The 72,089-nt window shown below is 35.8% G+C and overlaps 3 protein-coding genes and 1 long non-coding RNA gene across 6 annotated transcripts; 2 read left to right on the forward strand and 2 right to left on the reverse strand.

The window, feature by feature from the left end:
- Window positions 1-17,579: 17,579 nt before the first annotated feature.
- LOC114362881 (protein FAM177A1) lies at window positions 17,580-18,631 on the reverse strand. The gene is made up of 2 exons (XM_028318448.1): window positions 18,399-18,631; window positions 17,580-18,050 (listed from the first exon to the last, which is right to left on the reverse strand). The coding sequence occupies exons 1-2, from the start codon at window positions 18,549-18,551 to the stop codon at window positions 17,769-17,771; spliced, it is 435 nt and encodes a 144-aa protein (XP_028174249.1). The 5' UTR covers window positions 18,552-18,631; the 3' UTR covers window positions 17,580-17,768.
- A 968-nt stretch (window positions 18,632-19,599) lies between these two features.
- LOC114362882 (zinc finger protein 782) lies at window positions 19,600-37,142 on the forward strand. Its single transcript, XM_028318450.1, has 10 exons — window positions 19,600-19,826; window positions 28,289-28,473; window positions 28,590-28,654; window positions 28,970-29,156; window positions 29,265-29,896; window positions 30,071-30,639; window positions 30,797-30,910; window positions 35,290-35,435; window positions 36,316-36,416; window positions 36,787-37,142. Exons 1-10 carry the CDS (start codon window positions 19,686-19,688, stop codon window positions 37,116-37,118), a joined length of 2,472 nt encoding a protein of 823 aa, XP_028174251.1. The 5' UTR covers window positions 19,600-19,685; the 3' UTR covers window positions 37,119-37,142.
- LOC114362883 (uncharacterized) lies at window positions 32,985-33,881 on the forward strand. Its single transcript, XR_003656720.1, has 2 exons — window positions 32,985-33,041; window positions 33,629-33,881. It is a non-coding gene; the product is annotated as an uncharacterized LOC114362883 (long non-coding RNA).
- Window positions 37,143-39,336: 2,194 nt separating the features above from the next.
- Usf (upstream transcription factor usf) lies at window positions 39,337-44,469 on the reverse strand. 3 transcript variants are annotated; one of them, XR_003656721.1, is made up of 8 exons: window positions 44,320-44,469; window positions 44,109-44,155; window positions 43,888-43,974; window positions 43,554-43,628; window positions 42,991-43,091; window positions 41,806-41,987; window positions 40,275-41,039; window positions 39,337-39,751 (listed from the first exon to the last, which is right to left on the reverse strand). XR_003656721.1 is itself a non-coding variant. In XM_028318451.1 (7 exons), the coding sequence occupies exons 1-7, from the start codon at window positions 44,376-44,378 to the stop codon at window positions 40,880-40,882; spliced, it is 711 nt and encodes a 236-aa protein (XP_028174252.1). In that variant the 5' UTR covers window positions 44,379-44,469; the 3' UTR covers window positions 40,190-40,879. The 3 variants fall into 3 exon arrangements, 2 of the variants coding, with proteins under 2 accessions (XP_028174252.1, XP_028174253.1); XM_028318451.1 differs by lacking the exon at window positions 39,337-39,751 and having other exon boundaries at window positions 40,190-41,039; XM_028318452.1 differs by lacking the exon at window positions 39,337-39,751 and having other exon boundaries at window positions 40,190-41,039; window positions 43,554-43,625; window positions 44,320-44,468.
- Between the last annotated feature and the right edge of the window lie 27,620 nt (window positions 44,470-72,089).

The raw sequence follows: 72,089 nt of genomic DNA on the forward strand, positions 1-72,089 counted from the left end.
GCAAAAATAAATTAGCCAAATAGGAAATCCTTCTAATACTAATTTCACGTATAAGTCCCTACTTTCTACCCCAACTTTTTCTATTTTCTTAAACCTTCATGATATTAAGAAGGTGTATAAAATATGTATGTGACGCAAACCAGCTTATCAATGTCGGATAGGCAGGATGTGACGTCAAAGGCTCACAATATCCGGGGTGTCCCCTACACACGTCACTAGATGTCGCCACGAGCCATGCGTGGGCGAATATGGGATAAAACGGGTTACTTTACTTACCTTATTTGACTCAATACAAATTCACCCTGTATTTAAGGTAACGGGTTACCTTATTTGACTCAAAAGAAATTCAGGATACCTATTTAGGTATGACTACCCTAAATAACAAGGTATTGCATTGAAATATCGGAATTATCGTACACAGATTTACACATTATTACTATTAGATTAAACATAGAGTCAAGAATAAAGAAAGTTCTGGTGAGCTTATCTTTATAAAGAGCTTTTTAAGTAAGTAATTTATTCCATACCATCTGTGGTCTGTGACCTGGGTGACAGGATTAATTTAAGAATAAGTAAAGATATTTTAATAGAATTTCAACTATCCTAGTAAAAATAACATTAGTAATCTGAACCGATGCATTTCGTATAATTTTAGTTACATAAAAAAATATAAAATGCCCATTACTGAGTAGATGTTTAAATTAATAGGATAATAATTACCCTCTGTTATCATACTTAGCATAAATGATCCAAAACTCATTATTCCGTTATTAAGCGTTACTTATTTCGGCTTTGTTTGCGCGTCGTAGGCTCCGGGCGATCCCGGATATCCCGGATATCCCATACTTTAATATCCGGCTACAGGCTCACGTACTGGATTTGTTCACATATTTAGACGTTTATTGCGTGCGTCGTGGGGCTTAGTTTAATATTGAGAGCTTTTATGGATTATACCTATCTTATAGAAACTCACCGAAGCTCAATAATATTTATAAATATTATAATTAGAATCATCCTGCAGAACCAACACTCTATAGTTCTGAATTCAATGTAGGATCCTAAAAACTGGACTATGGTGTTTACACAATAAAATTGTTTGTTTGATAATTACAAATTCAAACGGATCGTTTTTTGGAGGACACTGCAAACGGGATGTTCATGTGACCGTTAATATTTAAACACATGTACCTACTACTAAACGGAATACTGCAAAAAAACTGTTCCTGCAAAAAACGGGATATCTCCGTGGGAACGCCCGTACAGCTGACCTCAAATTAGCGAAATAAAAGACAGTTTTGTTATTCGATGTGCAAACGTCATCGTGTAGGTTTATCACATTCTTATTGCATCGCCATACAAGTAGTTGCACTCTTTTATGAACATTCTATAGTTGGAGTCATAGTAAAGTGAGGCACGTGAGTAAACGTAACGATATTCGCCTTCGCCTGACTGAAGTAGTACATAAAAAGGCGGTACAAAGCTCTTATGTCAAAAACCTACAGGTTATATATTCTGTTGTGGTGGCGCTCAAAATGGTAATTAGTAACATTTTTAGGACTAGTTACCTATATATCAAAATCAAAGTCAAAAATCTTTATTTGTAGACCCATTAAATTAGTTCTTTCAAATCATCAAATACTCTTTTTTAATGTGCCTTTACATGTCTCTTTTTTTTTCCTTCGAGACAAACATTTGGCAAGTCCTGAGAAGAAGCGCCGCAACAAACTCAGTCACCACTCTCTGTCTGTATTTTAAGGAAAACTCGATATGTTCTACTGCTCATATTTTACTGTGGTTTTTACTCCGTACTAAAATCGTGTCGGTAGCAGTAAAGGGCTTACGGTGGCACAGTTAAGTGCCTTCATTCAGTACAATGTACGTAACGTATCAAATTAGGTACTACGCTGGTACTAACTCGCTTGAAGCTTCCTTAGTAATGTACTCTAGATGGTACCTTAAATCTAGTTATAGCCCAACCTACCGCAAGATAACAATCTGAAAAAAAATATTTTAAACTTTATAGTAAAGATAAAAATTTCAGAATATTGCTGTAGCTTGATCTGCCTTACTTTGCCTCACAAGGAACCGAAAGTGGACCTGACAAATTATATTAAGAGCCATTTCACAAAAATATTCCGCGCGAATTTAGCTACAAACTGTCAACGCAACGACAAAAGAGTAAAAAGAACGCCGAAATGGACAAAAAAATCTTGAGCCGTGACCGTATTAAGACTTGATATAAGTTATTAATTTTAAGGTAGAATAAGGTATTAAAACATGATAAATTAATTTAAAATTTTAATAGAGTTTATTTAGTCTTTTAAAGATTTTAATACTTATTTCGATTAATAATGAAACACGAATAGGTATAATATGTAAAATATATTATATTAAGTACAAAATAAAGAAAGTCACACAGTGAAAAAAAATCTGCCCCCTTGCAGCTCCATCATCGGACCCTGGATATCATTTACCTAGACTAAGTATTCGTCAAGGCGAATTACACAAGCCCAAACTCCATAGGGTTCTATTGTTTTGTTATGGAGTTGCAATGGAGGTGGCCATTGTTTTCGGAGCCTATTGCCTTCAAACAAACAAATAATCAAATCTTTCCTCTTTTATTACTATTGATTTAACAACAAAACTTCCCTCTCGAAACAAAACGGTTCTTTTTCTTCTTCACGAAACAAAACTCAAAGCGGATAAATAAATAAACAAATCTTTGGACAATTTCACAATGCCATCTAGTCCCAAAATAAGCAACTAATATGCTTGTGTTAAGGGTGCTAGCTTAATGGATATACTATGTACTTACAACCTTTTTTATAATTTATTTATTAAATTAAATTCATACATAAATACATAGTTACTCCCAGTCCCGTCAAAGAAATTAAATTTCATCATTTCAATTTCTGCTCGGCCGGGAATCGAACCCGGGACCTCTCGGCATATTAGTCCGTTTCGAACCACCAAACGGCCGACTCAAAACGGACCTCTCGGCATAGTATCAAAAGTATTTGGTCGCCGTATAAATCTCCGCTTCATGACACGAACACACGTAAACGTCATGGCGGGAAAAATGACACAGGTCCTGCCTTGACGGGCGCTCGCGCCGTACTAATCAATGTCGGCTTCCGTAGTAGTTACTAATATTTAAACAATAACTGTGGAAATCAATTCTCCAATGAATATTCTTTATTTTGGGATACTTTTATTGCTGTTATTGCTGTGTATTAAAACCAAAAATCACGATCAAAATGTGACGTAAATCTTAAAAATTTGCCAAAATATTTTTAGATTTTACTCAATAATGGTAATGAAATTCAAGAATCCGTTTGATTATTGGACTACAAGAATATATGTCCGATGATTTCTATATATTTTTAAGCTTATTATACGAGCATAAATAATAGATACAGGACTTTGAAATTGAGTCTGCGGCAATTTTTCCGTAAAATGGTTGTAGGAGATGGGGCACTGAGAATTAATCAAAAGAGTTTTAGTAAATCCGTTACATTATTGGTCAACAACAAGGATTGAACTATCTTTCGCAGTAATTAAATAATCTCTGGGTGTTGCTTAAGATAGTAATTCATGCTTCCAAAATCTTAGAAATTTGCACGAAAATGTAAAATGGCTCTTAAACAAAAACGTGCCAAACCATCTAATGTTGATGCAGTTAGCCATGCATGGTTGACATAATTACAATTATTTATTTATTTAAATATTCAAATATTGACCCAATCGGGAATTAAACGGCGAATATACAATCTCAGGTAGGTATATAAATTAAGCAAACAGAAATGTCAACCAACGTTCCTTCAAAATAATATCGATTAAAATCTCTAAGAGCATAATGATTAAAATCTCAACTAAAATCAACTTACAATTCTACATTAACTAAAAAGCGACTTACTTTACACTCAGTTGGTCAAAAGGTCGCAGGTTCGACTCCCGAGCGCTCAGCGACGAGTGTTACTCGGATAGAGAGCACTTGCGCTCACTTATCTTAGGAACTCTTATTAAATCCCTCTTAACTAATCCTTCAGGAGATGTAGTGGTAGCAAAACATTTCAGGTTAAGAGCGTTTACGCCGATTGGCGCAAAAACAGTACTTTTTCAACTCGTTACAATCATTAACCAGTAATATTACAAATATGTTATAGGCATAAATAGTTAGGCAATTTCGTCGTCTAAATAGTTAATTGAGAAAATAATGCGATTAGTTTAGTATTTAAGAATTCTATCAAGATAAGTCCACACAGGTTTTGTAAATTTCCACTTTAGCGTCAGTTTACAAGCTGAAATTTTTATAAAAATACTGTGAAAACGATTTAACAAACATTTATATCCTATAGCATAGATCCTTGGGCAAATAGTTATTTGAGAAAATTTTTAGATTTAAGCATTTTACAATAAGAAATCACAAATTAAAAAAACGTGAAATACCCAAAAATCAAAGTGATTTTTACACCATTATTCTTCTTTAATTCAACATAAAAATAGCTTAATATAATAAAGTAACATCTTCTTTAAAATTTTTACTTTGAAAAGATATATAATTCATTGTTATTGTTTTGCTATAAACATTTGGAAACTATTAAAAAACGCCGCGCGCGAATCATTTCCAATGATGCCCCTTGAAACGCCGCGCTTCGCGTAAACGCTCTTTTCTAAAATAAAGAAGTCCACTTATCAACAAACATCTTAGTAAATACCTATCCAAATAGAAAATACTATACTGTTTATGATAGTTTTTATGTTGAAGAACAACTTCTTCTTACTTAACTAATAGAAAAAAATCTCACCATTGTTCATCATTTTGATAAAAATTGTGCAAGATCAAAAAAATAAAGAGTTTCTCAAAGCAAACTTTTTGAAAGTACCTACTGAAAAATTTCGGCCTTATACGTCTGTCAAAGCTGTACAGGCACTACGCCATTGCCTAACCCAAAAAAAAAGCGAGCCCACACACCCAACTCGCTGCTAACCGTATTAGTAATTAGTGGGACCGTACATAGCTTGTACATAATGTAATTATGCATATACAGCGCAGAAATACTCTCGGAACAATTTGGAACTAGAGACGAAGTTGGTAACCGCAGCAGACGGCAGCCATCTTGCCGTTGCCATGGCGACGAGCCGCGAATCGTCTACCTGCAATGTAAATAAGTTCTGTTTCGTTGTTTATGAGTTGCTTGATGAGATTAGTAATCAAACATTTCCTAACACTATTATTTCCATTTTGAGTATTGTTACAGACTGAGTTCAAGAACTCTACTGGCAGACTTTATAAAACACCATAGACAAGAATGCAACATAATAAGTTAGAAGAAGAAATATGACTCGCATAATGACCACGAAGCTACTCGACCAGAGAGCACAACATCCTTATTGTCTGCGAGATCAAAGACAAGTCATATTAAAGCGTTCATAAGCCACGCATTCCCTCCTGTGGCTACACAATCGGCGGGTATTCCAATAAGCGCTGGTCCTCCATTAGGAGGCAGAGGCGAAGATGTGGGGACGCTAGAGGCTGGATGGTATGGAAGAGGACTGTTGGGAAGAGGTTTTATGCCCGTTTTCATTATCATTCCCTAATACTATTAAGTGACCCCTATGGTAACACATAACCGGAATTTGTTTTCATACAAGTCACTTAAAAATTAGGGATTGATGGTGAAAACAGGCATTGGTCTCGCATTTTGAGATATTTCAAAATCTAGATTCAGACTCAAGTTCGATTCAAATACGAGTAGATTAAATTCTGTGATCCTTTTAAGTTTTGAATGTCGTTTCGAAATACGGGCCGGGAAATTATGCCGACAAATTCAGAATAATGAGGTAAGTACCTACTTACTTTCATGCATTACACTTCTTAATTATTATTATACCCTATGCTTTTCATTGAACAGATGATCCACACATTGATGACTTTAACAGGGGTAACTACGGCCCGCGACAGCTTAAGACTTGCATAGGTGGGCAGAAAAATTAAAATTGTTATGGCCTTTGCAACATACCGAAAAAAATATTATGGCCCCAAGGCTTCAAAGCACCAATATTAAATGCATTGTGATATGATAAGCTTGGGTAATCTTGGTAACATTGTTTCTTTGTATTAAAAGAACGATGCTACAGATTTCTAGTTAGGCTGTGTTGTTGACAGGGTAACCGATCGTAAAAGGATTTTATTTCATATTGAACCTTTACTGCCCATAAATATAAAAGTCTATTTCCAGTTACTATAAAATATAAAGTCGTCTCCACACTATCACAGCACAGAGGGCAGACAGGCGTAGTTGTGGAGCACTCTTCATTTCGAATGCCTGTCCACGCGCGCCCTCGTGTGTACACGCCCTATCGGAGCCAAGAGCGCTGCTGGTTGGATATGCCGCTATGAAACTATTCTTCAAAGTTCTTCTAATACCTATGCTAATGCAATTCTGAAAAGATCTTCGGATGGGCTGTGTGATGTAGTTAGAGCTGCTATTTTGTGACAGAAATGTAAAATCCTGACAAATTAATGTAATATGATGCTGCAAGCAGAAACAGTTGATGATGACCTTTGGGTGTACGAATTCTGGAATGGAAACCTCATCTACTACGCAACATAGGATGGATGGAACGACGACATCATGCAAGATCGCCGACAATCGATGGTTGGAAAAGAAATATAGAAAATTGCACCTTCAGATTTTGTACAGATTTGAGCATTTTCTCGAGCATTTCTATTTAATATTCTAGTATGTATAATTGTATATTCTTATATGTAGTACAATACAGGCCAAAAGTGTTACATTTGGTTCGTGACAGGGTGATGTTACATGCAACATATCATAGAGCGGCTCGTTGTTCTGTTAGAAGTAAACGCTCTAGTCTTTTTATTTTATTCCTTTAAAGAGAATGTTGTAAATCATGATAAAGAAACACCACATCCAACGCAATGTCTTCCAACATCCCCTGCCCTTCGTTGCCAAGTGATGAAAGGATGTGTGATGCCCCTCCGTATTGTGGCCACGTCACTCCACCTGCGACGTGTTAGTGACGAGCTTTGTATTAAAACGTGGATATTGACGCTATACCGCAAGTATAGCTCTACAATGAAAATTATTTTGTCTCATTGATAAGTTACCATTAATATGCAAATGAAATGCAATGGCATGCCAAAAAAATCTTTAGCGCATTCAATTATTCTGACTTTTCTATCAATTTTCATGCTGTCATTATCACTAGATAGTATAGTACTAAGTCGCTTTCCGCTATCTGTCCCTATGTATGCTTAGAACTTTAAAACTACGCAACGGATTTTGATGTGTTTTTTTTTAATAGATTGGGCGATTCAAGAGGAAGGTTTATATGTATACTTAGCACCCGTACGAAGCTGGGGCGGGTCGCTAGTGTAACATAAATCTGTATCTAATACAATAACCTGGCTTACAGTTACTGGAAATACTTTTTTAAATGAAGTCCCTTACTAATTAATACTGATGAATTATACTTGTCATGTAAAATAACGACAAAGGAGTGTCTCATCGCTTCATACCCGATCAAAGTTGAACCAAATTGTTGCTAGAGCGAGCTACAATGTATTTGGAACGTGTAATAAATTCCAAGAAGTTCTACATACTACGAGTATCTACTACAATACGATACATACGCCCGTATTGACAAACGATTCTTGCTTAAGTGAAGCAGCAAATCGAACGCACAGTGTTGAATAGAGCTCTGTGATTGGTTCGTGTGTCACCATGTGCGTCCACGCGCACTGTGTTTGAGACCTCATAGTAATGTTTGTGAATACGGGCTACTACAAGCTTCACCACCCCGTAGCGTTGTAGCTTGTAGTGCTCGTAGCTTGTAGTGCTCGTAGCTCGTAGTGCTCGTAGCTCGTAGTGCTCGTAGCTCGTAGCAGATCGTCCGAATATTCAATATCATTTAAAATTAAACTCTACCTGTATGGTTTGTAGGGCCATACACTTATCTAAGTAGAGTTGAAGTTAGTTGAAGTAGAGAGGAAGAGCACGTCGAGAAGAAAATATCTCCAAGGTGTAAAATTTATATTGTAGTGAAATACTGACAGAGTTATCGTGGCAAATCTTTTCTTGAGTAGTAGTGTTACGTGGGATGGTTGTTGACGTACTTAGTTATAATAAAGAAAAATACTTAAAAATAATAGTAACTAACGCGCGCCCAAAAAGTGGGACGCAAACGTAAGCGTAAAAGTAAGTGCAATGTACGATGGCTTCCCCGTACACTACCCAATGTCATTACAACATAAAATCCATTTCTCAGCGCTCGAAGCAAATTGATTACACAAACTATCTAATCTTCTTATACGCCAGACATAGTACGCGTGATCATGTATTCACATCAGTTAGATATTCGTAATTACATAAGTGGCTGACTCAAAAAGCAATCACATCTAAGCTCAGATCGACTATCCGAGATTGAATTGGCAACCGGGTAATATATCAAAGGTAATCCGGTTAAGGAGAGCTGTATATCATGCGACTTTGTATATAACCAGCCCTGTTTGGTCTAAGGGTGGTTCTAACGCATGTTTAGGGGGTGGCGGAAGTTACAAGTTACAAGATCTCGGTGGTTGGATCCTATTTTGAGTCGTAAGGCGAATTTATTAAATAAATTGAGATGAGATTGTGATTACAAATACTGCGACTGATATACAGTAGACTGGCTCTCAAATAGTGTTGTTGTAATACATAAAATGTACCCCTGGTACTTCTGAAAGAATCATGATAGAGTCCGAAAAAAATATAGCGTAACTTTTAACTTATTTTTTTTATTCACATATAAAGTAAACACATTTACTAACATCTACTACTTATTATACCAAGGCTTGGATGTACTATCATACTTTTTAACGGACGTGAAAAGTCTGCCAAACTCCATAGAAAAACACCGGTTCAAGTTAAGATGCTGCAACTGAGGCTAAGAATTTATCATGGGTGGCTACTGCACCTCTATGATTAAGGCACAAAGTAAATTATTGAATACAAAACTCCATTTGTAATGTCCTAAACACATAACGTCATTAATCACCAACATCTATTTTACTAGATCAATATCTATTTTACTACCCACTACCCAAACGCTACCACCCTTATCAGCGCCACTATCTTTGTGCCCCCGCTTGAATTTCCTATCTTACCCCACCCCCTATGGCTCGTCAACTAAGCAGGGGGTGGGGGGATAACATTTTCCTGTTTGAAGGCACACGTCGCAAAGGGAAATCCTGAGCAGGACAGAACTCTAAAATTGCCCGTTTGTGATAGAGGTAGGTACGCACGCAGGATGGTATGGTCTGCAAAAAAGGTGGAAAATATTAATTGAGGGAATTTATTTCCAACTATTGTATACTCTACTGAAGTAAGTAAAATAATAACTTCGTGTGTACCTTGAGGCCTAATCGGTGTAATGCACCAGAAAACTTTTCTGAGTAATAAAACCTATAAAATAGTCAATCACACACAATGCTAAATAATGCTAAGGTAGACATCTGCTCCACCAGTCTCGGGTGCACTCAGTTGGTCTATTTAGACCGAATTGGACCATTTCCTAATGTTGAAAACTTTAAGTTTTTTTTCTTCTTTAGATTGGAAATCCAGGAAAATTCTAAATATTATTAAGATGCTTTAAATGAAGGTGTGTTTGACCTCAATGGTCAGAATCGGAGTAATCTCGATGAGTAAACTACAATTTAGATGGTAAATTAAGATGTTTTACCTCAATGGTCAGAGTCGTAAAGATCTCGAGAAGAACTTTGCCCAGCAGTGGGATATAAAATGTAATCAAAATAAAAATATACCTGTTTGTTCTGCAAACTGTACCTCCTTCGGTGCCTACACGCGGCGACCACACTCGTATCCATGGCGACAGGGTTGCCCCACTAATTGCGAGGCGCGCCCGTCTATTTGCCCACGTCTCAGTATACATATTAATTTAATCGAGTTGACGCAATATCTAACAGTCGAAAGTCGACTTTTTAATTTGAATTTAAGGTAAAAGTAAAATCAAATTCATTTCAGCCACAGGACGTCCAATGCTGAACATAGGCATTTCATTGTTTTCTACAAAAAGATTTGGATACATCCCAGTATTTAACCCTATGACTTCTTCAGGATAATAAGGTGGGGCAAATTCAAATTCTTTATTGGCATGTAGGTGGGCCGTTTTCAGGGCATTTATACACGTCCTAAATGCAGCTTGCCCTACCACCACTTCGGGATAACATATCAGCTGATGCTGAGAAGAAGAAGTAGGTACTTATTAATAATTTGGTGAGCTCTTATAATAATAATAATAATAATGACGTTTATTTCAAACAATTTTACAGTTCATAGTGGTTAGTAGGTTATAATAGTGATAAAACAAGGCAACTAAGTGAACAATACTTTACGAATCTGATTTAGGTAGAGCTTTTAACAATGGAAACATAAAACTAGACAGTTAATTAATTATTACTTACATACATACTGCCTCGTTAAAATCAAAAATTGTTATCAGTCATACTAGACAGATCTATAATACACTGGTAACGATTTCTTAAAATCACTGTTGACCTTTTTAACACTTCAAATAATAATTTTAAAATTCAACTGCAGGTCTAAAGCATTTGGTTATTATTAAAAGTTAGTAAGCAGTTCATACCTGTTCAATTGTAATTTATCAATACGATCGATACATTAACCCTTTCAAACTTTCTACACTGGCCTGAGAAAGTGCATCTTCACCGACACATCAATGTCAAACAACTTTTGTGTTCGCTGGGAAAAAAATACCAAATCTCGACCCCACAGCTTCTGTACCTACCCGTATTTAAATCCAACGCATCCCCGTGATGCACCTTGTTGCAAATTAAGTTAAAAAAAACGTGACCCCAAAGGATCGTGGGTAAAAAAGTTTTATCTTCTTTTTTTATTACACTTTATTGAAATGAGATTCCGGGTTAGCATACAAAATTGGTCTTTTTGTACTCACCGAAAGGGTTAACATTGAATATATTTTTTTAATATGCACAGAACACAATGGGTAACCCTCCGCGGTTCGCGACGGTTCGTTATGACGGTGTTAAAGTTGAATTTAGGTTTGCAATCGCGTAACGTAATATTTTTTTGACAGCGACGTCATTTGAATGCTGGGTAACGGGCAGTCCTTTGTTCTGGTTAAATGTATTTACGGCTTGCTTTGAATGTCAATGTCACTCACCTTATTTTTTTAAAGATCTTTTATTACGCTGACGTCTATATTTTCTCAAAAAGCAAGACCGATTGCCAAAACGAGTAATGGAATAGTTCGGGAATAAAAAACCAAAAAAGCTTGCTATGAATTTGTAGAAAACAAAACAAAACACAATCGTTTTCTCTCGTATTGAACAACGTCCTAATCTATCCAAAACAAAAAACAATCGCGCTGTTGAAACCAATAAGTGCTCCCAATAAATGCATCAACAATAAAAAATCTGTCTCATTCAAAACCCAGACAAAAGAACGAGATAGCATCGTTAATTTCACACTTGGCACCTACGAGTGTTTTATTTTTTATACGAGTGACAGATAACTATCGCTCCCGATGCGATGTCATTATCATGGCGGCTGAGGGCTCTTACATCTGTTGACTCCGTTCGTGATTGTATAATTAAAATGGAAAGGTGTATGAAGTTTTGGTTGAATGATCGAATAGTGCGTGAAATAGTATGGGAAGCAAAGTTATTGTAGTAGAGCGATAAAATGTCATGCAAGTCTACTGAGGGTACCAATAATTAAAACTCAGCTATGCCTCAAAGTTAAAAACCAGTGCAATATATATTTTTGTTATATTAAATATTCCAAAACTTTAGTTGTGGGAGAAAGAAATTATTTGAAAGCGAAATTGTGCCAGATAACTATCTACTTTTAATACTTAGTTACATAGCTTTTACAATGGAAGTTCGTAATTAATAATTAAATAAATGTTTGTTTCATTATAAGTTTTTTTTATTCATTATAAATCAATCAAGACGATAAGAATAATGCAAGTTACTTTAGGCACTTAATAATATCCCCAAAAATCTATCAAAAATATGCAGCTAAGGTAGAGTCACATAAGTATCCGTTCACCCGTAAAACCGTTCCAAAAATGACAATAAAAAATTAAAATCGCATTCGCCAACCATCGACACACCCGAAACGCATAAATTTTGCCAACCCGTCATCGGCGACATGTTGCCCAACTGGCCGGCCGCCGTCACTCCCCGTCGGACGCTATTTACCGGAGCCCGATGACCCTTAACCCGTCTACCTAAATATGACCTCTCTGCCCCCGGTCATTGTGACCCTCGTTAATCGCCTGTAGACCATTGTCCGGCGCTGCCCACCGCGGCACCGGGCACATGCCCACTATTGTGCCCGCATTAAAACTTTTAAGTGTCCCCCAGCAGTTTAGGGTTTGCAAATTTTGAGGCGAACCGGTTTGGGGATTTCCGTATCTATTCTTTGGTAGTGATATTTTTACCGGACTCAAGTGGAGCACATAGGTTTCTTTTAATAACATCAGGATGCACCTTTTATTATTTTTAAAAATACGTTTTGCTGATGAATCTACAAGTCATTTAATGTCGAGTCGAAACAATTTCACAAAATTATAAATAGTACGTACATGAAAAGCAATAAGTATGCACAATATGCATTTTATTAATCCTACAACATTTTTGAGATCGATGAGAACAATTTTTCTCTAAGAAAATTAGGTATTTTGCCAGAAATTCATTGAATAATTTTAAGTAAACTTTTAGTTTTTTTTTATTCTTCTTCTTACCTTTAAATTTATTGTAGCACATAGTTAATTTTAAATTAAAAATTGAAATTAGATACTGGTAAGCACACAAAGATAGTACTTAAATGAAATTCCGCATCCACATCCATGGTCCAAAACAAACCAAGTACACAAATACATTTTCTAATCTCTACCTCGCCGGGGCGTGTTCCGGCGCCATGAATCACGTCCCATTTGCATGTTCGAGCGGGTGCTTGCCAACTATTTGTTGTTATTATTAATTTGCGAAATGCAGATGGCGCTTTGGACGCGATCCACGAGCTCACCTCGGCATTTGAGGGTTAGTTGAGCAAATTAGAGTCGAAAAACTTTATTTTATATGCTTGCACGGCTTGTGCATTTGCTAAGAAGAAGATCGAAAAATTTAAGACTTAAGAGTAATTTAAACACCTCATTCAAGGAATCCTGTTAATTATCTAGGTGGGTATTTTAACAACAATTCAAAATTAAATGCTACTATAAACACAAAATTAATACAAAATCAAACGACTACCGTTTTCCAAAAATTTACAATTATGTGGATAGACTATATTCTTTTCAAAAAATAAAATTTACTTACAACATTGCAGAAAAAGCCACCAGAGCTTACATCTAAAAACTCCCTATTTACAACAGTTGCATAGCATAGTTACCGAACGCCTTTCCCTCGTTCCCATTCAGTATTAAACTGTCAGTCAAAATGCATAGAACGGATCAGCGCAAAGGTGTTCCGTGTATGCAAATTTTTCACTTTTACCCTTCTCCTTGCTGCTGCAATATCAACTTTAAACGCGAGTTGTAAAGTTAAAGTTTCAATGTAGAGTCCGTGATAAAAATAATATTTGCAACGGTGCCTATCGGAAAGGACTTTGATCGTTTGCACGATACAAATAAAGTTGAATATGGCGTATTAAAAAATAAGACTACGGTCTTTTAGGAATTTAGATGTTCTCTAATTTGCATGGGGCATTGTCAAAGCTTTATTTTTAAATAGCCACAAAAGATTTTTTTAATAAACAACATTGCGAATGCACGCCAAGTTTAAAATAGAACATCTGCTCGGATATCGTAGGGTTAGAAAGTGACGCGAAATTTGAATAATCGAGATAATTATTTTCTACCTGGCCGATATGGATCGGAATTATTATTACTCAACCCAATTTTTGATGCAACTCTAAAAATAATATGTAATACTCGATTTTGGTCATAAAATGGGACAACTGGTGGAACATCATAGATTAAAAATGTAATGAATTAGTTAAATTAGACTCTACCAAAGAAAGTTGCGGTCTAACTTTTTGTATTTTTTTTAACTTTCAGATAACTGTTATTTCTTATAATTAAAATCTGTGCCCGTCCAAATATTGTCCAAATATTTTCCTGATATTTTTCTGTAAAACTTTAATTATTCAGCCTACTTTAGCACTCTTTGTAGGAACCTCTTATAATTTCAGTAAAAAAGACATCTAAAACGTCATATAAAAAAATTATAGAAAAGTGATTCTTAAATAATGTAATTCTCAAAATACAAGTAACAAAATGTATTTGCTTGTATGTAGTCGTTACCAAATAAAATACTTAAAATAAATGTTTAATAAAATATTGCTTCATTCAATTTAATTATAAACGCGTGCATCGACATTTATTTGCAAGCAATGAGCGTGAACTAGCGAAAACTAGTCCAAACAATGGTTCCATACAAAATCGACGTGTTTAGCGAATTCGCGAAACCAGTAAGACTAGTTTGTTTACTGGACTGGTTCGACCGCGTGCACGCCTCTATTTCATTTTGCAGTTTTTTTGGCGAATGACCGGTTTTGGTCAAGGTAGTAAGCAAATTCGAAGTTAAGGTTCCGTATACTTAGCTTAAACAAGTACCTATATCTTTTCTAAGAATCAGAGAGAGATTCGAGAAAACTTTTCCTTGCTTAAAACATTTTAGACTAAACTACACTAGGTAAAATGGCTTAAATAACTTTTATTGGCATATTCTGTTCCTTCTTATGATGAAACTTGTTGGATTAAGTACTTAACCAATAACCATTTAACATTTTGTCCTGTCATAAAACAATAACCATCTTATTACAAAACGTAGACTCAATAATAAACCATGATTTAATGTTATTAATGATTTGATGATTTTGTAATAAGACGGTAAGAATATTTTTTCAAAATGATGAATTTACTTATTGAACCAATCAGTAAATTCATACACTGCATTATTCATAGATTTTTATTTCTCACGGAACCCTAAGGGTAAAACTTGCCCTTGCAAGCAGAAAACGGGTAGAATTGGTACGTGTCCTTTGTGCCATACAAGTTACATTGCCCGGAATGACCTGCGTTTTAGTGCATTATTAAATTAGCTAATAATTAAGGCGTTTGTCGTGTAGACTCCTAAATTCACATAAATCATCGTGACATTGTGGTTGGTATTAAAGTAATATTAAAAGGTAACAAACAGTATTATACTTTCAAGTACAAACGCCACTAAAACTTTTCGGACCACTGAGATAATACTACTTTCACTATAAATTTATCTTAATTCAATTTAAACTGTAAAAAACGTACGTACATAATTAATTACTTGTGTAGAATTAGGAATCTATCAGAATTTTAATTACCTAAGTAATTAAGTAGTAGAGTTCTTAATTCGCATGTAAATGTTGCACCGTTGCTTATAATTTATATTATGATTCAAAAATATAGGTAGTAGGTAGGTACGTACTTATTATTATTCTGTGCCACTACTTATATTTACTTTAGTTTTTACCAACTCCAAAAAGGTTTAGTTCTGCAATCGATAAATTATTTGATTATTTGCTAGCTCTCTAAAAACTCATTTCCTTTTCCTTTCCGTTTTTCATATGCCATTGACCGATTGCTATCTAGAAAAGGACATGGTGTGCTCAATTTATGAAAATGTTATTTTTGTATTAGTATGATGTAATTAATAATTATTATCCTTCGCATTTTTCCCAGTACATTATCTTTACAATACCTATTCCATCAATAAAATAATTTGATAGTAAGTACCTATTAATAGAGTAACAACGTCATTAATATACCTCCCTTTTAGAGGTGGGCCTGCTTTATTCCACCCGAGGTCCAAAAATTTGAAAATAGAATGCCAGATTTGGCGCCAAAACTCGGCTTGTGCGAACGCGCGCCGCCTCACACACGGGCCCCGCCCCACACACGGCGGCCAATCGCGCGACTCTATACACCCTCGCGCAACACGCATATTGATCTGTGCGGACACCGCTCGAACCGTTTACATTCGACATATCACATGCTAAACACCGACAAACAATAACATATGCGAAATACTCAAGCTAATTTGAACCATATTTTTATAAGGCTAAAGTTCAAATTACAGGCAACACGTTGACGGCGCTTACGACGCATTCGAAACTTGCAGGGGAGTAATTTATAATATCCCGCGAAGACAAGCAAAATTCAACTTTAACTTGGGTTAATAAGGTAAAAATCGAATTGTACGGTGCAAAGTCATTTCAGCTCTTTAGGAAAATAAAGCTCAGCCGTGTGTAGTTGTTGTCCTCGAAGTACCAAAGACTAGATTAGAGTTATCTCAAGGTGACCACCGTTAAAATTCACGAGTGGGTGTAATTTTATTGGAAAGTTTAGTGTGGTATAGTTATAGCAGACTCAAGTTACCTCCTACCGACCTAAATGTTTTATTTACTAAGCAGGACTTTTACATTCATAATTTTTACTAATGATAACCTTACGCATAGGGATACATTAGATACCGATGCTTAATTAAAAATTGCTCCGTATAAATAACAATAAATAAATCAAGTGAATAAAAACAGACAAGTCAACAATCAATCACAAATAACAAAAAAAAACATTTTAATTATTATATTACCTAAGAATTATTTAAAGCATTTTATAAAACTGACCATATTAAACTTTTCTCTAAAACCTAATTCAATACACACGCTCTGTAACAAATGCTCAAAGAAAAATAAGGGGCAATATAGCGCCATCTATTGCTATACATACAATATCACAGCGTCATCTAGTGTTATGTTCCGATACAATAATAACCTTACAGCATCATGATGATGGGTTCATGTGATGACAACTACTACCCGCTAGATGGCGCTAACTAGGTTAATAGCACAACACCGATAAAGAAGTACCATAGTCAAACGCTAGATGGCGAAAAAGGACGCAAATAATTTACTTTCGTTTATTTATTTACATAATATTGTCTTCTTAATTTCCCAACCTAATAAGATTTTTGTAACTTTATATTTTACTTTTTAATAAAAAACTTTCGTGAGATTACATTTTATTTTCGAAAAAGTTTGACAGTTCAAAAGATTAAAACTTCATAATTATTATAGGAGTTAATAAAATTAATTAACAATAAATAATGATTAACATAATATTCTATTTATCTTCAATATTGATAAATTAACAAAATCTTTATTATAGTAGTAATACACTGATTTTAGTAAAGTGATAATAATTCTAGTCAAGTTTTTCAAATCATAAGATAGAAATACAGGGAACAGCACATCAGATTAACATTCATTCATTAACATCGTAGCAAAATAGCTTCCATTACAATTACATAAGATCCTACAGTATTTAGCTTATCATGCTGTCGACTGTACAAATAAAAAAATACATACATTTTTAAATATTATTATTGCACAATATCTTTCATAAGCACCTACATAAGTTAAATACATTTTTATATAAGTGCAGTGTCACTGCTGAATTTTTGTATAAAATCCCAGAAGATAATATTATCACAAGCTTAGCCAACATCTATTTAGTCATCCATGTACAACAAATATATTTTTAATAAGTTGTTAACTGTTGCTTGCATTATGACTGCTGAAATGATAATCTTAATACTTTAAGTATTGCATAAGAAGTATAGATTTGCGGCCTAATTCAACATCAAAACATTAGCTTCATACTTTGGAAGGAGCCACATCCTTTGTATTTGAAGGCTCGTTCAAAACTAAAGGAATGTCCCCTCCTCCGTTCTTTGGCACCCAGCCAGCAGATTCCTCTTCCATCTTCCGTTTCTCCTCTTGCAGTCGCTCATGCTCGTCAATTTCTATTTGATACTTCGGTGTGGTGATGCCGAAGAAACTTGCCAGTGACTCTCCGGCATAGTCAACAGCGTTCAACACTTTGTTGCCAGACTTCCATGCGTAGTGGCCAAACCAGGGACCCCAATCTAGCGTTTTCTGGACAATTAAATACATACAATATTAAAAGACTTCTTCACAATTTTCAATTAAATTAAAAAAAAACTGCCCAAATATTGCAAGTTATCTTGCAACCAAAATACATTTATTATGTATAAGCCCTTGAATGTATGAAGTCATCTGAATGTAAATCAGTTGAAGTCACAAAAACAAATAACAGTTTAAAAATAAGGATGAATCATTGATCAAGTAGGTCACTCGCGACCTTGCGCCTTGCAGGATTAAAAAGGTGATTTAAACTGCAATTTAATTACTAAAGCGACTTAACTAACTTATCCATTAAAAGATGGGACTACGTTTAAATAAAAACTTAAGACGATTTCTTACCGGATCCACAGTTTCTTCAGCCTTGGGATTACTTTCAAGTTCTGCAACATTTTCCTCTAAAATCTCCTCGTCTACGCCATCACTAAAATGCAAAACTCTCGCGGGTTTGTTAATGGTTAGTGTAACTGCATTGGTATTGTCCTGGTTTTCCATTTTTCTAATTGTTTAATTAAAAACTCTCGTGTGATGATTCGACTTGAATTTATTTACATTTCTTTGTTTTGACAGATTAATTTTTTTTGCTGGTTCGATTCTTTTCTTTTTCAGGAATAAGCAAAGGAATATTATGATATACAGTATATAGCTGAATCCTCAGTGCAGTCTTATTAATATTCTGTGATGATATTCCTTTTGATTTTCTAGTAAAGATGTGGTGAGACTCTTGGTGAGACTTCATGTAAAAATGGAGGCCACTTGGAACAAAAACTTGAGTCAAATACCTACTTATCTCTATCTCGCTCTCTGTGGGCCGACCTCTCTTTTTAGTGTGGACTGTATTGCTATCTCTTTATTTAAATCTCCTAGTAAATTCTTCGAAAATAGCCAATTCACTAACCAAATCAGAAGTTAAACAAAAATAAATAATTCAATATTTGAACTACGATTACCTAGTTAAATTAAAAATCACAAAATTGTAGGCCATTTAGGCTTAATGTGTTGGCGAATCAGGAAATTACAATCCCAATTCCTGAGGAATCAACATCCATGTGGCAACATCGGCCCAATCCGGCCCATCATGGCGGTTGTTTACTATGCAGTTAATTTCGTTTGAGATTTTTTTACAGGACCTAATCATTTTTTTATCACAAGAAATGGTGCAAAATTTTGTAGTGCGTGGTTGCGGTAGTACGTGGTGTCCCGGAAGAGGCTTAAGATTCCACGCGTGTGTTTATTTCGTGATTTCTGATATTGGATCATTGTAAACATTTTTCACAGTAATTTCTTCCTAAAACGTTTTACCAGTATTTACACTTATTATTTAATGATATCTTTGTCAAGAAATAAAGATTTTACATTGAGTTTCATTGACTTTGAGCAAATTAATATTTTGTTTATTTAGAAAGAGAGAGTCTGCCCACAGAGAGCGAGATAGTGATACATAGATTGTGCTTCAAGTAGGTATTCGAAGTGTGACCTCCATTTTATCTTTAGCTTCATGGTGTCAACTGTCTCTCAGTCATGTGTCACTGTCACTACTGTCAGTGTCAGTCATTAATTTTTTGATTTTTCACGCACGGAAATCGTTCTTCCGTAAAATATTTTGTTTTATCCACAGAAATTGGAAAAATGAACGTAGACAAAATAAGTCAAGACAATCAATTGGAAGGTTTCTGTAGGGGATGTTTAATCAAGTATGATGACCCATCTGATTTGTTGCAATACACTGAGAAAAACAGACGTTTGTTTGTATACTCCACCGGCTTACAGGTATGTTTTTTGTAACTCTGCATTTTTAAATGATTTCTAACCATTGAACTAATATTACTACGTATAGAACAGACATCGCGAACAAAATATGTACAGTGCGGGGTGCGGGGCGGGAATTTGACGGACAGCTGTCAGTCAAATCCATGACTATCAAGTTTCATAATTTATGGCGATAAAATCTGCACCAGAAAATGTCGTACTTCATTGACAGGATTGCACGAATAGTGACGTTCCTGCGGTCGCCTCATCATAGACATTGTGAATCGATTGTGAAAATAAACAAATCGGCTAAATTGTGTTAAATTTTCATGGTGCTTAATAGCAAAAAGGTTCAGCTACTTACATTATTTTCTTTTATTGTGCGTTTCCTGTAATGTAATCTAAGCTCCCCTCCCTTAGACTAAAATTAGCCCTCCTAGACAAGTGACAAAACGTAGCAGTTGAAACATTCGAAATCACTTCGCTCTGCCGTTTTTTGGTGTTAGTTACTTCACTCTGTGATGCGATTTTAAAATTACAACTGGCGATTCCGAATTCACAACTGAGGGGACTGAGGCTAATCGTGTTACTTGTGCTACAAGTGCGTATGGGCTTCATACTGATGCTTAAGCCATTAATTATTTTTCTGCCCGATTAAAATCTAATGTAATCGATAATCGCCTTGAGAATCGTTAACTGGTATTTTCTAATTCGATAAAAAAATTACCCATCTCTAGTTTAAAACTGTCATCCAACAGCGCACGAAATATTATGAGTTATAGATAATGATACCATTACAGAGGCGACACTTCGTTTACGTTTAGTTTCTGCCTATTGAATTGGATACTGTAAGGAAACATCGTCATCATCATTTTAGCTACTGGACGTCCACTGCTGAACAAAGGCCTCCTCTAATGATTTCCACATCGCCCAGTTGATAGTGGCCTGCACCCAGCGTCTTCCTGCTATCTTCAGTCAGTCCATCTTGAGATTTTAGAAAAATTCCCACTCGTCACGGTAGGAACAAAGCTAGGGATGACCCACGCCTTCACTCCAGAACCAATAAAATAACTGAAAGTCAGAAACTTTCAGTTATTTTATTGTCTCTATTGTTAACTATCTCAGTGGTTGAGTACACGTATAATAGCTGTGAGGTAGAAGTTACGGGACTATTCCCACCTCTCCTTTTCACCGCTGCATCTCCTGTGTAGCTAGCACCTAGACTAGTTGATTTAAAGCCAAGGTATATCAGTTTTTAGGTAATGACTTAGTGCATCTAAAAATGTAAAACTTTCTAGTTTTTTGTAACATTGAAAAATCTAAAAAGAAGCATCATTTTTTTTACCAAGTGTTTCTAAGAAATTTAAATGGAAGCTTTTGATGACAACGTATTGCTTACTTTTTCAGCTGTCGAACGAATCACTTTTATACTCATAGGTCCTGTACATCGGTAGATTTGGTAAATAAATGAATCCATCCGGACTCAGAAACTAAAAAAATTAAAATAGCTGTAATTTTTTAATACTGGATTTGTCGATTAAATTGATCATATTACTGCGCCCTAACGGGTCGGACACTGGTGACCAGACACACTGTACAATTATTATAATTTTAGCCTATCTCGTGAGCTAGGTGTCAATAATTAGGGTGATTTACTAACTAACCAGTCGCATACGAACAACAGCAGTGAGATTCAAACAAGTTTGATCCATGATGCCGCACGACTATTGTGTGAGCCCACCCGTAACCCAAGCTTATTTAGCTTAACACAAGGGGCTGGACGGGACTATTAGTAATTTGTGCAATACAAAGTGCTTATAATCTTTAAAAAAATCTTTTTATTGCTGTATTTAACCTTCCTTTCGTATACTAATTTATGCGTCAGTGTCAAGTCTGCGATTTTTATTCTTTGAAATTTTCGTAAAATGGCTGCCGCCGCGGTGACGCCTTGTAATTAACAAATTAAAATTAAATTAGTGTTTTAAAGTGCATAAATGTACAACTTAATGGTAAAAAGTCATTCCTTGATTTTTACTTAATATGTATCTGGAGTTATTTGAACAGTATTTTCGTCTATAGGATGGCATATTTCAAAAAACAAAACTGCACTCAAGCGTGTTGTCACAGCAACCGCTGAGCACATACTAATTGAATTTCGGTCCGTGGACCTATTTACGTGCCAGAAACAGTCTAGTTGACATGTCTTCTCTAGTACGTAGTACATTATCACTCAATGTTTCTAACAAATATATTGAGCAGTATTATGTGGGGAAATTCAACCCAAAAAGGGTTTATTTATTTTATTTTATTTATTTATTTATTTATTGCACAATTGGGTTAGGAGTAATTATTGTCATTCAGACAGCAGTGTAGCAGAAAAAAAACTTTCTACCCACTAGGTATATCACAGATAAGGATAGATCATGAAGCTACAGATAAAAATGGAGGGCAAAGTTGGGAACAAAACTTGAGTCAAATACCTACTTATATCTATCTCGCTCTCTGTGGCCCTACCTCTCTTTTTAGTGTGAACTGTAGTATTGCTATCTTCTTATTTAAAAAAAACAAGTTGTTCTATATCTATTCTGATACCCATTTCTTAAAATGTAAATTTTAAACTTATTCCAATAAAGAACTACTCAAAATTTGACTTTACGCCGAATTAAAAATGGTCTTTTATAATTTCCTATGCCTTTTTATGCCACGGAAAACAAGGAAATTAGGGCCAAAGAAATTAGATTTATGCCTAAAAGACACCACAGACAAAAACCTATTTACCCTATGCATTTACTATTTAAATCATGGGTTTACCCCTACAGACACTACATCTGTGTAAATAAACAATAAAATTAATCCATTGTTTAGCTGCAAAAAACCGTCCAAAGAAATTGACTTTTTAGTAAACAAAAACCCAAGGAGGGACCTACTTATGCGATTTGTCGCGAAACTGTTCAACGAAGTACTGTCCTGCCTCGATGGCCTCTTGGGACGAAATGGCCGAGTGTAACGGTGCAGTGCATTACATTCTAAGTTCTTTCGTTTCGTTACTACAATGGTCGAAAAGAAGACCCAGGGAAATTATACTTTTGACTCGGACAAGAACTTAACTTCACTTTATTTCCTTCCTTTAAGTATTTGACATTTAAAGTTTTTATTTTCCGATAGCCAAACGTTTCTCAAATATAAAGAGAGTGCTATTAGAATGAAAATACGCTTCAATTTGTTATAATGTGCCTTCATTTTGGCAAACAACAGTAATGGACATAACAAGGAAATTAGAAAAACGACTTTTGATTAAGTTTTTCTACGGTATTATTTGTAGATTCTGCTATTGTAATAGCAAAAACAAATAAAACTTTTGATTAACTTTCCCATAAAAATAGTTTTATACATATAAATATAAAAAAACATGTGTTCGCCTGCCTGGACACAGAAAATTTACTGTTTCGGCGAAATACCCAAATACAAATAGCAAAAAACCCATAGGAAATGAGATATTTCCAAAAAAAGCGCAAAAAACCGATTTTTGTGACCTTTGACCTTAAAATTTAATAGTTGCTTACACCCTACCATATGTAGGTTTTGAGACAACTTTTAGGGTGTCAATATACAAGTATTTACCACAGTAGATATACATATACTGTGTATTTACAGACTTATAGCTGGGTATCTTTAATTCCGAGATTCTTACCTAATTTAAGCTTAAATGACTGGACTATCATACCATATCGGCATGCAACAGAATCAATTTTTCGTGATTCAAGAAATTATACAAAAGAATTAAATTAAATGTCACAATAATAATTAACAATGTCAAATTTAGTAGATAGAATATAATTAATATTACATTAGTATGTCAATTTGTCACATATATAGATTTGATAATAACAAGGTCAAACAAACAATTTATGTAGAATAATGTCTAATGGATCTATCCAGGAGGAATTCGCTAACTGAGTAGTAAGTATGCTTTATCAATTAAAAAGTCGTGTAGGATTTTTTAAAAAATAAATAAGTCTTCTTTATTTCTTATGGTATGTGGTAATCCCAACTAATATTATAAATGCGAAAGTAACTCTGTCTGTCTGTCTGTCTGTCTGTCTGTCTGTCTGTTACGCTTTCCCGCTTAAACCTCGCAACCGATTTTGATGAAATTTGGCATAGAGATAGTTTGAGTCCCGGGAAAGAACATAGGATAGTTTTTATCCCGGTTTTTGAAACAGGGACGCGCGCGATAAAGTTTTTCTGTGACAGACAAAATTCCACGCGGGCGAAGCCGCGGGCGGAAAGCTAGTTTATTATAAATTCGCGGTGCCATATAGATGACCCACGCTGAACTGTCCCGCCAAACTCAATGACAGGGGGGCGCTACCATCGTTCAACTTTATGGTTTCCAACATGGCAAAAATCGGAACCAGCGATTCGGTATTGACGGTGGCGCCCCGCTGTCAATGTCATCGATAGGACAGTTCAGTATTTTGGAACTATACCAGTGGGTCTAGACAAAGTGCAAATTATAATCGCAAACCAGTCGAAAAGTGGTCGCAAAGCCCCTTTTTTGTATGGAGTTTTGACGGATTCGATTTTCGATTCGATCAAAAAGTGTGTTTTGTCTGAGGGTGCTGGTAAGTTTTTTGTAAACAGTGCTGTAGGTCTAGACAAAGTGCAAATTATAATCGCAAACCAGTCGAAAAGTGGTCGAAAAGCCCCTTTTTTGTATGGAGTTTTGACGGATTTGATTTTCGATTCGATCAAAAAGTGCGTTTTGTCTAAGGGGGCTGTTTTGTGTTCAGTTGAGCATATTCTGTTTTTGTGGGTATCCTTCCGTTTGGCCAAATTACTTTTCGCCAAATTTCACTTCGCAAACAACTTATCGCCAAAGTTTCATTTCCCAAATGAACTTTTAGCAACTGTACTTTTCGCAACTAATTCATTTGGTCAAATTATCATTTGGCCAAATTTTACTTGGCAAATGTTTATATAGCAAATGTTTTATTTTGCCAAATATTATATCCCAAATAATTTGTTTGGTCAAATTGACACTTCACATACTTACCCACCGTTANAATTCACATACATTACGCACACACTTACACGCAATATAATTACACGATTTAAGAAAACAACATGGCCGCAATATAGGAAATGATAGGTTTTGTGTGTGTGTGTGTGTGTGTGTGTAGTTGTCAGCTGATTGCCTATATTGCAGCCATGTTGATTTCTTAAATTTTGTATGTACTCGGCACAAGTCTGAGCCCCGATTACGGTAACTTTTAACGTCTACAATCCAGACACGCTTCTCGATTAGCTGCGATACGATTGGTCAAAACAGCTGACGTACGCTGTTGAACGACCAATCGTATCGCAGAATCGAGAAGCGTGTCTGGATTGTAGACGTTAAAAGTTACCGTAATCGGGGCTCAGGTGTCAGTCAGTCAGTCAGTGACGTCACATAAAAATGTTGCCAGAATGAGTAGGCTGACCAAACATTATCTATCTCTTTTTTCATAAGTCACCATGATGGGTAAGTTAGAAAGAGATAAACAGTGTTTGTCATTAATGTGTCGATTTGAAGTATTTTTTTTTTGTATACTTACCTCAAAATGTTAGGCGAATTAGGCTACTCCAGGAAAAAAAAATATTAGGCGATTTAGGCTACTCGGTAGGAAAAATTAGGCGACTTGAGTTAGCTGATATCTGGCAACCCTGCATCGTACTGCATTCGCAAAGTCATCGAATGATATCGTGTGACTCGATTCAAAAATTAATTAATTCCGATAAAACTGATATTTTTTTAAATTTATAGCTAGTCTGACTGTGGATTAAAATAATTATGTAGCGGTAGACGTTATTCTACATTATTAATTTGCAGATAATATTTTTGTTGTGCCTAATGTGTATGAAAGTAATGATCGTTATTCCATTATGTTAAATAGTACTACTAGTAAATCATACTTAATTCCATACTTTTAAATATCCTAGTAAGTACCTGACCTAGTTTCATAAAATAAAGATTATTTACTCAAGTTTTTTATTTTTAATAAATGTAAAAATGCGTAGTTTTGACAATAATTTTTGTTTCATAAAGCTAAGTCAGGTACCTAGTTTTGAAGATATTTCTAAACGACAAAATTCAATGTGGTAAAAAACGTTCGAAGTAAAATGAAACAAAAGATTTTTCTTCATAATTATATTATAAGTGCAATGAATAGTATTGTGCTTTAGACAAGCCCTATAAAATAATCAAAACAAATCAAAAGTTTTGAATAAGATTGTTCTTCCGCCGTCATTTATAAAAAAGGTAACGGCAAAATTATAAAGAACTTCCTTAGGCCTCTACTCTGTCTATTTTAAAAAGTCTGGCACTAGGGATTTCCCGGGGGCCCGATACAAAACCACAAACATCTTTATTTTCCTCTATAAATAGGTATATTAATTCTTACAAATCGTCAAATCTCATTATTTTTTTCACCCTACCAGCGACTCAATACAAAAACTTGTCTGGTGTATGAATACACGGATCTGTGTGTGTCATCATAATGTTATGAGTAAATACGGTTCCTTGGGATCGGTATGAGTGCACCACATACATTACTCTTAANTTTTTTTCTCGAAAAAAAAAAAAACACTTACCTCTGGATTTTTTTATAAAAGTTTAATATGACCGTGTTTTACAATAAAATTCCTATAAAATCACAAAGGTATCATGTTTGCCTCTTTGATTTCCTGGCTGTTTTAGATTTCAAAAACCTAAATATATTAATTTATTAACTTTCTGATAAAAATGTGAATGGCTCTTACGATGTCCCCCCCTTAAATCAAAATGTCTTTATTTGGTCTATATGCCCATCATCACTACGTAATAATTATTTAAAAAAAGTCGCTTTCCTGTCTGTCTGTCCCTATGTATGCTTAGATCTTTAAAACTATGCAACAGATTTTGATACGGTATTTAGGGTTCCGTAGCCAAATGGCAAAAACGGAACCCTTATAGATTCGTCATATAGTCTGTCTGAATATAGAACGTTTTTGTGCACTTTTTAAAATGTCCGTTTTTTGTAGGATTAATATAATTAAGTAACATTTATTTTTTGCATTCGGCTCTTGGTCTAACCTAAACGAAACACGAACAACTAATGAACTAACAATGAACAAAGTTGATAAATTAGTAATATCGTCCCTTAGCTAACAACACCGCTTAAGTCGATTTTTGGCGGTTTTGACATTTTAATGCCATTGGATAGATCTGCTCATCGCGCGTCTAACCATTGGTCACATGTTATAGATTTCAGCCAATAAGAAGCCGTAATTTGAATTTTAGTGACACCGCGCAAGTCGGTTTGCCTCGCAACACCGCTCAAGTCGTTAATCTGCCATACATTTCTCGTTAAGTTCCTTCGCGCTCCGTAATTTTTATATTTTTAAGTGAGTTTTATCGCGAAAAGGTCTATGAAAGAAGTTTTAATAGAAGATTAAGAGGTAAGCTATATAATAATGTATTTTTTAATGATTTACGCGGATTAATATATAAGGAAATGATAACAGAAAATATCTTCATTTACTTAAGCGGTGTTAACATTTTTTTTTTCAAACTTAGGCGGTGTTTCAATCTGTATTTTAATTCTTTTAGGAAGCTATACAAGTAAAATATAAAATTAATTTAATTACAAGTAAAAGTGGGGAGGCCTTTGTCCAGCAGTGGACGTCATTTGGCTGAAAAAGAAAAGAAGAAGAAAAGAAAGATACAAGTAAAATACACTATTGATGGAGAAGGAATTGATTCTTGAAGTATTCCGAGTTCAGGTGATGAATTTTTATATGCACAATTACAAGAATCAGGACATAAACGGCGTAAACAACTGCCCAGGTTTCAATCGAATCGAAGGCTTTCTCATAATCCACAAACGCCAGGCAAAGTGGCTGATTATACTCCTCGGTCTTCTGTATAATCTGCCGCAGCGTATGTATGTGATCTAAGATTCTCACCTGTAGCAAATTGAATAAGCTTTTTTTGGTTCATAGTAGTCATGTCACTAGGACGCATAGTTTCCGAGGATTAAGCGAAAAACCGAAAAGTGGTACCTTTAAACCCCCCTCTCCCCGCCGGCTCAAGGGCTAAGGGCGGGGACTTTTGCTATGTTCACCACCTAACTAGGCTAAATAAAGTCCCGAGGTCAGAAATTGTGTTCCATGGATTTCTCTCTACACCGTCGTTAAGGCATTCATTGACTGGACTAAAAGGCCTCCCCCAAGGTTTCCCACAATGAACGGTCTTGCGCTGCTTGCACTATTTAACCATTTTCTGCTCTAGTTTAAATATTATAAAAAATAATAATGGTAACATAACACTTTTGTAGGTCCTCTAAAAGAATTATTATTTTCTTACCACTAAGCTAAGTTCTTGATCCTAACAATGACAATATTTTTTCAAATAAACTATGACTACTTCGAAACTTCAATGTTCCCTCATGTTTACATTCCAGGTGAAACGCAACGACACTTTTACATTCCATTTGTGCAAAGAATGCTACATGAATATGAAGCTCTCTTGCAAGTTCAAGAAGCAATGCAGAACCTCGGACAAACGGTTCAAGAATTATTTACGCTTGAAAGAAATTAGCGATGTAGATTTGTGCACATTCCTTAAAAATAGTGATGATACTTTGAAGTAAGTATTAAAACAGAATTCTGGTAAATACAAGATTCTTTGCTTTAATATGTATTGCTACACTGTAATATACATTAATTGATCTAAGTAAAACATTTTATTTTATACCATTTCAGATTTCCCTTATTGAGTGGCAATAGTACTCCAGCAAATCAGAAAAACAACAAAGAAGATGACAATGGTTAGTAAACGTAAAAATTTGTAATTGGAGTTTAGTATCTTGAGATTTTTACCCAAGTGGGGCCACAATCAAGAGATACAGATTAATTAAATAAAACTGTTAAAAATCTTGAGATTTGTAATAGAAATAATAATGTAAAAGCAATTGATTATAACTTCTACACAATCATTATGCTTTTATCAAAATACTATAATAACTACTTTTTTGAAACACAAATTTTAAAGAGTCCATTTAAATGATATTATTTATCTTCTTAGTATAGACAAACTAGATTACAAAGACAAGAAAATCATGCTTGATCGTATGTTATTTCAGAGTCAACATGCACAAGCATTCAGAATTTCATGACTGATATTCTCAAGGGTACGGAGATGCCTGACACCGAGGCGAGGATCATAAAAGAGGTAATTGAGGAAGAAGCAGACGTGCTTGAAGACTCGTTGGATTCACATTGGCTGCAAGATGACGTCTCTATTGATACTGACTTCAGGCTGGATTTTAGGTAACATTAACAATCTAATATTAATTTTTTGCACACTTACCTCCTTAAAAAAAAATTGTTGTCAGTTAATTATGTACTTACTTTATTAAACAAGCTGTTCCATTCCAGTTTCAGTCCGTTCTCTACTACAAAATCTATAAACAATGACCATTGCTACACACCAAGAAAACAAAACGAATCTAGTCACAATATCAAAAATAATCATGTTAAAGATGTATTCAAACAATTACCAACATCGCAGGATAATTATGATGTGGACAGTGTAAAAGATATCAGTATTAATGGCATAAAAGAGGTATTAAAAGAAATCTGTGGCAAAACTCAGGTTGATTTAGAAGAAGATTTTATGCAGGATAATTTAATTGAAGAATGCATCGACGTTAATGAAGAAATTCCTATATTTGAGCCAGGCCTCAGCATGCCAGTACTAATCGATCCTAATGAAAATTATGATGAAATAAACAAAGAAGTAGATAATGTTGTGGATAATATTGAAATTCAAATTGACCCTGAAAATGATCCTGAGAATGATAAGAAACATTTGTATGTCTTGAATGACTTTTCAGTGGAATTAAGTGTAGAAAGCAATGGTGAAGACCTAAATATGCTTGAACTTACTGACAATAAAGACAACAAAAAAGAGAATACCGAATGCTCCATTGACAAGAAATTGAAACAAGCCTTGGAGAACAATAAGAAAAATATTTCTCTAGATGATCTACTGGTATCACCTGCTGGAGGTAATTAACTAATTATAATTACATTCAAAAATAGATTAAATTCTGTGATTGGTTCTAAAATTAAAGTCTAACCAATCATAGGCTTCAATCTACATATACTGGAGGTTAAGACATTTTGGTTTAAACTGTAATAAAAATAAAGTCAGTAACATTTTTGTAAATATTCCTTTATAGCAGGAGCAATGGAAACGAAAAGTGTTGATTTTGGTGTGGCAACACCAACTGTTGAACTATTCCCTGATGCAGCGGGGGCGTCAACGCCGATGATCAACAACATACTGTTTGGAGAAAAACTGGAGCTTGATGACAGTAACAGTGCACACAAAGTGGGACAATGTATAGAGAAGTTTGAAGACGTTGGAGGTGATATAGATATGCTGGAAGACTTTTTCCAAAAAGGCGTCAAAGAATTCGATGAAAGCCTTGCGAAAGTGATAAATTGTGTAGATATTACTGAAAATATTAAAACTGAGCAAGAAGAATACATCGGTGTGGACGTGGAAGACTTGAAATCAGTTAAGATTGAAGTCAATTCTGAATACGATCTTGAGAATTGTTTCTGCATAATATGTCATAAGAAATTCCAGAGTGAGAAAGCTCTCAAATGTCATTTGACTAGACTCCACAAGATTAGGTTTCCTAAGAAGAAATACGTTGATATTAGGCCCAAAGTATGCCCTCGGTGTGGCAAAGTATTTGACGATAGAGGCAATTTTTGGAGGCATGTTAGGGCTCATGATAAGGTATGAAATATGTCTTTATGTTACTTTTCAAATAATTTATTTAACCATACCCTAACTATACTAAAATAAAAACTAAATAGAGCATAGCGGCAAAAATCGCGTTTTGTCGTTAAAAATAATAATACGATAATCAGATAACTTTTGTATACTGTTTTAGAGAGAATATAAATGTGGAGTGTGCACACTGCTGTTTGCTTCAGAATGGGCTCTCAATCAGCACGCCAGAGTTCATAATACGTTGTTAAAAAAGGTGAAAAAGAAAAAGGACGATGTAAGTAAATTAACAATTCAATGATTTTTTTTAAATACTAGCAACGAAACATTCACATACAAAATCACAAGCCTTGATTGTTTAAGGTTTGTGGTAAGCTAGGATAGGATAAGCTTTTATCACGTCATTTTATCGTATTACGCGATAAACCCATACATTTGTCGTCTAAAATCATCGTAAAGATTTTTATCACGGCGCGCATCCTAGCCTGGCAAGAGCGACTACGTAAAAAAAATACATTAAATGTATGAGAAATTGTACAGCGCCCCTTTGAAGAATTAAAATCTTCATGGATTTTTTGACGCACTCGCTAGCGAGCACACCTAACGTAAACTCATAGTATCAGGCGTTACTTTGCGGACATCCATAATTAGATATTAAAAAGATGATTAAGGCTTCCACAGACCAAACGCGGGTCAGAAGCAGTGCGGGTCAGTTGCAGCGCGGCTGAGGCACACTGAAAGCAGCCACAGAATAATAATAAGTACTACGTACAGAAGTTTTTCTTCGCGAAGGTATTCAAAAAAATGTATGCTCAATGTCATCAACAATATGGTGTAATTTAGCTTGTCTTAAGAGTCGAGCACCGTTTTGTTGACATACGTCAGTGATCGGTACTGTCTTGATGCCATAGGGCTGACTGCTACAAGAAGCTACTGTGTCGCCATCTAGCGCACCACACTTGCATTCACTGCTCTTCGCGGCAACGCGCAGCTACATGCGGCCGCCAGTTATATAGTGTAAGAGCTAGCACCTAAATATTTTATAACACACATAACTGTGACAATTTATTTCACGTGGGCGAAGCCAAAAAGCTAGTAAGAAATAAAAATTCAATTCAGTAGGTATTTCAAACCAAATTTTATTACATAAACAAACATTATACTAATTTCATTATGGGCCCTTAGTATGTGAAAACTGCAATTGACGATATTTCGCACTGTTTTCAATATTATGTATTACAGAACGTATGTGTGATGGGATGATATTTTCGAAAACACGATTAGAAAATATTTTTCTCGAAAAAAAACATTTACCTCTGGATTTTTTTATAAAAGTTTAATATGACCGTGTTTTACAATAAAATTCCTATAAAATCACAAAGGTATCATGTTTGCCTCTTTGATTTCCTGGCTGTTTTAGATTTCAAAAACCTAAATATATTAATTTATTAACTTTCTGATAAAAATGTGAATGGCTCTTACGATGTCCCCCCCTTAAATCAAAATGTCTTTATTTGGTCTATATGCCCATCATCACTACGTAATAATTATAAAAAAAAGTCGCTTTCCTGTCTGTCTGTCCCTATGTATGCTTAGATCTTTAAAACTATGCAACAGATTTTGATACGGTATTTAGGGTTCCGTAGCCAAATGGCAAAAACGGAACCCTTATAGATTCGTCATATAGTCTGTCTGAACATAGAACGTTTTTGTGCACTTTTTAAAATGAGTTAACCAAGTATATGGCTATTAGACTTGCACACGTCCGTCCGTTTTTTGTAGGATTAATATAATTAAGTAACATTTATTTTTTGCATTCGGCTCTTGGTCTAACCCAAACGAAACACGAACAACTAATGAACTAACAATGAACAAAGTTGATAAATTAGTAATATGTAAATAATGAATTTGTTTTACGAGCTGTCCCGGCGTACCCGCAAATTAATATAAAGTTGTTTAAGTGATTTATAAAATCGCAATATTAATTTTTGAAAGTAGGGTCATTGTGCTGGTTTTCTATCTAACTTCGGTTTTCGTCCATTTCACTGAGCTGCCATAAACACATGCGTAAAATTTGAATACAAAGTATTGTATTCACAGAAGGCAGTAGCCATCCCGCGCTAGTTTTGTTGCAATCTATAATGCCTAAGCAACAGTTCTACCTAAATGAAAATGTAATTTAAAAAGTAGTGAGTTCCAAAAAATTACGTAAATGCGTGGCCATACACCGGTCACCGGTACATTGCAGAAATCATCGCGCTAGAAAAAAAACGTGCTGACAGGAAAAGTTTTTGGCACGTATGTCTAATTGATAGCATTATAAACACGATTTTAAGTGTTTATTAAACTTTTTCATACAAAATTAAATCTTAGATGACTAAGGGTCATTTTTTTAAAGCATAGCTCAGGTCATATAGCAGGCAAATCAACTCGGAAAGGGATCAACAACGTATCGCCTTTTGTGGCATGGAGGTAATAGTGGAGAGGAAATATAGATCTATAAAAAAATTCGACAAATTAATGACAAACAGCTGTTTATCTCTTTTTAACTTACNAAAAATCGCAATATTAATTTTTGAAAGTAGGGTCATTGTGCTGGTTTTCTATCTAACTTCGGTTTTCGTCCATTTCACTGAGCTGCCATAAACACATGCGTAAAATTTGAATACAAAGTATTGTATTCACAGAAGGCAGTAGCCATCCCGCGCTAGTTTTGTTGCAATCTATAATGCCTAAGCAACAGTTCTACCTAAATGAAAATTACGTAAATGCGCGGCCATACACCGGTCACCGGTACATTGCAGAAATCATCGCGCTAGAAAAAAAACGTGCTGACAGGAAAAGTTTTTGGCACGTATGTCTAATTGATAGCATTATAAACACAATTTTAAGTGTTTATTAAACTTCTTCATACAAAATTAAATCTTAGATGACTAAGGGTCATTTTTTTAAAGCAAAGCTCAGTTCATATAGCNTTTTTTAAAGCATAGCCCAGGTCATATAGCAGGCAAATCAACTCGGAAAGGGATCAACAACGTATCGCCTTTTGTGGCATGGAGGTAATAGTGGAGAGGAAATATAGATCTATACAAAAATTGAACAAATTAATGACAAACAGCTGTTTATCTCTTTCTAACTTACCCCTGGTGATGTATAAAAAAAGAAATAGATAATGTTTGGTCAGTACTCATTCTGGCAACATTTTCATGTGACGTCACTAACTACCTGACTTGTGCCGAGTAGGTACCTACATACAAGATTTAAGAAAAAAACATATTTATAGGCAATTAGCTGACAACTACACGCACACACACACACACACACACAAATACCTGTCAGCTGATTGCCTATATTGCGGCCATGTTGTTTTCTTAAATCGTGTATGTATTTATAATGCGTGTAAATGTGTGCGTAATGTACCGAGTACGTTTATTTTAAAGTTACGCCAAGTCCATGAGACATTGATATACGTCAGTGTTTTGCGAGCTGTCATTGCCCTTCGCGCACTGTCATCGGCGAGGCAAGGCGTTTACGTTACGGTGCGGATTGTGTGTGCGTTGCAGTATGGACTTTAGTTGACTGCCTTTATGAGTTTATGTAAGGGTATTTTAAGATCACAAAGTTGGCAACTCCGATAGTTGGACGAAAACCAGCGCAAAGACCCTATCCTGTTTGACACCTATAATAATTGACAATAGCTGGCTCGGCGAACTTCGGCAAACTAATGTGTGACGTGAAGTGCCAAATCGCGGAAAATGTCGGAAGAAATACATGAATTTGCATGAATTATCATGAATAACAATAACCACTTATTTACCTCTCAGTGTCTTCAGGCAACTTAAAAAAAGTACATTGTGTGTTTTTATTATTATTTAGGCAGTTAAATACTGCACAGTATTTTTTACACAGTATTTTTTTATTTTTTTCCATAATACAAGAGTACGCGTGCGTGTGTCAATGCTCGCTCGTATCTCGTATGTGACGCCTTGTCGAATCGCCTCCTGTAGGTGGGCTATCGTGCGTGTTTTGTTTTCGATGTGAACTCGCGGAGATGAACAGGCCTGAAGCAGCGCAGTTTCAAAGAAGTTGCAACGCGGGCGGCTGTCAAAAATTTAAATATTCGAAAACCGCTTTCAACGCGCTGCTACGGCTCTGCGTCCGGTGTGGCCGCTTCTGTCCCGCACCCGCGCCGCCTCGTTTGTCGTTCGGCAGTAGGGATGTTTCCTGGGTCAAAAAGCAAGAGTTTTGATTAGTCCGTCAGTTAACTTATCAAAAAATACTCTACACGTATTTTTCACTTTTTCAAACTAATGAAAATTTAAAGAGATAAAGCGCGCCAAAGTTCATAAGAAGAGGCCCGTGACGTCAATGAGTGCTTAAAAGTGCCGCACTTTGTGACGTCGCGCGGAACTTCAACGCACCATAACTATGTAATTGTTTGTTAGATTGACAAATAAAAATATATGTGTCCAATATTTTTTGATATTAAACATGACGGACTAAAAAAAATTTTTTAGGAAACTAGCCTAAAAATAGTTGCAGTGCGGCGCGGTTGGAGCGCGGGCCCGCATTCAAACTGCGCTGCTACTGCCCTGTGTTTGGTCTGTGGAGGCCTTTAATGGTAAGCACACTGACACTGCTGATGTTCTATTCCAGAAATACATGTGCCCGACCTGTGGCGCGAGATTCTCGCTGTCTTGCAACCTCGCAGCGCACATTCGACGTCACGCGCCTCCCACGTTGAAGTGCGACGGCTGCCCCAAGCTGTTCTATCGGCCGCAGGAGCTAAAGAGTCACCAGAGGTATGAAAGAAAGAAAGATACATTTATTACAATGGACATCACACAAATACAGGCAATGAGGGTTTTCGCGAATGAAAAATCCGCCAGATGGCAATACGTAGACGCGAGGTCCAAATGCTGCATGATTGGTTATTTTTGACATGACATTGACAGATATGTCAAAATCCACCAATCAGCAGTCAGACCCAATATCCACGTCCCGCCATCTAGCGGATTTTTCATTCGCGAAAACCCTCATTACAGACATGACAGTGGCACATAATAATGGAAGAAGAAAAAAATAAAAACAAGAGTAAACTGAGCAGTGCCACCCATTCACCAACAAGATGCCCACTGCAACGGGACCCCACTCAGCATATGCCGTAGCCCACGGTGACGAAGGCCACGGCGCTGGTTTTCAGTGTGCCCCACGCCGAGTGAGGGTCACGGACCATTGGCCTTAAAAAATAGCCAAAATTGTCACGTAATTAATGGACGCCTCCTAAGTGCTAAAGCCTGGTCCGTGAGCACGTAGAATTTTGTCCAATGACCCCAAGCTACCCATCCTTATCACTCGCGTGTAATTATATTGCTGTCGCGACTGTGCGACGGGCGCCCGCAGTGAGTGTGCGAGCGGCTCACCTCACGGACCAGGCTTTAGTGCTATCACTGCTAAAAAATATGGGAAAACGTCACTTTTGAAGTTAGCAAACGTGTCCACACCGAAAAAATTCTAGTTTTGACCAATCGGAAAATAGCGGTTGTTAGAAATTGTTAGCCATTTTTCCAACAATTTCTAACAAGCGCTATTTTCGGCCGAACTCAGCCATTGGCATGACCATGCAGCATTCATTTATGAGTCAAGCACCCATTGATGACTAAAGTAATATTCTTCCCGCAGGACGCATACAGGAGAGCGGCCATACACGTGTCCAGTGCCCGAGTGTGCCAGAAGCTTTAGTCACAAACACGTGCTTGTCGTCCATATGAGGAAACACACAGGTTAGAACTAAGAAAGCTTAAGTTATTGATGGTATATTCTATTAACCTTTTCAACGCCAATGACGGATACATGCGTACATCAGGTTAATCGACCAACGACCGATTAATCCGCCTTAAAAATGATGTCAGTAATAGGTCATGTATCGGATCATGTAATGTCAATAATTGAGTATTATGTAAACTGAATAATAATGAATACAATGATTATATTGATATCATAATTTATGAAGCATGGCGTCCAGAGTGATGGCTTTTGTATTTGACGTGGCGCTGAAAAGGTTAAGTGGATATTGCATTTGCGAACATTTCGATTCACTACAACTTTGAAACACTGAATATGTTCTTTAACCCTCTCTTTTTCCCATTCCAGCTGAAAAACATTTCCAATGCGACTACTGTTCGAAAGCATTCTGCAAAAAAACAACTCTGATAAAACACATAACACAAGCCGTTAGATGCAAAGCCAAGAGGGAAGGGCTACCCAAGAGGACGATGGCCAAGCAATACTCGTGCTTCTTCTGTTCTCGAATGTACGCGACGAAAGGACGCCTGATCAAGCATCAAGAGAATGCTGCGACCTGTATCAAGAAGAAGGAAGAAATGATGAATATGAACCGGTCTACCATCAAGGTGCAAATGCCGTTTCTGTATAAAGAAACGCCGATTGTTGCCGTAAGCAACGGAAAACTGCTAGCTAAATAGTGAAATATATTGTTTTGGAATGAAGTAGTTTTTTTTTATTACTGAGTATCGGCCTCTCTCTAGGCGAGTTAAGCATACCTAGTTAGAATTTCGAAATCGCTTCTCGGAGCGAAATAACAACACACAAAAACGCCGGAGTGAAACGATTTCGGAATTAGGACAGTCACGTTTTCTAACTTTAGGGGGCTGGTTTTCGCGCTGACACCAGCGATTCCTGCATTTTGTTGGAAGACGAGAACAATGGGCGTTTGGTAGAAAGCGGTTGGAAGCGCTTATAGCAAAATGACGATCGCTAAGCTGTAAGGGCTGTCACTGATAATAGAATGAATGAAACACGTTTCTAAACGTGTCCTCGCCGAAAAACTGCCGTAGCGGTCGCCATTTTGCTTTTAAGCGCTTACAAGTGATAAGCAGGTGATAACAACACCCATTTATACCTGACTGCGCCAAAATGATGGTTAGGTTTTTTCCTTTATAATGCCATAAATAAAACACAATATTTACTTCAACAACACCTGATTATATTTTTAGTTTGAGCTGAATAAAAAAATAAAAAACAAACTGCGATGTTGTACCAGCACTAGCAGCATACAGAAATAGAGATTAAAATAATCAAGTGATCACAATCTTAGCAGCTGTAAGTAAAATTACTAGATTGAGTTGCACCATCACCAGGTATTCTTATACTTAAAAGGATGGTTACCAAAATATTTTGTTAATTAACTTTATTTATAAAATGAAACATTTTCATTTCATATTCATCTTACTTTAACTTTGACAAAAGTAAAAAATCTGTCAAACTTCATACAAAAAACACCGGTAAACGTTATAGTTACGGTCAAAGTTTGGTGGTGCAACTCAGCCTAAGCGTAACTAATGAATTATGCTGTTATAATGGGAGTAATAAATGAATTTAAAACATGATTGCAATTTTGTTGTACCATTCAGTAGTCTTTAAAAATTGATTTTATTAGTGAGTAAAAAAAGATAGTATCGTAGGCAACTTTAGACAATAAAAAACCATCGCGAACAAAAAGGTTTGAAACGAAAAGTTCGTATAAAGATGCTGTCTCTTTTCATTCACAAAGAAGTAAAAGAGAGATTTATTCAGTTGAATAGTTAAGAGAACGGTACGAAAATTGCTTTATTATGCTTATTCCAAATCACTTGATTTTTAACAGCTTATAAAATTCAAATACATACCATATACTTCATTCAAACATAGCAGAGTATGGAACGATTTAAGAATATATTATTATTAGTCATCTTTGCTCTGATTTAAATTATAAGTGATTTGGAATAAGCATTTCAAATTAAGCCAATATAAACAGTAAAGTAACACCTATTGTTTTGACAATAGGTATACACAACTGTAAAAATGATTACATTTCATTGATATCTGAAGATCCTTTTCATTAAGCAAATAACAAAAATCTCGTTTTGAGTAAAATACATGAGAATATTAAAAAAAAACGGCCAATGTTTTGTGAACAGCACGCTATTTTACGTTGAAAAGGGATGTATAAATTTAAATACTTTTTGTTATACACTTGATCACGGAAACGAGTTCACTGCTATTTTAGTTTAAATGCAATCGAATTTGTTAATGAGACAAAACAACTAATAGTACCTACTTATAATTTAAATTACTCACGTCTGGTAAGTAACAACTATAACTATTATAAAATGTATAATTAGAACAACATCGTTACAACTTAGCAGAGTCTAAAGGTGAGTACAAACCAGAGCATTTCTAAAGCCTGGTCCGTGAGCACGTAGAATTTTGTCCAATAACCCCAAGCTACCCATCCTTATCGCTCGCGCGTAATTATATTATTTATATTGCTGTCGCGCTCGCACACTCACTGCGGGCGCCCGTCGCACAGTCGCACAACAAGCACAGTTGGACAAAATTCTACGTGCTCACGGACCAGGCTTTATGTAATGTAACGTAATTAACGTTCTTACGAATGGACACAGGTAAAAAATGTTTGGTTCGTGACAGGGTGATACACTAGACATTTCATAGAGCGGCTTGTTGTGTTATGTTACAAGTAAATGCTCCAGTCTAGACTCACCTTAATAAATAATTGGACCCATCAGCACAAGATGAATTTGTGATTACATTCTAATTAAAAATAAAGAATGTATGGAAGTTGCACAGTACACAAAAATATTTTATGTTTATTTGTCATTTTGAACTATGCTTCATTATCAGTGCGAATGGGTACCAATTTACAAGTAAATATTTTCAACACGGAATCTTAGATAACCTTCCTATATTGTCTATTGAAAATTTCATAACACTTGCTATAATCTTTGTATTGTTGGTACTTAGGAAGTTTATCACAAGTAATTATTTCTAGTACATAGACAATATTTGTTCAATCTACTAAATATTATTTTCTAATCTTACCGATTTAGAATATCAGCTTTCTTAAACATACTTTTTAAATATATGAAACGTTCGTATTCATATCTTAGCTTGAAAAAGGCAATCCCTAAATTCCTTATTCCAAATCTTTTTGATATTGAAACCAATTTCAATTTACGTAAATCGAAGACATAGGATAATGTTGCAACTTTCAAACATTACTATGATTTGAATAAAATCAAACAACTCATGCTACATACACTCGACAGCAAATAAATCGCACCACCCGCGACAAGCACTTTCAAACGTATGCATCCCCACTTCACACCAATATTGGTACCATTCAAAAGCCTAGTTCTAAACTTCATTTCATTATAGGAAAGGTTTTTACCCCAAAAATGTTTCTTTAGAAGGATCCAGAGTCACTTCTTCAAAAAATAGATAGTTACGCTTGAGCCAATTTTTATGGCTATAAAACTGTTAAGTTGGGATTAATCGCTATCCATCTGTTAAAGAGGACACGTGTGATCATTATTTGGTTTTATAACCATAAAATTTGGTCTAATTGATCCCAGAGGTGAGCCCAAAGTGAGGTCTTTTTTCAAGTCACATTTATGGTATATGCTAATCATTTATTAAGAAATTAAATGTGTTTTTCTTTAAGGATATTTATTGGGCTTTCAAATAACACCAATATTGTTGGGGCACCATTATTGTGTCAAAAGAAAATCTTTAAAGTTCGCGTCGCGGGTGGTTCGATTTATTTGCTGTCAAGTGTATTATGATTTCAAAACACCACATACAATCTTAGACCTTTTCTTTCATATATTTAGTGCCTTACAAGTTTTATCTTACTATCCTTTAATGTATGGGAAACAAATCATAAAACATGCATATTTACTCAAAACAATACTGAATGTGTTTTAAAAGAAAAATCCTTTTCCAATTAGATTGTACATTTTATACAAAACTAAAAACATTAATGATGTTGTAACAGCTAAAATAATAATGTTAAAACTATGCCAAAAAATAACAAAACGTTTTCAAACATTCATATTTAAATTGAACTGTTTTGTTTATATCAAACGAAAACATTTCAATGTACATCAACATTATTAACTATACAATCAATAACACCTTACAACTGCGTAAAAATACGCGCTCTGCCTGCTATTCTTCACGTAAATTGTATGGAAACTTCATAGCCTTTTTTCGTTCGACTACCCTTAAACGGGTTAATCGGTTCTGGCCATTTCTGGCAACACTGGCCGGTGATGCCAGATGAAATAACTGATGCTTTATGACGTCACTACACAGTCAAATCACACTTAGCTATATCAGCACCTTGGTTAAGTTCACGGTTCGGTTGACACCTGGCGGGTTACAGCTAGGACTTCTGGCCTTTGGCCCGCTGGCTGGCGACTATGCACGTGTCCGCTAGGTCGTTTCGCATAATGGCACTCTCTTTTCGTACGTCAACTAATTCCTGTTTTAGTCTTAACACTTCTAACATAAGCTTCTTGTTTTCTACTTCTAGTTTTTCTAGTCTGAAATAAAAAATGTTTTTGTTTTAATGTTTTTATAGTTTTGTTTGATTATAAAATATGTGGAAGTTTGGGTAGATCAAGTTTATTCTGTAACCTATTATTGGTAGTACCGTTTGGAAGAGCTCGTGAAGCACTTTCAGGAGCAGTAACCAGTTTTTCGATATCTTGTATAGTTTTTTTTTTTTTTTTTTTTTTTTTTTTTTTTTTTTTTTTTTTTTTTTTTTTTTTTTTTTTTTTTTTTTTTTTTTTTTTTTTTTAAAAGATTATTAGTAATTTGTTATTACACAAATTACTAATACTCCCGTTAGCCCCTCGTCCCGTTAGTCCAGTTAGTTAGATAGTTAGTTAGCCCGTTAGTCGTATTCGTATTCGTAGTTTAGAAACAATGGAGTGAGATCACTTATTGTCTCCACCCTGACCCTGTATAGTTGTGAAGTGACACAACGCTTGTTAAAACTCAATGCAATATCTATTTCTAGTTCAAGTTTAATAACAGACACCAACCACACAAAACTAAGTGGAATTTGAAAGAGACCTATATGTTAATTCTAACACGAAATAACTGCTATAGCCTGGTCTGGGAGCACGTAGAATTTTGTCCAATGATCCCAAGCTACCCATCCTTATCGCTCGCACGTAATTATGTTGCTGTCGCGCTCGCACACTCACTGCGGGCGATAAGGATGGGTAGCTTGGGGTCATTGGACAAAATTCTACGTGCTCCCGGACCAGGCTATAGTAAGTAACAGGATTAGTTGAAACATACCTCTTCTGTTTCCTTGTGAGGTCCGTGATGTGGTCGCATGCCTTGGACAGAATGCATCCTTTGCTGGAAGAATCTGCCATGGCATCGGGCACCAGGGCAGCCAGCTTGGTGATCCAGCTGTTTATCTTGTCCCGACGCCGCCTCTCCACCTCATTGTGGGTCGCGCGACGCTTCTCATCTCGCTGGGGAGTTACGAAGATAATTGATAAGAATGCCTATCGCGTAGATATAAAAACATATAAATAGAATGTGTACGGAGGAGTGAATATATTAAATCAGCAAATATCTTGTCAGTGGGTCCAGCCTCATCCCTCGTGACGTCACAGTGACGCGCGTTCGCCAACGCTTAATCACACTCGCCTAACTTTTGCTGAACATTAGGAATTGAAGCTCTCAGTTTTTTGATTACAAAATAGTGTAATAAACCAAACTTACTATGACATGTATACCTCTAAACCCAGTCTGAACTGAGTTACGAGCATTAGAAGTTTGATGATTTTCATACTAGATTTGCTTTTTGCGCGCAAAGTTTTCTAACAAATTGCAACAAAATAGTGAGATTGTATGTGTAAACAAACAATACCATCCATTAAAGGCTCCAGACATCAGTATGGAGCAGAATCAGCGCAATAAAAAAATAGCGCAATATTTTGTTGCAATTTCTTACAAAACTTGCGCACAAAAAGCAAATCTAGTATGAAAATCATCAAACTTCTAATGCTCGTAACTCAGTTCAGACTGAGTTTAGAGCTATACATGCCATAGTAAGTTTGGTTTATTACACTATTTTGTAATCAAAAAACAAAGATTGGTAGATGGCCGCGCGAAAAAAAAAGACGCCACTTTCCATACAAAATCTGGCATTGCCATTTGCGATAATCTTTCATTTATAAATGCTAAAGTTACTTACTCTCCCTGGCTGCTACCTTTTCACACTGGAACATCAAAATTAAAATGGATTTAATTTTGATGTTCAAGTGTGAAGCATCAGAAGACAACAGCTGCAAAGGCGCCCCCAAGGATTTCTACAACAACCAGTATTTTACCTGAACGTTGGTCCACCAAATGGGAGGCCTACCTACATTATGCTTTCAGGTCCATAGTCACCACTCAAGAATCTACTCCAATGTTCATCCGTTCTATGTGTGTAAAGCTGTTCAATAGAGTTAATAATTTAGTAATTACCCTTTTAGCCGTAATAGCTTTTTCAGGTACAGGTTCTCTTTTGACTTTCTTTTCAACTGGTGGTCCGAACACCTCCCCCGGACTGCTTATCACATAGTATTCTGTAATCAAAATATTATATGTATTGCATGGTGAACATAACAAAAACATAATGTAATACATAATTTTCCAAGTAATTGAGCAGTGAGACTACTTCTTAATAATTTAAGCACAATTTGGACAACATTTAATAAACATTCCGCCAGATGGCAATATGGCGTCCAAATGCTGCATGATTGGTTATTTTTGACATGACATTGACAGATATGTCAAAATCCACCAATCACGCAGCAGTCAGACCCCACATCCACATCCCGCCATCTAGCGGATCTTTCATTCGCGAAAAGCCTCATTGAGCAGCGTTCATATTAATTGTGAGCATTTTGTTATAATAAATATTTTTCAATTCTGAATACTATCTATCTACAACAGTCAACATTATCTCAGGTGTTTTCTATATTTGGTACGTACCAATTATCTCTGAGTTCCGATTTATTGTAAAAACTAAATAATCCAGTCCTTACCATGTGGTGGTGAATTTGTAGCCATGCTGTTTGTTGCATCATCCGACATCACAAGTTTGTATGTTACAGAACCTGCTGCAAACAAGACCAGGGTTAAATTATATATTTGACACAACTGAACCTGTATCAGTTCATCAGACATCTAATTTCCTAAATTGCTAGTTAATTAAATTAAATAACAAAGTAAGTACAATGTCACATAATACTTAAAAGGAGTAATTAACAGAGGGTCCTACAAAGGCTTTCAATAGCAAATATCAACCAATAACAACAAGCAAATAAAATAATAGACAAAGCTTTGATTAGACATAAACAATAACATATTTACACTTACCCTGCACATCCCTAAAGCTGTATGAGGTACTGTTATCATTTGTGTCCAAAAACGACTGCGTTACTAAATGGGATTTATCGTCGTCGCCTGTAAACATTTGTAATTAAATTTAACCTTAATTTAATAACAAAGCATGGGATAATTAGATCGATTGGACACATTCGTTCGAACAGTCCACCACATTGATGGTACATATTATTGTTTGGGTCACTGTTACTTACCAAGTGAGCCATCGTCCACTATTCCTAGGTACTCGTCGCTGTCAGCACTGGAAACATAATACATCACGTAAACATAAACACAAATAAATCTAATTTCACTGCAAGGACTCCTTTTCTCGCCAAGTTGCAAAATTAATAAGCGATGACCTTCCCTCTTCAATATTTAATTATGTAACGCACTTTGCATTTTAACACTATTACATTATTTTACCTGCTAACAAGAGAATTTTTATGTATGTCATCGACGTCTACTAATTCAACTTTGGCCATTGCGCGTAATTATTTTTGAATTTTCAGATTTTGATCACGGGCACAAATACAAGAGGTCATGTGATGAGGCTAAAAACAAGATAGAGTATGTGAGTGTTGCTAGAAAAGAAATTTTGATTTGTACTAATTCAATAGAATTTCGGAAGTTCCCATTGTTTGAATATCACCATTCTTTATTAACTCGCCCAAACCCTTTTGTTTATAACAAACAATAAAGTTATCGCCTTATTTGACACTTAATTATTGAAACTATTAAATAGTTTTAAAAATAAAATGCAATTTGTACATTAAATTTTATTTATTTTATTTGAGGGTCAACATCACGTTATGTATTACGTATTATTAGTTTTTATTTGTCTAGGTACTTAAATGAATACCTTGGAATAATATTTTTCTTAGTAAGAAATTCTTGCATTTTTGTCCACAATTTAGTAGTATTTAGTACACAATGAACGATATTTTTATAGTAGCAACTTTCAAAGAGTGACATAGACTAAAGATTTTGGCCAATGCGTTGCACTGACATGTGGAGCGAAAAAGAGATAAGTAGATACCATTTTCTACTAGAGTAAAAGAGTAAGAAGTAAATTTTTTGGCCTTTTCCATCTTAGATTTATAATAATCTAAGTTTTCCATCATGTTTTCAGTTTTTCGATTCGTTTTTGTTGATTCAACGAATTATTTTTAAATTATGTAAAAAGTTATTTTTTCATAAATTATTTTAGGATACTAAAATTTAAATTGTGTAATTTTTGTAAAGCGCCATCTATCATTTAGTGACCTAACTACTACCTACTAGACCACCGGTGGTTCGCCGTACTGATCATAGAGAAAAGTAATACTGATAGCTGAGTTAGTTTTTTTAGTTTCCAGAGATGGCGTTAACGCCTAAAACACAGTTGAGAGGTCTTGAGGTTATAGGCCTATTCAAACCTGAGCGATATTTGCTGCCGCTGTGGGTAGTGGTACATGGCAGACGGTAGCGTTACCGCTTAGGTCTGAACAGTATTATTACCGCATACCCACTGGGTTTTCTCTGCCGCAGACGGTAGCGAATACCGCTTAGGCTTAGATTAATAAGCCTAGATGGATAGTCTTCATACAAACGCTTCGTCAAGAGTGAGGCAAAAATCTTATGTCATTAGTGTCGATTTTGTTGGGGAGTGTAGACAGTGAAGGCGATTTTCCCTAAAGTGGGGAAATTTTTAATACGTTTTTAATTATTTTATAATTAACAAAAACAAAACGCATCATGTACTTACTTATTTATTGAATTCAAAGTACCTACCTAATTACAATAAGATAAATCGACCTTAAAGTCTTGATTTCATAAAAAAGGAATTTAGAATCATAAAATAAGGGACTATAAAGAGTTGTACCTATCCAGGCATTGAGCAACACTAGTAACACTAACTTTATGATCAAGGGATGTTGTTGTCGGGCCGAAAGGTGTGGTGGGCAGGCCTCCCACTAAGTGGACGGACGATCTGGTGAAAGTCGCAAGAAGCTTAGACAAGAAGTACCTACCTGGATACGGACTACAGAGGACTGGTCGTTGTGAAAATCCTTTGTCCAGCTATGCAGTATGCACGTTATTTAGCTGAAACGAATATTGTCTAATTCACCCCCATTTTAGCCTGTGCAGTAAGCCTCAAAAGCTGAAAACATTTTCAAAACAAACTTCCAGTAAATTTCAAATCTCTAGTCACCCGATTACTACTTAATAAAGTTAGTCTCGATGCTGTTTTGCCTTAAATATTGCTGCAGCAGTCTGAATTTCTAACTATAAGTAGGTACCTACGAACTGTGAAACAGAAAGTTTCCGTTGCAAAGTTTATCTGGTAGATAAGTTTACGCTGATCAGCGCCACTGACAGCTTTGCAGCCGGCTTGAGGCACATTGAGGCGATAAGACGCGGTGCCTCGCTCGAGGCGTATCGCTCCGGACGGATGCTTCTATTGAATTTTGCAAATGTTGGAATACTTAGTGTTCTATGTTGTATTTAGGTATTACCTACTGTTACAGTTGTATCAATATCATCTCCAGCCGTGCGATGCGTGCCGTGGTTTTTCATAATGCGCTTATTGAGTAAGTACCTACTTAAGTAGGAAGAAGTCCTACTAAGATTATTAATGCGAAAGTTTGTAAGAATGTCTGTTTGTTACTCTTTCACGCAAAAACTAGTGACCGGATTTTGATGACACTTTGCAGTATTGTTTAATTAAACATCGAAAGTTTTTCGTGCTAGAGGTACAGAATAAATGATCTGTGACTTTAATTTCATGCGAGCGAAACCGTGGGCAAAAGCTGTATCAAAATAAAACTTGCACGAGACTGTATATCGACTGTAACATGACTATTAATATAAAGCATTCTGTTCTAATTTCGCGATTTACGCTCGAGTAGATATCAATAGTTGTTTCCGAAAATGCTACGAAAAAGTTACGTTACGATTCCGTATTTATTGGTCATACAAAACACATTGGTAATTTTCCGATGACGGGGAGATGATGGAAAATAAATGGCAAGGAAAACGTTTCGTGGATTGACACGTAAGCGGAACGCTGAAGGAAATAAAGGTGCTGTAATAGAAATGTACTACCTACCTGTTCAGGGGCAAATTATTTGGTATCGACGTAACGTATTCCGACGTGACATGTTCCAGAACTGACTAATTTTATTATTTTAATCATTGTTTTGTTTTAGAGAGTGATAATAACTTAAGATATATGAAAAGAGAGTTTATGGGAAAAGAATGCTCATATTATCTTGGTATGGTCGGCCATGTGACTCAATGCTTATACTCAAAATACTTTTATCATTTCAGATAAGTAATGGTAGTTCACAGTTGAACGATAACGTTAATCTGCTTTCTTCACTCAGTCACTGTTAGCTTTATTGGAAGTTTGGGAGCCTACTTACTTAGATCACGGTATGCTCGATCAGCTCTGGTCATCTGGTAGATAATGCCAATCATTCCCAATAACATTAATAAGTTTTCCTTATGTACCAATGTTGTGGCATTCAAATATAAATAAAATGAAATAAAAAATAATAATCCAGTTAACTAGGTACTGATATTTCTTATGAAGCAGAGTTCGGCAGTGATAATCGCAGATTGAGTCTGTCTGTCTACACCAGAAACAGATGTTCCTTATTAAAAGTGCTCTAAGTCTTTATTACTTTATCACGAGCGCTCCAGTAGCCTTAATAGCGCCCTAAAGATGTTGACATCATCATTCAGCGAATATAACGGCGCCATTTTGTTTGCATTTCCATCTGTTGTTCACGCTTGGTGTCACTTTTAAAGGCACTGCGGTAGGAGATGAAGACTTCAAAGAGCTCAGGACAGGTTTAAGAACTTTTCATCTGATGTTATAATTATAATTTAATAATTGTTTAAGGTAGCCTAGATTTCGGTCATTTTTGTACATAAAGAGTAAAGGGAGATGACAATGAATACTTAGTTCATATGCGTATTTTTTTAAAGAACCATAAAAGCTAAGTATCTTATCTAAATAATACAGGACTGAAATATTTAAAAGGCTATAATAAGTTTTTGATTTTGATTTGCCTGGATGCGGACGGTCTGGTGGAAATCCATTGGGGAGGCCTTTGTCCAACAGTGAACGTCATTCGGCAGAAACGAACGAAGTTATTGATAGATTTTTTAGAGACAAGGAGCTTACATGGTTAGGCTTTAGCCTGGTTTTCATAGAATGGTCTAACAAGTCAAAAAACTCTCCAAACGTTCTTAATAATCGTTGCACACCGTTGATTTTTAGTTGGCCGATAGTTGTGCCTGATTTTAATTTGTATGAAGAATCGGCCAAATTGAATCGGCGTAGTGTGCGCACTCCCATACATGCCCATATTGATCAACTGCCCGACTAAACTATCGGCCGACGAAAAATCAACGGTGTGCGCCTACTCTTAAACGGATTAACAATCACTAGCAGAAAAAAACATTTTAGACATTGATGAGTAGTCAACGCGCATCATTTGTTTTCATTTAGGCAGTATTTGGTTTCGTTTAAAAATGTATCGCTGACAATGCAAAGCAACAACAGAGGTCATTAGTGAGAGAGAAGGTTACAGTGGGGATACAGATCGTAATCAATCATCGATAATGGCACTTTTCTCGCGCCTCGTCGCACGCGTGATACCACGTGCACAGCGAGAGCGGAGATATTTATGAAGATAAAGCCCGGTCTGTGAGCACGTAGAATTTTGTCCAATGACCCCAAGTTACCCATCCTTATCGCTCGCGCCTAATTATATTGCTGTCGCAACTGTGCGACGGGCGCACCCCTATCCGTCCCCCGGACACGGCCTGAGCCGAGGTCCGAGCCTACCGTGGCGCCCTCAGGCCGCGTTCGTAGTCCCCTCGATCGGGCCCACTAGAGTGAGCCCGCCGTAGGCTGGACTTTGGTCCAACACCGCGGTGGGCAACCCTCTAGTTGGGTTCGCCACTGATCGGGCGCCATATGCGCTCGATACGGCCCGATCGCGAACGTCTAGAGTACCTTCTGTACTCGCCACTCTGCCCGGTGAAGCTGGAAAAGCTCCTCAAGCTACAAGCGCGCGTCCGTTCAAAAAAAAAAAAAAAGACGGGCGCACGCAGTGAGTGTTCGAGCGCAACAGCAACATAATTACGCGCGAGCGATAAGGATGGGTAACTTGGGGTCATTGGACAAAATTCTACGTGCTCACAGACCAGACTATAGAAAGAAAGAAAGAAAAAAAGAAAGAAAATATTTATTGGTACATAAAATAAACTAGGGACCTAGGGACTAACGATCTGGTGAAGGTCGCGGGAGGTGCCTTGATGCGGACGGCGTAGGACCGGTCGTTATGGAAATCCTTGGGGGAGGCCTTTGTCCAGCAGTGGACGTCATTTGCCTGAAATAGAGAGAGAGACAACATATTAAGGAAAGAAGTTATAAGAAACTGCCTACAGTGATTTCCAAACTCGTTGTTCAACAGAAAATATCAGTTTGGGCTATAAGACGACGCAATGAAGGACTACTTAAATGAACATTTGGCTTCAGTATTAAACGTCTCACAAAATATAGTATAGCATTAGCTGGTACGTAGCCATTGTCGTACAATGGAAAGCATGAGTACCTACACCTACGTATGTAGCTGCTCATACGAGGCCTAACCGTTAACGTTTTGTGTATGACTAGCCGTTCCCACAGGCTTTGTTCGTACGAATTTCAGCTGTTTTTTTTTATAAAGATTGTTGTGCTTTTTGGGCATTACTCAATAAAATATTATTTATAGTTTTAACGTGCTTAAAGCACTCGCTATATGACCTGTCCTGTACCTATGAAAGTCAGGTGAAAAAAAATCTATATTTTAGCTTATAAGTACCTACACATAAATAAATAAATAAATACACCAAAATACAGTTTCCTGAATTATGTATGTTACCCTTATTTTGTGTATGTACTACACCTACCTACTCAGATATCACTACATAATATAAAACAAAGTCGTTTTCAGCTGTCTGTCCATGAGTGTATGCTTAGATCTTTAAAATTACGAAACGGATTTTGATACATTTTTTTAATAGATAGAGTGATTCAAGAGAGTTTATATAATGTATACCTACTTCATCAACAGCCCTTTACAGTCCACTGCTGGACTATGAGCCTCCTCCACTAAAGTGGAGGGTTTTGCCATAATCTCCACGCTTGGCAGGCGGGTTGGAGATCGCAGTTTAAAAGAATGATGTTTTTCAGAGAGCGCTGCTGCCCATTCTCTGTTTGATGTGTAGTCCCTAAGTCGCCTCTTACGACACCCGCGGGAAGAGTAGGGGTTGGTGACAAATGTATTCTACTCTGCCGTCACCACACGGCTTATACCTATATATTTAATGGGATAATACCTACTTAGCACCCGTGTAAAGCCGGGGCGGGTCGCTAGTTCATGCTAAAATATTAATTAATTATATTCTATGCAAAATCTCCTAGCAATATTATATTTACAAACATCTGCGTATCGTATTATGAGTAGGCTTTTGTAGGTAGGTATTGATGGATCGGCTTAGGCCATAATCCGAAAATCTGTTGCGGAGTTCACACTTAAGTATCGGGATCAATTACTTAAGGCTGCGTTGTTCTAAGTGATGATAATGGCACATCAAAGGATTATTTGATACCATATTATTGTATAATTAAATTGAGCTCTTTAAGCTTGTAAGCGTGATAGTCCAGTCATTTCGTCCGAAAAAAAGGCAAATAAAAGAAAATGAATTTGCGCTTCTAATTTTTTAATATGTTGTAGGGGATACCTAGAAAAGCTTAACTTGAGATTGTCGACCAAGCTTTCCTAGGAGCTTTCGCCGCCATGTTGAAAAAAGGGGTAAAATTAGTTTTTCGGCAATAACTCGGCTATCCGATGAGACTCGAAAATTTTTGTAGGACACTTTTTGTAGCTTTCTTTGTGCTCTACAATAACGCCCGAACCATTTTTAGCGTATCATGCATCGTTATCGAGATATCGTTCGTAAAAGTCAAAAATTTTGGACACAATTTTTGTTTTTTGCTTTTTTTTTCTTTGTGTCTTAATAAATATGAAAAATTGTGGAATTCAAACTTGTAGAGCATATTCAGACCTACAATTTCCTTCTTGGATTTTTTTATGTTGGACAAAAATTACGATCTCCAGCGCGCCGCAAAGTCGGTGAATCCACACTCAGCGTCGAGCGAGCTGCTCGCTCGGTTGTGTCTGGATGTCGAATCGAATGGGAAATTGTTCAGGAAATTGATGGGATAAAAAATAAGTACATAGAGCAACAAATTAAGGATCACACAATAGTAATTTATTAAACAAATAATTTGTTTGTGCAGTAAAAAAAAAATATTTTTTTACAATACAAAATAAACAAAACAAAATAAACGGAAAGAAAAATATTTTTTTCTGCACTCGAGACACGAACGATGAACTTTTTTTTTAAATTCATTTTCTTTTTTGAATGTACGTAATGACTGGACTATGACTACTATGAGTAATGTATGGTAAAACGTCACGCCAATTTTATTATTAGGCTGATTTTTCAATCGTCGAATAACTTTTAACTGAAGAATAAGTTTGGCACATTGACAGTTTTAGTATGGGAAATATGTCAAAATGACAAGGCAATAAATCCGCGAGAAAGTCCAAAAAAAGATACCTGACGATTGAAAAATCAGCTCGTACATACATCAATAAAGTAAGTATGTAGTGTTGCAATAAATTAATATGTAGGTAATGTATGATTGAAGTAGTCAGATGTAGATGTGTCTAAAATACATTTGATTACAATTATATTTTTAAAAGTTTCTAAAAATTAAGCCTAGGCGCAGACTACTGCTTTTTGTCGGCCGATAGTTGGATCGAGCTGTAATCAATATGGACATTGAAAGTGCGCACATTAGACCGATTTGGTAATAATAATGAATTAAAATAAAATTACAATCGATTAAAGTAAGTCTGTAGTCTGCATAGAGTCTAAATAACATTGTTACCCGCCCAAAAAAAAGGGTAAATAAAAATGTTTGGGCAAAGCGATATTCGGATAAAAAACTTACAATATAGTTTCTCGGTTGAAATCGAACGCAAATATGTATCCTTCGGGTCCCAGCGGAGAAAAGCCTATGAATTTTATTCTGGAATTCGCAATATTTCATTAGATCAGACCTCCTTCTGGGAATTTGGAAAATGAGCTCTAAATCAAAGCAAAGAGCGATTTGGCGTGAGCGTTTGTTGTATAATTTATCTATGATATGTTTATCTTGTAAAAAGGTTATTTTGTATTTTAAAATCTAGACACATCTTATCTTACTTATTTAATTAAATCTCTTTATGAATTTCTTTAGGACATCGTAAGAATAACGACTCTTTAAAATAAGAGCCGCTACAAAAATCGCACTTTCTACAACCACATAAATATGTTTACGATGTGTCAAGTATAAAACAGAAATGAATTCTAAGAAACAAACCACTTGAGAGATCAAACGAAACGCTCAACCCGCAATATCGGCGGAAAACAAAGAAATATCAAGAGTTCTGCATTGAAACAATGGCGGATACAGCTCTGTTAGTCTCTAGAAATGCCTTTATGTGAACTTTCGTCATTCTTGGACCAACTTAGTTCTGGATGTGTCCATATTCCAGGAGCTCGGAAACACGCAGCGTCGTACAGTCGAGCATACTGTAATAATTTGAACATGTCTTAAGGCGGAATGTCAACTTCATAGAGCGACTGGTCGTTCAAGGAAAGGTAGAAGGAACCCGATCGCGTGGCAAGTCACCTATGCGCTGTGCACAGTGGGAAACCGCGTACCTGACTTCACCAGGCAGTCTGCCAAGAGCGAATCAAATAAGAAGAAGAACCACGGCATCGCATCTTAAAACAGCTGACAGATAAATCCACTATATTCAATTATTATTAAAAAACAAGAATATGTTTTATGTGTAAATAGTTTTGAGATAAAAATCACTTAAAACAATAAATGAATTAGTATTGAGCTCATTAAAAATAATGAATTCGTCCTTGGCGATACGCTTTTTTTATTCAGTTAGTTATCAACACTCGCCAAATGCGAGTTGTATCTTTAAAAATAACTTTCTTTTTTCAAGTTGGATAAAAACGATATTTAAATAATATAATCACAGCCAAAGAAAACCAGTCTAAAAGAAGACTATCTTTTCACAATATCCACCAGCGACACGAAGGAATTACTTGCAATAATTTTAACTGATATTCGATTTTAACTTATTTGTGTATGATAGTGACTGACTGCGTCAAAGAAAATTTTATGAAAGTGTTTGTCACGTGAATATCAATGTAAATCTAAAATCATAAAAGAAGACACTGGACTTTGAATCTGAAGTTATTCGAGGGTGTATTTACACCCTAGTTAATAAGTGTTTGGAATGGAGTACGAAACCACGACATTGCTTGACTCGTTAAATATCTCTACGTCAACGGAAACAGATGAAGATGACGATGACACTGAGGAAATATACGACTGGCAGTTTTATTTTAAAGTGTATGCGTATTGCAATTTATGTGTCATTGTACTAACAATGGTCACCGTAATTTACGGTGTTGCATCATGGATGTTGATAAAGAAGTGGCAGACTTTTAAAAACTATGTGTTTTTGAACATTAGTGCGGCTGCTTTTTTGAAGCATTTAACAGAACAATTTATGGGATTCGATTTTGTTTATGATATATACATAATTGTTGTATTTGCTTACAACCTTTGGTTGTTAGTTCTGTGTATGATATTTTATTCTTCTATCGTCAATATTTTTAAGCCCCCCGTAAATGGAAGGTTCTGGAAGAGCGCTCTGCTAGCGTGGGGGGTGCCTACGATTTTGGGAATAATGAAAATCTCAAATTTGAATATTAAATTCGAATACTTTGACGTTTTGGATTTGTTATTATCCACTTTTCTACCAGGGTTGGTAAGCTTTGTGATTTTTGTTACGTATATGGTTGTTTTGTGCAAATTGTTGAAGTCGGCTGGCATCAGGAGCTCGAGCCAGAATATACGTGGAAAATTTCAGGTAGCGACGTTGTTATTGCTAATGAGTGGTGTATCGTCTCTGGCTTGTTTAATTGTTGACGTGATGTCCAGGAGCCAAGGTCTGTTTGCACTGATGGTGGACAATGCTGACCTGCTTCCGAGCATAATCGTGGCCATTTGGGTGTTCGGCGCGAAGTCAAACCGCGAGTTGTGGCACGATTACTACCGAAGTAGAATTAGGACCAGATTGGTTACAGGTGTGATGATGAACATGGTTTAAGTGTTAATTTTCTTGCTCATTATTTACCTGTAATAAATGTTTTGTAAGCCTTTCCTTGTTTATTATTTTTCCCCTCAACTTAAAAGGTAAGACAGATGAATAATCCTATAAGTAGTACCAAGGTATTATGTTTCCATTTTTTTTGCTGTGGAAAACGAGTACTTAATCAATTTCAATCTAGATTTAAAAAAGGTTATTTTTTATTTTCAAATCTAGACACATCTTATCTTACGTATTTAATTTTTTTTTTCATTTATTTGGGACAAAAAACAGTCTTACAATGGGTCTTAGTCTAGAATCGCACTTATCTATCTAAACTATTGATATGACCAACAACAATGTTCACATAATATTACATATAAATATTTTATTAAAACTCATAAAACTCATTTATTTCTGTAAGTAGGCTTTAAAAAAGCACTTTTACACGTCTCAGTATTAACCCTACCACTGCTTCAGGACAATAAATGGGCCAGTGCTGAGAAGAAGCAGCGCAAGAAACTCAGACATTATTGTCAGCCTCTTTTTCAAAGGTTTACAGGTTTTCAAAATACATAGTTATAAATATTTATGCGAGCTAGGCAGTTACACACCCCAAATATTTTTATCTTTTAAATAATCATCGACTTTATAGTAGCCCTTTTTCATTAAGGCTACTTTTAATATGTGCTTTGAATTTATGAATGGGTAGTTCTACAACAGTTTGTGGTAATTTATGAAAAAATTTAATACATTTCCCCATAAATGAGTTTATTTTTGTTTCTTGTATTAAAGTTAGGCAAATCGCTATTTTTCGTGAACATATAAAAGGTTTTCATAAATGAACTGTGAAGCTACTGTCAGTATGTTAATTTCCTTAAAAAATATTTCAAGGAAAATCGGGGTCCAAGGTTATAAATGGCCCGCACTGCTCTCTTCTGCAGAACAAAGACACAGTTTCAATGTCCGCGGCTGAGCCCCACAACAATATGCCGTATGACATGACACTATTTTGTTGTCAATTTCTTACAAAGCTTGCGCGCAAAAAGCAAATCTAGTATGTAAAATCATCAAACTTGTAATGCTCGTAACTCAGTTCAGACTGAGTTTTGAGGTATACATGTCATAGTAAGTTTGGTTTATTACACTATTTTGTAACCAAAAAACATGGTTTGGTCGATGGCCGCGCGAAAAAAAAAGACGCCAATTTCCGGCATTGTCTTTTCTTTAGGACATCGTAAGAATAACGACTCTTTAAAATAAGAGCAGCTACAAAAATTGCACTTTCTACAACTACAGAAACGATGTGTCAAGTATAAAAGTGCGGGCCATTTATAACCTTGGACCCCGATTTTCCTTGAGAGAATTCTTTAAGGAGATTAATATACTGACAGTAGCTTCACAGTTCATTTATGAAAACCTTTTATATGTTCGCAAAAATATAGAGCAATTTACTAGAAAGAGTGATTTACCAAGTTCAATACAAGAAACAAAAATAAACTTGCCGTTCCAAATTTCAGACACAAGATTGTTGATTCATTTATGGGGAAATGTATTAAACTTTTCAATAAATTACCACAAACTGTTGTAGAACTGCCCATTCATAAAAGACAATGCCGGAAATTGGCGTCTTTTTTTTTTCGCGCGGCCATCGACCAAACCTTGTTTTTTGATTACAAAATAGTGTAATAAACCAAACTTANGACATTGCAAAATAGGCATTTTTTATTGGCTTAAATATCACGTGAGATTAGGGGGGTGGGGGAGGGGGTCAGGCAAAATCTCACCAAATCTCACCAAGGGGGGCGGGGGGGTTAAAAAATGGCCAAAATTGTCTCACGTAATTTATGGACGCCCCCTTATTCAAAAACAAGAATATATTTTATGTGTAATTAGTTTAGTGATAAAAATCACTTAACAATATTATTAATGAATAGTATTGAGCTCGTTAAAAATAATGAATTTGTCCTTGGCCATACGCTTTTTTTATTCAGTTAGTTATCAACACTCGTAAAATGCGAGTTGTATCTTTAAAAATAACTTTCTTTTTTTAAGTTGGATAAAAACGACATCCAAGTTATAAAGTCACAGCCAAACAAAACAAGTCTAAAAGAAGACTATTTTTTTCACAATATCCACCAGCAACAAGAAGGAATTACTTGCAATAATTTTAACTGATATTCGATTTTAACTTATTTGTGTATGATAGTGACTGACTGCGTCAAAGAAAATTTTATGAAAGTGTTTGTCACGTGAAATTCAATGTAAATCTAAAATCATAAAAGAACACTGGACTTTGAATCTGAAGTTATTCGAGGGTGTATTTACACCCTAGTTAATAAGTGTTTGGAATGGAGTACGAAACCACGACATTGCTTGACTCGTTAAATATCTCTACGTCAACGGACGAAGATGATGACGACACTGAGGAAATATACGACTGGCAGTTATATTTTAAAGTGTATGCGTATTGCAATTTATGTGTCATTGTACTAACAATGGTCACCGTAATTTACGGTGTTGCATCATGGATGTTGATAAAGAAGTGGCAGACTTTTAAAAACTATGTGTTTTTGAACATTAGTGCGGCTGCTTTTTTGAAGCATTTAACAGAACAATTGGCAAACGAATTTACTTACGCATACGACAGATTCGGTTTTGTTTATGATATATACATTGTTGTTGTATTTGCTTACAACCTTTGGTTGTTAGTTCTGTGTATGATATTTTATTCTTCTATCGTCAATATTTTTAAGCCCCCCGTAAATGGAAGGTTCTGGAAGAGCGCTCTGCTAGCGTGGGGGGTGCCTACAATTTTGGGAATAATGAAAATCTTAAATTTTAATATTAAAGACTTTGATGTTTTGGAATTGTTGTTATCTCTACTACCAGGGTTGGTAAGCCTTGTGATTTTTGTTATGTATATGGTTGTTTTGTGCAAATTGTTGAAGTCGGCTGGCATTCGGAGCTCGAGCCAGAATATACGTGGAAAATTTCAGGTAGCCACGTTGTTATTCCTGATGAGTGGTGTATCGTCTCTGGCTTGTTTAATTGTTGACGTGATGTCCAGGAGCCAAGGTCTGTTTGCACTGATGGTGGACAATGCTGACCTGCTTCCGAGCATCATCGTTGCTATTTGGGTGTTCGGCGCGAAGTCAAACCGCGAGTTGTGGCACGATTACTACCAAAGTAGAATTAGGACCAGATTGGTTGCAGGTCTGATGATGAACATGGTTTAAGTGTTAATTTTCATGCTCATTATTTACCTGTAATAAATGTTTTGTAAGCCTTTCCTTGTTTATTATTATCCCCCTCAACTTAAAAGGTAAGACAGATGAGTAATCCTATAAGTAGTACCATGGTATTATGTTTCCATTTTTTTTTGTAATTTGCAGTTGAAAATGAATGCTTAATCAATTTACAATCAAGCTTTACTTTTTATTAATGAATGTTATAAATAGTAGATTTTTCGCAATTAGGCTTTTATAAGAAATCACAGTTAAAACTCAAGTTACTGTAGTAGAATTAGTAAAGATCGCTCGAAGCACCTGGATGCGGGCAGCGTTGAAACGCTGTGCCCCTAAAAAATTTGGAGGAATTCTGTGTCCAACAGTGGACGGCATTTACTGAAATTAACAGTTGACTTATTGGACAATTAATGTATCAGCTTTAATGGCTCAGCCCTGTCACAGCCGGCTGATTATTTAACGCCCTAATCCTAAACGGGAATAAGAGGCCCTTTTGTAGAGTTATTTATGGGACAGCACCTTAACTGTGGAACTTAAAGGGCAGGAAACTTATTTTACTAATTGATAGAGGAAAATATTGACCATGGATTTAAGTAGCTTTTAGGCTATGTAAGGTAAATGGCTACTAGTTCGTAACAACGTAAAAATATAACTATAATTTATGTATTAAGTTACTGTCAAAAGACCAAAGTTTAGCATACAAAAGCTTTCATACTGATATCATGCTTGGTTATTTTTAAATAAATTGCTAAAGTCGTAAGAGCCTTAATATACCGAAGTAGGGGGCACTTACCTTATTTTTCTGTTACTCTATCACGCCAAATGGTTTGAAGATAATATTACAGTTAATTAAATTATATCAGTGTAGCACATATTTATTATACACTATCAGGCTATTTTTTTTATCGAAACTGGCCTTCATATATAATGCCATACTTAGTAAAAAAATACACAATGAAATAGTAGGTAGGTACTATCGGGGACTCGAACGCCTTGACACCTTAAGGGCCTAAATTGTTTGCACACACACGCTCGATTTTGCTCCGCCCCCGTTCATTCATGTTTCGAGTCTAAGCAGCGTCGGCGCACCACTGTAGATGTTTGCCCTAGCAAACCAAGCTCTATGTAAAGCACTAAGGATTGAGTATTGCTTATTACCCGCATCCGTAGCGCTCGTTTGGCAACGTCGCATTTTAGTCAATTTGAAACCCAATTAAGAATCGCTACAAAATATTATATGAGGCTTCGTGTAAAATTTGAACTAGCGATTGCCCGCTCGGGTCACAAAATTGCTATCGCACATTCCGAGGTAACTATGCAATTTCCCGAGAAAAAAGTAGCCCTTTCTACAATTATTGTTGATATTATGAGTGTAAATCTCATGATATTAGTTTAGCTAGTTAGGGCGAGAAATACAAAATCATACAATTACTTTCGAATTTTACTTATTTAATAGGTATTTAATTTATTCGGAACTAATAATTTAAAACAATATGTTATTGAATTAATTAGTAAAGAGTTAAGGAATATTTGTGGCTTAAAAACAATTATTGTAAGATCTGGCTATAACTTTCTTAAATCCTTGAATGTTAATAAAAACTTATAATAGGTTTCTATTTATTTTTAATGCATATTTTGTTTTCCGTTTTAAAGAAACACTTATCTACGTTATTAAAATTTAATATAAATATTGCACTAGGTAGCAATGATCCAGGTAATTGGTTATCGTAAATATTATAATATTAAGTTAGTTTTATTTCAAATTCAATTTTTTATTGCATTTTGTAATTGACTTTTAAATAACATATTATACCTACATGTAGTATATTACACTATTTAATAGAAATAAATAATCATCTACACTTAGTTACTTCGGAGTAAAAATTAAATTCATAGGTAGGTAGGTACTATCTATGCCTATGGCCAGTCATGTCGTCTCGTTCTATCGCAAAGAATCACCATTTGATGAGAGCGAGAGCAAAAACGGAAATGGATAGTTAATACTGTGGCCGTGTGTACTTATTTCACTTACTTATTTTTTACTTGTTTAACATCTCATTAAAAAATTACATAATTTTACCCCGAAAATGGGGGTGTCACACGGCGCTAGTAACACTAAAGGGGGTAGAGGGGCGCGGGAGGGGAAGTATTTTGGACACAAGTTCCCGCGTAGAAATGTTATCGAACACTCCTTCTGGTTTGTTCTGTATTCTGAGAAAGTAAATTAAATTATGCTTTGGTAAGAATAAGACTATTCCATAATTTGAATGGCCAGTGAACGTAAAAATAAGTAGTCATAATTTAGACGTTATCTAGAGAAAAGGGGGAGCTGCCATCAGGCGAGCCGTTATCATCAATCAGGGCTCTCCCGGATTTATACCGCAAACGGGGATATTTATGGCTCAAAATTCCAGTAACAGAAATAAATTTTTCGAACTCGAAAGATGATGTGAAAACTTTCTATTGCTGGAACATTATACTTGTTATAGTACAGCTGTTCATAAATGATCTATCTGACTGAAAGGTACTGTTCGAGCTTTTTAATTTTACTACAGATGAGATGAAACTGACTGAAAAATGTACTTTGGGCGATTCATGCAAGCAGACGTTAGTTCATCTAGCTAAAAACTGTGACTTCCCAATAAACCTATGACAGGAGCTACCTATTTCCTTACAAAAAAGTCTATTTTGCCTATATCTACCTACTTTATCCGTTCTTTTACGGGAAACATTCTTAGGACTTGGGATCTTCCACCTAGTTTTCTGAACTGCTAAAATATCCCACCGCAAACATCCTATATAATATATCTTCAGACGAAAACTGCGATAAAAGGATCGCATCTGTGCCATAACGGGCACGTAACTCGTCCTCGACAGGCGTCGAATGTGCGCCCTCAGCTTTGTGGCCCGAACAGCGAAACGGCCGAGCGAACCCCGATAAGTATCTGACGAAATGACAACTTTTATGGTTGTGAAAAATGTCGCGCGAGACCCGCTTTTGATCGAAGAGATGCATGGTAGTGGTATGGCCAAGATCCTAATACTAATTAGAGTTTGTACTTTACCAGTGAACTATTGCGTTTATAATTACCTGGTTCTGTCTATCATAATCATTATAGCTTTTGCATGTTATATTTTTTTTTTTTTCGCTTGTTTCATCATGATCATTTCAGCCATGGGGACTGCTGAAAATAGGCCTTTTTGCGTCCACCCAATGATCTCCATATTCACTTGTTTAATTTTTATTAGGTACTTAAGGAGTCCAAGCATTATCAAGATTACTTTATTATCCCTATTTTTATACAGTGTTTGACGGGCGGTTGTCCGTACATGCAAAAACGACATGACTTCTATTAGATTACGTGGACGGGATAAAAGTGCGCACATAAATTAGGTTACTCGATGCAGCAGCCGTAATCGAGTTACGAGTACGCTCGCAGTTCAGCCACGGAACTTGGCTATATTTTTTTTGTTGATCATTTTTATTTAAAAATGCTATTGATTTTTACTTTTAGCAGAAACATTTACACTTCTATGGACTGATGATGGTGACAAATAATAATTCAAATTACTTACTTTATTTAAAGGTGCATAGTACAAGTATGTCAACATTTAGTAGTGGCAGATTTGAGTGTAGGTATTTCATTTCTCTAGCTAAGTCTAACTAAGGCACTACCTTACTTTAACCGTAACTATTACGATAATTGTTTTTTGTTAAAGTAAGATGGCGCAACTCAGCCTAAGCCTATGTGTTAGGACAAGTTGCTATTAGGTAAAATTTATTTTATTATGAGAGCATTACTAGAATACGTAAAATATACGTCACTATTTTCACGCAAATTCACAGTAAACTATGCCCAATTAGCAATATCTACGTGGAATGCTTAAACAGCTTGTGCTTTCGACAGAGGGAGATAATTACAAAACAACAATGTGTTAATCAAGAGGTCTTCATTACGGAATCGAAGCATGATTTAATTAAACCGAATGTCTGTTTAATATTTCTTCCTTGTAGGGCGGTTAAATGGAATCTGATTGTATGAACGCCTACAGGCATTTGTATTGTTTTGCAAAATTCATATTACGTATATTTGTTACGTGAGGATTTGATAATGACTAGGGTACTTCTGATTTCATTGCCAAGTAATCTAAATATGTATAACTGAAAGGTGACTGACTGACTGACATAGTGATCTATCAACGCACAGCCCAAACCACTGGACGGATCGGGCTGAAATTTGGCATGCAGGTAGGTGTTATGACGTAGGCATTCGCTAAGAAAGGATTAATAAAGTATCTTCTACCTTATTTTTAGATCAGTAAAATCAATATTTCTCACTTCTAATTAGGAATACTCTGTTACTTGAATACCATTGCTTTGTTTACAAAATATTAATTTGTTTCTTTTACCTCTTGGAAGTTTCTTCAAGCAGTCCTAATTCATCTTACACCAGGCGATCGTAATTGACAGTAGGACGGCCTTATTTAGTCGGACAACTGCCTACTGTTGTCCAAAGAGCTGTAAAAAGCCAGACTTGTCGACGCCTGTCCGACCTTCGGCAAGTGAAATGGCAGGTTCAGGGCTGCCAAACCTAGCCAAGATATTATTATTTGAATTCTTCTTCTTCTTCCTCGGTCCCTCACTGATGAGGATCGCGACCACAGATAGTGTTCCTCCACAGACTGCGGTCATAAGCTGTGTGGACCGCACGATGTAAACTCCCGCCCACCGTCTTCCTCACCGCGTCCGACCATCTCGTCAGTCATTATTTGACTTAGATGAAAGTAAATTAGGCCGTTATTCATTTACTAAGTATATCACGGTACAAAATTAAAACTCCGTTTTAACTTTTAGATCTGTTTGAAATACACTTTGACAGAATGAGAAGGCATTTATTAATTAAAACCGTTTTATAGCTCTGGTATAATGATGTAAAATTAATTATTTACTTAAAATATATATGTTGATATTTTTTTCCTTAGTTTACGTAAATACAAGTCCACATGCTTGGACAAATCTCACCGATTTGAACAAGCATAGGAACTTCTTTACACCATATTAAATATTTTCAGTTTTTAACCCCTAATTGCTGTTGCTTTAGTCTCTAACGCATGATGTTTTCACCTATAATTAAGTTTGCATTTAACAAGTGTCATTTTTTATAGTTACTTTTGTGAAGCCTTAATGTAACCTTGTTGGTGTTCAAATAAATAAATAAAATGGCGAGGAGTCTTACTGTTTCTAAAAAATTATCGTAACTTTAATTATTATATTTTATTAATTAATCTATTGACCAAAAATAGAGCCAAAGATTGTCCAAATGTCCATCCTCAAGGTAGACCGACGACCTCATAATGGTAGCAGGAAGGCGCTGGATGTAGGCCGCTATACCAACCGGTCATTTGGAAATTAAAGTCAAAGTAAAAATTTTCGTTATTCGTAATGACTATTGAATAGTGCTTACAAATGGTCATAATAATCATGTCTATGTTCAGCAGCAGTAGACGTCCTATAATTGAATGATGATGATGATGAGCTAATGATTCACGTGATTTAAAAAAAAGTCACTATGGCAGCCCTATCGCTATTGATTCCAGAAATGTCACGATTGATTTCGGCAAGTATTTAAATACAAAGTTGACCCAATAACGATGTCTCAGCGTTCCAGAAATATCGACAGCTTCAATATTTCTTACCAACTTCGGCGAAGTAATTTTTGAATACATTTGAAAAAGATCTCTAAAAAGTTTTTAACGATATCGTTAAAAATAAACGTACTAAGAAACGTGAGTGTAATAATTAATGTGAACCTGTTTTACGTTTTCGGAGTTAAATTAAGCTGAGAAGTAATATAAATGGAAAATATTTAATTAAGATAACGAATACTCAAGAGAACACAATTTTCAGGAAATTTTTTGTTCGCAAAGTACACTATACAGTTCTCAGTAGACTGATGGTAAAATAACATAAATGAGCACTTTAGTCTTTATTATTTTCAACAGTGATAATCTATAAAATTGAGAACTTTTAAACCACAACTAAAAATATATTAATTTAAGACTTATTTTCGAGCAGCCTGTATGCTGCAGTGATAGAACGTGGATAGAACTGGCGCATCCGAAAACGCATCGTCTTTCGTAGACGTCTACGGATATTGCTACGCGCTACGGACTACGACCAAACGTCTTGATTGACTACGGCGTATTTACTACGAAAACTTACAAATTTTTGATTCAATCATTGGGTTCAATCCACATTATTAATTAATCTATCACACACATAATTTTAACTAATAAAAAAAAAACATTTTGTCCCTCCAATTAATGACAGTTTATTATTTATTACTCGTGTAAGTTGAGAACTATAATTCAATATTGATTATGCTTTTAACGACGCAGATCCACCATCCTGTTCTCGCTCATTGAAGGTGGTATACATCCATCTTCTTCCCCCAGATGACTTCATCTCCAAATGCGCCAAACAGTCGCCACGTAGACGCCCTTTAGTCTGCAAACAATTGAAACTAGCAAACTTAAGTTATCATATCCCATAAGCCTAATCACAAGGCAACAAGAGTAGTTTTTCTGTATCAAACTGTAAAATTATTCTTAAGCCATGGGATCTGCAGGATTGCGTCACGCCAACACACAGTTTTGCCAAGTCACATAGTCATTCACCAGTTTTTTCAGGACCCTCTCTCGGTGAAAACTATGTCTACAAGAGTGTCTCAATAATTGGTTGTGAGTAATCCCATTTGCCATGAGAATGGACCCAAGGCTATGGGTAGCTTTTGATAAATAAAGTCAAGGAAGGTCGAGTTCTGTCTACTAAGGTTTGTATGTAAAATATGTATTAGCGCGTTTTTTTCTAGAATATAATAGATGGCTATTATGAATATTTCTTACTGTCATTTTATTTTGTTGAATACGCTAGAGACATGGGAAGGTAACAACGTATATTTTTCGAATGAACATGACTTTAGAATATTATAAAGTAAGACCATTTTTTTAACAAACTTCATACAAACTTATTGGATAAACTGTGTTTTACGTAAAATCTAGTCATCAATGAAAGTTCATTCATGTTTTGTAATATGACGTCATTCCGTGTTTTGCGTCATCATACACACGTAAGCGTATGTGTAAATGATGTGAACGAGTTTAAAAAATCTGTCGACGTTTTCTGATCAAAGATTAATTTCAATAATTTCAAAGATTATTACTAAAAAAAGTACTTAGGTATGTGTTAATTAATTAAATCAATATCTGAATTTTCACATCCTAAGCCAGTTGATATTTACATTTTCATAAAATCTAGATGTAACGGTAATTAAATAAAGTACTTATAGATTTTAAAATAGAGTTTAAAAACCTCTGCTGGAAGCACAAAGCCCATTGAGCAGAAGTGCAGCGTATAGACACTGCATTTGGCAGACAAAGGGCCCTTAATTAGTGCATAGTGGCATCAACAACAGCTCTTGTAAACAACAGGTTGTCAAAGCTTATTCAGATTTGCAGTTTAATAAAGCAGTGAACACTGAACCCACATTATGAACGTAATGTAAACTATTTAAATAAAAAACGACTCCAAAAATGCACAAAAAGTAAAAAATGCGTTTATTTGTTAGAACAAATTCCTGTTACGCTTTAACGCCAGAACCACTGAACCAATATTAATGAAATTTACTTAAGATAAAGTTTGAGTCTCGGGAAAGGACATAGGATAGTTTTAATCCCAGATTTTGAAACAGGGACGCGCGCGTTACTGTTTTTCTGTGACAGACAAAATTTCACGGAGGCGAAACCACGGGCCAATGCTATACTTATAATTTTATAGAGTTGGTGCTTGCCTGCCAAGTGGCAAGGTTAACAAATTAATAAATTAACCTTTGTTCTCCGTTCTTACAACCCACTCGATAGAAGAAGGCAATAAATGAATCACAAACTCGCGATAAAGTAATCGATATAATTAAAGGATATTCGATATGTTTTCATTACAACACTGACTCCAGCCAACGTGCGAAGCGAAACCGAGCCTTGTAACTAAAGCCGTGTCGTGACACTGTTTACATTTAATTTAACTTGCAATTGAATCCCGCATCTTACCATACCCAATATTGGTTGAAGTAAATTACAAAACGGTTTACGATGTACTTACAACACGGTACTTTGTAGCTTAGAGACAACTGTAGTGTTTCGTGAGGAACATTTCCTAATTGTTTGTACGATGGAAGAATAGTTCGTGCGCCGCATCGCACAGTAAATATGGAATTTACAAAATAGGAGTGGTTACAGCTGTAATCCGATTAATTACATCCTTGAACATTTTCACATGGCGCCATCTAGCTCCGAACTATTTTAGCCAAACATCTATGCCCAAGGCGGAGCGGAAAACTATTTTGAATAACCAATCAGATTTCATTATTTCCATTTCTCTTTTCCGCTCCGCACAACTCCGCTTATCGTCGCGCCGCTTGAAAATTCTATAGAATTTGACGATCTGACGCTGGTGGAAACCTGGCTTTAGACTTTGGATACATTTTTTTATGTTAAACTGTTATTGTTTTCATCTATACTAATATAATATTAAATGCGAAAGTAACTCTGTCTGTCTGTCTGCCTGTCTCGCTTTCACGCCTAAACCACTGAACCGATTTTGATGAAATTTGGCATAGAGATAGATTCCCGGAAAAGGATACAGGATACTTTATATCCCGGTTTTTGAAAAAGGGACGCGCGCGTTAAAGGTTTTCTATGACAGACAAAATTCCACGCGGGCGAAGCCGCGGACGGAAAGCTAGTCTTAAATAAAGACGTCTGACATCAAACCTGTGTCATAAATCTTCAGTTAAATGAGAGCCCAGTTAAACTCATGACCAGTTTCAAATTAGTACTCTTGAATTAAAGTCTTGGATCTCTTTAATTTCCGACATTAGTAGACAAATTTCAAAATAGCTCAAATAGATCGGCTTGGCATTAGTGTTAAGAACAAAACCTATTTAATATTTATAACATAGTCCCCAGTGCAAAAAAAACTCAGATAATATCTTTTGGACGTATTCTATTATGTTGTTCTGCTGTCATCCAGGCTGTATTTTAACGGCTTTTGTATAATTATGATAAACGATCATAATGTTATGTTATCCACGTCGATGGTTGAGCCGGACATCTCTCCGCATTATGTCCCGCCATCTCTGCCTCAGTCAGACTGTCTGATACCATTATTTTTTTAAAGGAATTAGGTAAATAAAACTCCTAAAAGTTTGGCTTGAGCATTGGTAGCGGAAAATTACCTAAAACAAATCAATAACGTCTTAATAATGACTCTCAAAACTGACTAAACTTTTTGAAGGAATTCCATGTGCCAGGAATATAATCTGGAATGTTTTGGACTGGCTCTTTTCCCTAAGCTATGTTCTCAGTTTTATGAGCTCGTAATTCCCTTTAACGACCTCCGTGTAATGACGTCAGTGTCATTAAGTCGGCATGAGTTGCCGGGACAAGATGAAAAGGGGAAACTTTTTGATTCGATTATGTATAAATCGTCCTTTTTCATGTAGAAGTGGCTGGTTTTTCGGCTGAATTGTAATGAATCGGTATAAGGGTTAAATTAATGATAGAATAAAAAATCCGTTCAATGTTTTTGGGTAGGTATAAGAAATATTTTGATCATCATCATATTTTAGCCACAGGTTGTCCAGTGCTGAACATAGGCCTCCCCCAATAATTTCCATCCCTAATCGCCTTCCCGTTATCTTTATAAAGTCATCTGTCACCTAGGGGGTGAACAACTGGACATCCTATGCTGCACATAACACATAAGAGGTATATTTTAGAATAACAATTTGTATAAAGTGCAGCATAGGTAGACTACTACTAATGTAACAACATGTGTGCAAAATTTCCAAGAAGTGTTTTTTGGATTTCAATAAGACCTAGTTTTTGTATTTCATTTGAATTTGGGCACACTAGATTGAACTCTGAAAAGGACTTACGAAACACCAAAAACCTTTGTCAACACTATTCGATGACAGCAAAAGTTTAACAGACCAATATGCTCGTGTCGTAACTATATTGATCAATCTTGTACATCGTCCATATTTATAAGTTTTTGTATTCGGGAAGCTTATGTAACGTCCTATCAGGGGTATGGTCACGTAGTTCCCAAGATAAAGGCCGTCTCCGACCGAGCGCGCCGAATGCTAATACGTTCGAGCATTCAGCCGTGAATGCTTGTGGATATTTGTTTTCCCTGACATAATATTTTAGGAGATTAATTTATTTGTGGGGAGCATTAGAAAAAAATGAGACAATCGAAAATAACAAAAAAAAATCAAGAAGTTCTCGCTGGCCAGGCGCATGGCCAATGGTATGCAATCTTTACAATTTGTTATTTTACTAGGCCATGAACAGGCAGACCTAAAAATAACACGTTGAACCAGTCAAACATTTCTTTAAAAGCAAATTGCACTTTCAAATCGTTATGGTTTTCTAAAAGTAACGTAAATATGTAGTTAATTAATAAAATTAAGTCGCTTCTCAAAGTGGGTTCAATTCCCGCCTTTGGCAATTCGATTTTTTCATGTTGTTTATTTAAAATGTAGTTTATTGTTGTATTATACATTGTCAAGAAACTCAATCCAAAAGAATTTGCATTGCATTTTCATACTAGTATTTCAAACCTCTGAGTAAACAATTCCATCAGATAAATCAGATTCTGTGTCCAGTTCACAAAGCTTTTTATTTAATTTATACTGACGTTCAATGCTGATAATGCTAGTACTGTGTGACAGTATTAATTTGGGTTCCACGAAATACCTAATTGATGATTTTGAAATGCCTTTGTTTGAATACGCGTGGCTTCAATTATTAAGTAAAAATGTGTGGAATTTTAAAATTAGCTCGTATATTGTAAATATGAAACCTTTTGTGCTCCCAAAAATAATATTGTGAACTAAACTGAATTATAAATTGCAAGCTAAAGGTGGTGGAGATACTTGAAAAACCTGTCAACTACTATTGTAAACTTATATTCGCAAATAAAAATGATTTGAATTGGTTTAATAATAATAATTTAGTGAAAATAGTAAAAGTCTAATAATAAGTGATAACGAGAAAACCTGAATTCATGTAACTACCTCCACATTCGTCTCAGCTGTAACAGTGCGAATAATAATAAAAAGTTATGGCCCATCTCGTACGATTTACGGGGCATATTTCAAGCTTGGCGTTAAAAAAGTAATATTGAAGAATGAAAAGTTAAAACGTTTGGAAAAAATAAGTCCTTATGAGTGCTGTTTTGATGAAATTTTTCAATTAACCCAAAAGTTGAATAGGTGCAAAACTACTTATCTTCCAGTAATAAGTAGCCCAATGGTGTCGGTGTCAGGTTAGATTTGAGGAATGCGGGTTCGAAAGTTCGAACACTCGGACTACGTACTTTTTTGTGGTGAACCCACTGTAACACACTTAGCATGAGGGGTTAACGGGATCTTCTTCTTATCGTGTCGACAACAAACCTACACAGTGTCAGCCCAAAACTCCGCTACAAGAGTGGCATTGTCAGCAGCATTCATTAAATCCTTCTGCGTGCAGTTGCTCGGGCACTCAGGGCATGACATCATATGCTTCATTGATGTTAACGGGATTATTAGTAATTTTTAAATACAAAAAAATTGTAATGCGGTTAGGCCCTAATAACACCGAAAACCTAAACTTCAGATTCTAATCTAGTACTGACCTATAGGTACAGCTCACGCTGGCGTTGCAATTCATTATGTAAACCCCTGAGCAAATAAGTGTGCAGTCAAAGGACATAATCTATACCACGGGTGGCCAACCGGTCGATCGTGGCAAGGCAAAAAATACTACATGATTGTGTACTAAACTATGCTGTTTCATTTAAGATTTCAAGAAGTATGTAAGTGATAGATCGCCCAGGGTTTCGTAAGTAAACAGTAGATCATATGTCTAATCAAGTTGGCCACCCCTGATCTATACGATGGCTTTTAAATTACATCTCCAAGTTTGACCTTACATAAAAAACGTTGCAAGTATACTTTGTCTTTAATAGCTATAAGCTACGTAACCGAAGCTAGTATGATGGCAATTTTATGGGTTTTGCACGATGTGGTAATGCTCACATAAACTTGTTTACGCGGCCTTGTCACGCTATGGTACTGTGGGAATAGCCCCCCTATAATGTTTACCAAATTTTCGATTCCACCAGATCATGTGAAAAGGATGGCAAGATCTCCTTACCGCTGGAGCAAGTTGAGTGAAAAGGATGGCAAGATCTCAAAAAGGGACAATGTTGAGGTGAAAGTAGTAAAAAAACCATTATGGTTGATAATACACGAGGAAGGATTTTAATATTCTTGGACATTTTATACTGCGCCTCTAGTCCCAAACCACAGATAATATAATACTACTTTTACTATGCGTACTAGACAACGAATATAGGTAAACATTACTTAATAGGTTTTTTTTGTAAATGTTACAGGAAATGTATGAATTCTAGGAATTGTATACTATTCCTAGGAAATGTATACAATTCCGAAGCTATTTAGGAAATGTATAAAATATTGCTTCAGAGATTTTTTAATACGCACATATCCTAGGAAATGTATACTTTCCCTAGGAATTTTATAGTATTAAAATATTGTATTAGGAAATGTATAAAACTAAGCGGCACAAGCGCGGTCGCGTGATCGGGTGCCCCTCGGTACGCCTAAAATTTCATTTAGCCAAACCACATTGGCCGATAAGTACTTTTAACTCACAATTATTATTGTTTAGCCTGAAAGTTGTTTTCGCACTATTATACTTTGGCCGAAAAAAATATTTGCCTATTGGCATCCTTTCTTTCGGCATCACGCATATTACGCTGAAGTATTGGAAATCCCTAATTTTAACATCTTTTTTATTAAATTTATTGGCATGAAGGTTTTTATATTTCTGTAGCTGGATGTAGTCCGAGACTTTGTTCTCGGTTAGGTTAGGTTAGACTTGCGACCTTACACATACACAGCTGCCGCGGCACGGCAGCGCCATTTAAGTTTCGGAGAAAAAAAGTGGCGTAATAAAAATCATTTTGTGTAAAAAAAATTTAGGCTTAAAATTTGTGTGCCATAGACAACTAGGCGTGCAAAAAATTTGACGATTCGATAGAGACCCCGCGTAATCGGACGATGCAATATCCTCCCCTCGCACCGTATGTCCACGCGTATTCATTGAAATCTTAATTACATTTCCGATTGCTGTTTAGGAAATGTGCAAATTTCCTAGGAAATGTGTCTAATATAATTTACATCACACATTTCCGGGTGATTTTAGGACTTATACACAATTCCTAGAAATTGTATACAATGACGGATTTCATACATTTCCTGTAACATAAATACATACATAGGTACGATATTTATAGAAAACATTTGTCTCATTCTTTTGTCTATAGTCTTGGTCATAAAGGCGTCTGATTTGTTGTATCAAACATTATTTAGGTTTTTTTTTTTTTTTTTTTTTTTTGCTAGCCAAGGCAGGTATTTGACCGCAATCGCACCTGGTGTTAAGTGAGATGCAGTCTAGGATGGTACATACCTGCCCTGTAAGTGCCTATTCACTCTCGCCTTGAAAAGGTGTATCAAAACTAAAACATTACAGTTACCGGTTGCTCAAAGCTCAAAGTTCCGCAATTATTCATAACCTAGTTAATTTGGCAAGCAAGGATATTATTATAATCAACTAACATAATCAAAGCTGATCTCAATCTCCTCTTCGTTAGATTGGAATCAATCAATAACGTCGTTAAAACACGAGGCAATCTAAACTTCAAAGTTGTCGAGTGTCTTAGGCGCTCAGCACACGTTGCAACTTTAGTTGAAGTTAAAGCTCAATACTCAATCATTTATTGCTTCAAAATTGTCGGCTCAGCACATGTTGCAACTTAAGTTGAAGTCAATGCTCAATACTCAATAATTTATTGCTTCAAAATTGTCGGCTCAGCACACGTTGCAACTTAAGTTGAAGTCAATGCTCAATACCTACTCAATCATTTATTGCTTTAAAATTGTCGGCTCAGCACACGTTGCAACTTAAGTTAAAGTCAATGCTCAATACCTACTCAATCATTTATTGCTTCAAAATTGTCGAGTGTCCAAAGACGCTCAGCACACGTAGCTCAGAAGTCAATACTCAATATTTGATTATTATTTATAGTACCACTTTAACAAATTGGCATGTATTAAAGAACTAGAAATGTAACGTGTTTGCGTCTAAATTAATTTGTGGAATTTGCTAGTACAGCATAAGCAGTTTCTACTTGCCAAGATCTGAAATCGAATATCATTATCAAAAAGAAACTAGTCATAGAGCATAGTTGTGCTCTAGTGTGACTTCGGTTTTTGTTGTGATAAATAGGTACTTACTATATTATAGTACTTATTCGTATATCTGTTAACTGTTTTTCTGGCCAATATTAATTGAAGCGTGTTAAAAACTTGAAACTCAAAAATGCACATCACTAGTCACCCAATCTCACAAATTAAAAAGTTACTACATCCTCCGCATCTCCGTTGATTTCGGTTTAATCCCGATTTAAATGGATTAATGGGATAATCTTAACAACAAAAAGTTCTTGTAACCCCGACGGCTTATTTGCCGTTTTTTGTTAAGAAATCTC

Source organism: Ostrinia furnacalis, unplaced genomic scaffold (genome assembly GCF_004193835.3).
Source record: "Ostrinia furnacalis isolate ACB-3 unplaced genomic scaffold, ASM419383v2 OfSCF6894, whole genome shotgun sequence".
NCBI classification, from domain to species: Eukaryota; Metazoa; Arthropoda; class Insecta; order Lepidoptera; family Crambidae; genus Ostrinia; species Ostrinia furnacalis.

Bases quoted from the DNA above. Each gene is read 5' to 3' on its own strand.
- LOC114362881 (XM_028318448.1), bottom strand. From the start codon at position 18,551: ATGGAAAACCAGGACAATACCAATGCAGTTACACTAACCATTAACAAA. The intron at 18,051-18,398 runs GTAAGAAATCGT...TTAATTGTCCAG, and splicing joins CTGAAGAAACTGTGGATCCG to AAAACGCTAGATTGGGGTCC.
- LOC114362882 (XM_028318450.1), top strand. From the start codon at position 19,686: ATGAACGTAGACAAAATAAGTCAAGACAATCAATTGGAAGGTTTCTGT. The intron at 30,911-35,289 runs GTAAGTAAATTA...GTTCTATTCCAG, and splicing joins TGAAAAAGAAAAAGGACGAT to AAATACATGTGCCCGACCTG. The intron at 35,436-36,315 runs GTATGAAAGAAA...TTCTTCCCGCAG, and splicing joins GAGCTAAAGAGTCACCAGAG to GACGCATACAGGAGAGCGGC.
- Usf (XM_028318451.1), bottom strand. From the start codon at position 44,378: ATGGCCAAAGTTGAATTAGTAGACGTCGATGACATACATAAAAATTCT. The intron at 43,629-43,887 runs GTAAGTGTAAAT...TCTTGTTTGCAG, and splicing joins CAGCTTTAGGGATGTGCAGG to CAGGTTCTGTAACATACAAA. The intron at 41,040-41,805 runs GTATGTTTCAAC...TTTTTATTTCAG, and splicing joins CTCACAAGGAAACAGAAGAG to ACTAGAAAAACTAGAAGTAG.